General features: G+C 37.8%; 4 protein-coding genes and 1 long non-coding RNA gene across 8 annotated transcripts in view; 3 read left to right on the forward strand and 2 right to left on the reverse strand.

Annotated features, from left to right (window-relative positions):
• The first annotated feature begins 8,641 nt into the window (after window positions 1-8,641).
• LOC129759261 (protein Gawky-like) lies at window positions 8,642-44,092 on the forward strand. Of its 2 annotated transcripts, none has more exons than XM_055756671.1 (8): window positions 8,642-11,000; window positions 19,372-21,023; window positions 24,477-24,842; window positions 24,913-25,427; window positions 25,487-25,625; window positions 25,689-26,156; window positions 26,222-26,597; window positions 33,627-44,092. In XM_055756671.1, the coding sequence occupies exons 1-8, from the start codon at window positions 10,247-10,249 to the stop codon at window positions 33,767-33,769; spliced, it is 4,413 nt and encodes a 1,470-aa protein (XP_055612646.1). In that variant the 5' UTR covers window positions 8,642-10,246; the 3' UTR covers window positions 33,770-44,092. The 2 variants fall into 2 exon arrangements, with proteins under 2 accessions (XP_055612646.1, XP_055612647.1); XM_055756672.1 differs by having other exon boundaries at window positions 33,630-44,092.
• Window positions 44,093-54,066: 9,974 nt separating this feature from the next.
• Window positions 54,067-54,480, forward strand: LOC129759263 (eukaryotic translation initiation factor 4E-like). Its single transcript, XM_055756676.1, has one exon. The coding sequence runs from the start codon at window positions 54,067-54,069 to the stop codon at window positions 54,478-54,480; it is 414 nt and encodes a 137-aa protein (XP_055612651.1).
• A 3,855-nt stretch (window positions 54,481-58,335) lies between these two features.
• On the reverse strand, window positions 58,336-59,898 carry LOC129759264 (uncharacterized). The gene is made up of 2 exons (XM_055756677.1): window positions 59,056-59,898; window positions 58,336-58,932 (listed from the first exon to the last, which is right to left on the reverse strand). Exons 1-2 carry the CDS (start codon window positions 59,665-59,667, stop codon window positions 58,612-58,614), a joined length of 933 nt encoding a protein of 310 aa, XP_055612652.1. The 5' UTR covers window positions 59,668-59,898; the 3' UTR covers window positions 58,336-58,611.
• A 3,840-nt stretch (window positions 59,899-63,738) lies between these two features.
• LOC129759265 (uncharacterized) lies at window positions 63,739-64,457 on the forward strand. The gene is made up of 3 exons (XR_008740151.1): window positions 63,739-64,037; window positions 64,119-64,278; window positions 64,344-64,457. It is a non-coding gene; the product is annotated as an uncharacterized LOC129759265 (long non-coding RNA).
• Window positions 64,458-66,311: 1,854 nt separating this feature from the next.
• The window catches only part of LOC129759262 (protein Gawky-like), an 8,377-nt gene continuing 2,755 nt past the window's right edge, over window positions 66,312-71,933 (reverse strand). The window contains exons 5-11 of one of the 3 annotated variants that reach the window (XM_055756675.1): window positions 69,601-71,202; window positions 69,300-69,533; window positions 68,665-69,227; window positions 68,445-68,598; window positions 67,904-68,359; window positions 67,498-67,837; window positions 66,312-67,430 (exon numbers count right to left, since the gene is read on the reverse strand). In XM_055756675.1, the coding sequence (XP_055612650.1) occupies window positions 67,279-67,430; window positions 67,498-67,837; window positions 67,904-68,359; window positions 68,445-68,598; window positions 68,665-69,227; window positions 69,300-69,533; window positions 69,601-71,202 (3,501 nt within the window). In that variant the 3' untranslated portion in view covers window positions 66,312-67,278. Of the gene's footprint in view, window positions 67,431-67,497; window positions 67,838-67,903; window positions 68,369-68,444; window positions 68,599-68,664; window positions 69,228-69,299; window positions 69,534-69,600; window positions 71,203-71,933 lie in introns of all 3 variants that reach the window. The other 2 variants (XM_055756674.1, XM_055756673.1) reach the window with 2 other exon arrangements.

Here is a 71,933-nt window from a genome sequence, read left to right on the forward strand (position 1 = left end):
TTTTTCGAAATTTCTAGAACAAAACCTCTATTTTTAGTCTTTTATGTTGAAGCCTTATGTTGACCTAAAATGACGAAAATTCATATGGGACTGTTATGCGAGTAGGGGCAGTCTGAAAAGGACGAAAAAATAGTGTTTTTACCAGCTTTGATAAGTTCTTTTGTTTCCATGTTGTTAGAAGTGCTTGGTATCTCCATTCTCCATATGTGAGTGCAGTTGTTCGACCATTGTTTGTTTTCGATGCAAAAAAAGAGATTTGTTGTCATTATTTCTTTCATAACTCTTCAAGGTGTTAATGGCCCACTTTGGTGTCTTCAGATGAAAGTTGCATCATGAATCGAGCTATACAATGGTATTTTTTGCAAAATATTCGGTGGTGCAGACGGTACTTTTAGACGCCATTTAAAGTTTATTTACAACTTTTCATGTTGAAGGTCATTATTTAATTTTTTTCAACTATTCTATTTGAAAAGCTGATAAAATTTCAATGCATTTTGATGTGCTATTTTATAATTTCCGTTGAGAAACAACAGAGTTATGTAGCTTTCAAAAATGGTTATTTTTTATTTACAAAAAAATCTAACCGAAGCTAACTCAAAAAATAAAAATGTTAAAAATCTGAAAAAATACATGTGTTTTTAAGTCGCAAAAATGAACCAAATTTTCAATTTTGGGGAAAATCTGAAGACCCCCGGCGCAAACTCGTCAGATAATAAAAAAAATCCCCACATAAGACCTGAGATTTGAGACCTGACATATGAGATTCGAGATCTGAGACACGAGACATGAGACATGAGACATGAGACCTGAGACATGAGACCTGAGACATGAGACATGAGACCTAAGACATGAGACCTGAGACATGAGACCGGAGACATGAGACCTAAGACATGAGACATGAGACATGAGACCTGAGACATGAGACATGAGATCTGAGACATGAGACCTAAGACCTGAGACATGAGACCTGAGACATGAGACCTAAGACCTGAGACATAAGACCTGAGACATGAGACCTGAGACATGAGACATGAGACATGAGCCATGAGACATGAGACCTGAGACATGAGACATGAGACATGAGACCTGAGACATAAGACCTGAGATCTGAAACCTGAGACATGAGACTTGAGACATGAGACCTGAGACATGAGACATGAGACATGAGACCTGAGACATGAGACATAAGACCAAAGACATGAGACCTAAGACATGAGACCTGAAACACGAGACCTAAGACATGAGACATGAGACCTGAGACATGAGACCTGAAACCTGAGACATGAGACCTGAGACATGAGACATGAGACATGAGACATGAGACCTGAGACCTGAGACATGAGACATGAGACATGGGACCTGAGACCTGAGACATGAGACATGAGACCTGAGACATGAGACATGAGACGATCTGAATTCCACACTGTCAAATAAGCCTCACTATATTCTACTATTCTATTAATCTAATTGATTTTGTTTTTTATCTCAAAAATAAAGTATCATTGTACGCAAATTTTTAAATAATCATGGTTCTTACGCGTTTTTTTAGTAACGTGCTTTTTTGCGCGAATTTTTTAATTAAAATGGATTTTTTACGTGAATTTTCGAATTTCGAGTTTTTTTTTACGTGGATTTTCGAATTAACGCGGTTTTTTTTTACGCGGATTTTCGAATTAACGCGGTTTTTTTTTACGCGAATTTTCGAATTAACGCGGTTTTTTTTTACGCGTTTTTTTTTTACGCGGGACGAAATACCGCGTAAAAAAAAACCTGAGTGTATTCACTTATTATTTTCAATATACGTATTCGTCTGGCTTCGTCGACGTTTGGAATCTCTGGTATATCTTATATCTGGTATATAATATATCTTCGAATTCTAGCCGACGTCCATTGGTGAATTGGCTAATCAGCATTTGCATGGTTCGGAAAGCTCCATTCAGCCTTCTGCATTCACTGTATTTATGTTTCATCGTTTCAACCTGTGCTCCACAATGAAGACAGTCTTCTCCATCACTGCGTCGAAGAATATGGAGAAGTTTTCTGCATTCAGCTTTTTCATTGACAAACAGAAATAATTTCGTACGTTGAGAAGCATCAAGCTTGCGAGAGGCGATGTTTTTCCAGACTTTTGACCAGTTAGTATTAGGATCAAGAGATACTACTTTTGGTGGCGTTGTTCCGTTGAGAAGTTGCTGATGTATCATTGTTGCTGTTGTATTTTGTTGCGTGCTGAGTTGAATGTCTGCGATTACCTGTTTTATTATTTTAGCGTCAGGGAGTGATTTGGGAGGATCGACGTTATTTTGAAAATATGTGCTGTAATACGGTAGTGAATCGATTTCTTTTAGGTGTCTGTTCACTAATAATGCTTTGCATTTAAAAACAGGTAGATGCAAGTTTAGTCCACCCAGTTCGATCTTTCGAGCCAGCTGTTGAATTGGAGTCCTTGCTGTTATTCCTCTGAAAAGGAAACTGCCCATGGTAGACGTGATTTTTGCTACGTGGTAGGAATTTGCTGGAAGAACGGATGATAGGTACCAAACTTTACTAAGTATGAAAGTATTGAGTAAAGTGATTTTTTGAGGTAATTGGAGAATCCGCGACGAGTGGAGCCATAGCACTACAGTTTTTCAAAAAAATTCCAGCTTGTTGATTGAAAAAAACGTTTTAAAGTTTTTAGTACCCCTAATAATGAAACAATTACCTACTGGGGTACAATGAAGTATTAAGTGGAATTAGAAAACGAGAGGAACAGGGCGGTCAACAAAGAATATAAATAGGGTGGTTTTTTACTGCTTGATTTAAAAAATCGACATATAATTGCGAAGTTTATAAAAATTGGAAGTATTTGAGGGTTAAAACATTAGGTTAGTCCCTCTTTAAATAAAAGTTCAAAAAATAAATTAATTGAAATTGGAATAATTGCAACCAAGTAGATTTTTTGAAGATAAGTTAAACTGGAAAAACGGTCCAACTGTAAAATTTTAGCGTTCGAAAAAAAACGAAACAACTGGATATAAAGTGTGGTAGAAATAAAGTTTTGAGCAGTTTAAGGTTGGTGTTGGCATCTAAGTGTCTAGTGCTGATATTTAATATTTTCAGAGTTGAATAAATTTTCGAAGTCTGCTGCTTAATTTACCAATTCCAAATGAGATTTTTATCAAATATGCCTCCAAGATTGTTGACCCTATCAGAAAATTGAATAAGGTCTCCATTTATGGCTAAACTCTGTGGCTCTAAATCAGACTTGCTTCAAGAAAAAAAATGGTTTTGGATGAGTTGATCGCTAAAACGTTATTGGCAGACAACTTTGCAAGTTCAGCTAAGACTTTATTGATTTTATTAGCTACTAAAACACGATCGTATTCACCAGTATTGCAAAGATAAAGTTGAACGTCGTCAGCAAACAAGTGAACTTGACAGCTTTCGAGTACCGATGGAAGGTCATTAATAAAAAGGGAAATAAAATGGGGCCAAGTACAGATCCATGCGGTACAGTAGGAGTAATAGTGGTACAATTTGAAAAGTTATTAGAATGAAGTATGGCTTGTTCGCGTTCACTTAGGTAGGATTCAACTAAATTTGTAGCAGATAAGCTGCAGTTGAAGAGAAAAGGTAGTTTCTGGTAAAGTTTTGAGTGTGACACTCGATCAAAAGTTTTTGAAAAGTCGATCAACACATGATTACGCTTTGATGAGAGCTTTTTCCGTACTATGATTTCCACGAAATCCAGTTTGAAATAGAAAATTGATTTTTTCTATAAAATCATGGATTACCCTTTGTGAATATGGCTGGCAGCAAATCTTCGGCTTGAACTTTAAACTAAGATATTTTTTAAAATTCAGAACGCAATACAAAAACCAAAGATATAAAACAAAAATTAGTAAGAAAGTATGTCACATTTTTAATTATCATATTTTTGTAAAGTATCGCAGCGCTTATGTAATTACACCACTAGAATCGTTATGAAATTGGCTTTCTTGTAAAAATTTAGTGCGCAATTCTGCGTTAAGATACTCAAAATCCAGCGCAAAGTTGAACTTAAATCTTCAAAAATCTGAGAAATTGCAAATTGACAAAAAGTTCCTAAAACAGCTACCTTTGAAAATTTGTCAAAAATTCTGTGATTTGTATTTTGACACTTTAAAAAGGCAAAAATGTGCCAAATTACGTCAACTTTTTAATCCTCTTTTCAAAGTTTATCTGGTTTGACCTAAACAATTTTGACGGACGGTTCGTTGATTGAAAGTACCAGGATGGCCAGCGAACCGGGAAAAGCGAGAAAAACCGGGAATTTAAAATGAGACCGGGAAAACTGGAAAAACCGGAAATTTCAAATCCAAACCGGGAAATTATTTATGGATAATTTAATCCTATTAAATCCTAAAATACATTCATTTCACCATGACGGAAGTCTCTCTCAGAAACTTTACAAGCTATAGTTGTTTTTTTCCAGCACTGTTAACCATTTGGGAGGGGCAGGACAATGTCGGGATTTTATATTAATGAGTAAAATGTCGGGAATATTTGAAAAATTGAGATTTTTGAACTCAGCGCATACTTTTGTCGAGTAAAAACATGGTAGAAAAATGTCTCGACTACAAACTATTTCTTAGCTCACGCATATTATGCACTGCAGTGAATATAAAAAAGTTCTTAAATTTAAAAATTTAAAAAAAATTCTAAATGCCGCGACTTTGTAGTTCTGATGTGAATTCATATGTTGCAATCAGACAGTTTTCTATAGAATCCACATCTCGAAAACTAAGATTTAAGCTTTTCATCTATCTAATAACTAGAGTTTTTATACACAAGCTAGAATTGTTGAATTTCGAGTCTGCATCAGGAGCTCATTTAAAAAAAAACACGTTATGCTGAAACGAATCTTGGAAAAAATAGCAGAAATCTAACAATCACATTTAAACTGGGGGAGTTGTTGTGAAGAGTCCGACTAAAATATCGGATTAATTTGATGAAAAAAATGAATGATAATAAAACGTTACAAGAGAGATATGAATTCAATTATTCATCCATGAAGTCTTAACTCGGTCGACAAATTTTCTGAAAAGCTATTTTTACCAAAGATCTAATGATCAAAGGTAGTTTTTTAATAGATTAAACGTGATAATTTTTTTACGTGACTTTACTTTTTTCAGCTGTTTTCAATTGGAATTACAGCACCTCAAAGATAAAAAATAATCATAACCATACTTAAAATTTTCATTTGATTGATAAAATTAAAAAAAAATCAAATATTTTGTTTGTGTTTTATGTACTAAAACACTAAAAATTGTCAAAAACTATCAAATCTAAAGTTAAAAATAAAAATTAATATTCTGACAAACGACATAACCTCGGAGTTCTTATTTTAATTGATTTCGAAAATATTGTCTTTAAATGTTTAGCTCAATTTCAACTTTTGAAAATCGGGAATTGTCCCATGCGAGAAAAATGTATTCGGTTAATTGATAAACGCACAGAAGGCAGAAGATGTAACAAGAGACCAAGTTTTTGTGTGCATTTTTGAGATAGGACAGACAATCTAGAACTCAGCGCATTCTAATAAAAATGTAAGGTATCCAAACAAAAGCAGTAGGGGAGATGAGGGCATAACGAGCACCCGAGGCATAATGAGAAGTCCATTTTTCTACATAAGTACGTATTTTCTTAAACAAATTTTTATGAGGACTTGTTTCGTACTACCTATAGTATTAATTTTTCACCAAAAAAGAAATATCCTTTTCATATTTACAGAAATATTAAATAATAACCAGCTAGGTTCTCAAGTGACGAAAATATTATAATTTTTGAGCACCACCAAATAAGCTTTTATGACCTTTAAATCATCTTGATCTGAAATGTATGCACTGCAACATGATCTACACATTGTTTCTAAATTTTCAGCATCATAAAATTTTTGATTTTTCACTTTAATCAATTGTAAAACGCGTTTTTACTTTAATTTGTTCACTAGAGGCGAACAGAGCACTTTCAATGAAGGCATATTGAGCATTTTCTGCCGGAGAATCTAGCAGCGAATTCAACTCGATGAAGTCAACTGAGTAATAGAGCTACAGCTTAACTTGTATCGTCTGACGATTTGGCCTATTGGTTAGATGTCGGAGAGGTAATCAGTAGACTCGAGTTCGATTCCTGTCCGAGGGGATTTTTATTTGCACATACCATTCATGATTGATTTTTTTTATTGTTACATTATACGGCTAATAGCATCAAAGCATCATCCGTCAAACAAAACACCAGAAACATAATCTATGAACATGTGTTAATTCTTTGAATTCTACAAACAGACCTAGATTATTTTGTTTTTGCTTTGTTTGATGAATCTACGCCTCACCGTTTAGTGCAATCATGATCATAAATGATAAATGAAAAAAAAAATTACCTCCACCAGGAATCGAACTCGAGCCTACTGATTATCTCTCCGACATCTAACCAATAGGCCAAATCGTCAGACGATACAAGTTGAGCTGTAGCTCTATTACTCAATTGACTTCATCGAGTCGAATTCGCTGCTAGATTCCCCGGCAGAAAATGCTCATTATGCCTTCATTAATGGTGCTCATACTGCCTCGGGGGGTTTCTCATTATGCCTCTACAGTGACTGGTTTTCAGCTTTCGGCAAAATTTTTTAAAATGCATTTTTAAACGTTTTTATCTACTTTTTCAAGTTTCATCCAATTAGACAATAGACTATTTGAGTGTCGGAACACGAAACAATGATGTAATTCACATATTACAGCTATTCTCTATGGTTAAATAAGCATTTTCCTTAAGGTGCCCATTATGCCCTCATCTCCCCTATTCAGTTTTCAATGTGAGAACCGAAATAAAATATCTGATTGCTTATCATGAATGAGGTCCATCTGAATCTGTTTTAAGAACTTTAGAAAAAAAAATCAGATTATCAATCAGTAGATTTCAATAGAGACATTTAGTATTTCAACTTTAAATTTTAAAAGTACTATATGACATCATATCAAAACTGTGATTTATCCATGCCAATATTGAAAATATAGCAGTTTCTCTTACAAAAAATGAAGATGGTATGAAAGATTGAAAAAGGTAACAATTTTCGGTTAAGGTTCGGACAACTAGGTTCATTTTCTTACCGTATTACGATCACTGTAATTTGAATAACCTTTGAGTTTCAAGATTAAACTAAAAAGAATTAAGTCCTTTCACACTTTTACATTCAACTTGCATAAACATATCTTTAGTTTTGGTAAAAAAAACCTGATGGACCTATTTGTTTGCGCATTTTGAAACGGTAAAACCATAAAATCTCAATCGGGAAAACCGGGAAGACTCGGGAATTTGAAAATGAAAACTCGCTGGCCACCCTGGTTATTACACAACTTTTTAATATTTTTTGTGGTCATGATCTTAAATTTTTTTATAAATATAAAGAGTGTGTCACATCAAATTGCATAACTGAAAAAAACGCTGTAGAAATTCGCCCAGTAGACCGATCCTTTTGAAAATTTTATACAGTAAAATAAAAACTATTAAACAACTTTTGTCATTTTCTTTCTATTCATACTTCGAGTCCAAGCCCGTATGCTCGCACCTTCCTCTTTACCCCGGCCATAAGGTTCTGTACAACGTCAAGTTGTAGTTTTTTTTTTTTTAACAGAAATCCATTTTCTCTTGAAGTCCGCCTCCGATTTGACAACTTTTGGGTTATTCTGGAGGACCTGCTTCGTAATCGCCCAATATTTCTCTATTGGCACGAAGGTGAACCCGTCGTTTGAATAGTGGCACGAAGCGAGATCCGCCCAAAAGATGGTCGAGCCCTCGTGCTGCTTCAATAGTGGTAGTAAGCGCTTCTGTAGGCACTCCTTAAGGTAAACCTCCCCGTTAACCGTGCCGGTCGTCACGAAGGGGGCGCTCCGCTTTCCGCAAGAGCAGATCGCTTGCCACACCATGTACTTTTTGGCAAACTTGGATAGTTTCTGCTTGCGAATCTCCTCCGGAACGCTGAATTTGTTCTCTACAGGCCCGGGAGCTGACGAAAGTCCGCTTTGACGTAGGTTTCGTCGTCCATTACCAGACAATGCGTTAGAGTTTCTGTTCAAAAAACAAAACTACAACCTGACGTTGTACAGAATCTTATGGACGGTGTAAAAAGAAACGTGCGAGAATACGGGCTTGGGCTCGAAGTATGAATAAAAAAAAATGACAAAAGTTGTTTAACAGTTTTTATTTTACTGTATAAAATTTTCAAAAGGATCGGTCTACTGGGCGAATTTCTACAGCGTTTTTTCCGTGATGCAATTTGATATGACACACCCTTTATATCCTTATGTGCAACGTATAACTTCTAACTCCAGTTTTCTAGGACACTAAGTGATTTTTTTAGTATCCGTAGCTTATCTATTGTCTTTTTCCGAAGCGTGTTTTTCGGATTTTTTCTTAGACTTTGAATAACGGAAAACTGAAGTGTTGTAGTCGAATAATGTAAACCCATAAACAACTTAAGCGATTGATTGTAATGCCAATGCCTTCAACATACTTGAAAAAAAATTCAACTCATATCTTAGGACATTTGTTTTACAAAAAAAAAACAGCTCAATATTCATATCAATTTACATAAACTTTTTTTCTCTCTTCTCCAGGAACCTACGTACTTTGGAAAACCAAGCTTCCAGTGTCCATTTGCATCTTTTCGAGACACTCGAATCGCAGAGAAGGAAGAAATCACGTTACACCACCATCACACGAAGCGAGTCACTGTCAGTGTTATCTGATTTATCTGTGATATTATTAAGTGAATAATTTGTGGCGCTTTGTGTGAGCTACCGATAAGGGGGATCCTACTCCGTCCTCGAAGAATACTTCCATTTGGAAATTGGAAAATAAATAAACCCAGTATTGTTTAAATGGAGTACCTTTCAACGCTGGAGTTAAGGGAGTTCTGAGAAGCGAGCTGAACCGTATCATTCCCGAGCGAAATTAAAACTAATAAATACAGTGAATGAAGATTAAATGACAATTCGATACGCTTGGGTTGTTTGTAACAGACAACTTTGAAACCAGAGCAGAATCAAATTGTAGTGTAAAGTGCTCCACTCCTTGGGGTGAGTTTGGATATTTGTAAGGTGATACGAGTAGAAAACATACCAAGTAAAAATTGTGCCAGCATAAAGTCATCTTCCACGTTTGTGTGACTGAAAGTTGAAAAACAAAACTAGTGTTGAACACTTTGAATTACGAGCAAATTACATCACAATCATAAACTTCAAATTTGTAGAACAATGCAATAAAATCAACTAGAATATTACCGAGGTCGACAAGTGTTTCAAATACAATTGATGTGTGTATTATTTTTCGAGGCAAACAAACCAATAATTATCCCACGTGACATTTACACCAGAATAGACTTTGCAAAGTACTCCACTGTTTGCTTCTGGGAAAGACAACTGATTCGTTAACTAACGCCACAAAAGTCATTTTCTGTGAAATCTCAACTGTGAATATAATGCTATTTAAGAATAATATCGCAGAATCATTACTAATATGTGTAAGTTAGGGTATAACTCCAGAAGCTTCGTTCAGTAATCACCAATTGTGAACAAACGACTTAATCGATTTAAAATAGTTAAATAAATAAGTAGTGCAGTGCGGTGAAGAGCCTACCGAAAGGCAACAATAATTTTAACTGTGACTAAAGAAAATATGACTCTGGAAAAATAAATCTTTGTGTTCCAAAATAAAAAAGAAAAAAAACATTTAAAACTAGAAGCTTTAGACAAGTGTTTAGCACGAAAGATGCAAAACTGAAACTAGAGTTATCGTTACGAAAGCATTACACAAGGATACCTAAAGCCGATGTCCGCTAGAAAGACTGTTTCCTGCCAAAAAGGACTGGCACCGTGGTGAGAATTTACAAACTAATTAGCAACCATAAGAAGCTGAACTGTTCCTAACGAGAGTAAGAACTTAAAGTGTAACTACATTCCAAAAAACACAACCAATAAGAACAAAAAAAAATCTAAACGGGTGCAGCTCCTACCGAGAACGAATACAGCCAATGAAAACGAATAAAAATACAATGCATAAACGCATTTACTCAACACGATATGAACAAGTCTGAAACGCTTTAAGAACATGTTAAGTAAATATCAGAAACGGTGTTTGATGAAAAGAGGAAAGCCGAATCTTTTCTGTGGGTAATAGAAAGGTGACGATTATTGTGAAGGGATTTTAAAATCATTAAATCGCAATCATGAGTGCAATAAACGACGCAAGTGATGTTTGCCAAGTGCAACGGCAAAAGGTGATCATTATCAGTAATAACAAATATTGCTACGAAATAAACTACAAGAGCCATAATATGATGATATTGTATAATGAAAATACTGTGAATATGATATGTGATTTTATTTCCTACCTGATTAAATTTAACGTAAATCTTAATGCGAGTGTAAAGAGCAAAATTTTAACGATACGCGCAGCGATTGACCAAAACCTTAATGATAAGATCAAACCCAACAAGACCACTGATGAAACGTACACTAAGGACCCAGTTAGGCTTAACGCAAACGAAATCCGTACTACTTCTGGATACACATCATTCGACGAGCTTTTGAGATTGACTCAGCGCCAGCAAAAGCTGGAAGCAGCTGGCATCAATCTCTCTCGGGCGCTTCGTCTGTGCGGTGGGGGTGAAAGTTCACTGAATAACGGGACAAGTGCTTGGGGGTCACCACCCTCCAATAACAATCCCGGATCTTGGGGTGCCGTTGCAGCCCAACAGCAACAGGGATGGGGAAATCCCGCTCAGAATGCCAACCAGAGACCGGATCTAGCCAAAGCAATGCAGCCTCCGCCACAGGTTCCAGGTGGAGGTGGTCCATTAGTAGGACCCAGCAGCAATAATGCCAACAATACCTGGAACCAGGTGGTCAACACCAATAAGCCACCGTTACAACCTACACCTCAACAACCACCAAACCAACAACCTCCGCAGCAACAGTCAGGTGAGTTTCTAAGTTAAACCTTCTTCGGATAATTGAAAATTATATACCTATTCGTTTAAATTCAGTATCACTAGTTTTTTTTTTTTAGTTTTGGAGAATAACAATTCAATTGATTTCAACCCATGATTAAGGTTGCCAGATTGCCCGGTTTTTTCGCGGGTTTGTTCAGCTATTTAATAAAAAATTTGGGGAAAGGGCCTGAAGTTTGTATGGGATTTCGAGACATTTTGTTGGAGAGGAACATGAAATCCAGTTTTTCATCAATAACTTTGGCCCCTTCGATCAATTTCTCGTTAAACCAATTTTTCTTAAAACCTAAATTATGACAAATATTTTATCAAACTTTTCAAGGGTGATATTCATCACGGTTATTGCTGCGTCAACATGTTCGACGCAGTACCTCATTAATAGTGATGAATATTACCCTTAAAAATCAGCCAAATTTTGAAGCCTAATAACTCGAAATGCAGTCATTGGATGAAATATTTGTCATAATTTAGGCTCTAAGAATAACCGTATTCAAAAGAAATCGGCCAAATGGATCCAAAGCTATTTATAAAAAAAAACTGGTTTTTCATGTTCCTCCCGAACAAAATGTCTCAAAATCCTATACAAACTTCAGGCTCGTTAAGCGATCCCTTCCCGTGATCCGATCAATATTGCAATTTTGAAATTTCCGATCAAAATGCAATTTTGAAATTTACTGCTTTGGAACGTTTAGAAAGTTTTGCTGAGGAACTCAAACAAAAAAATAAAACCAAATTGAAAATAGAGATTTTCCGTGAACAACAACCAAAAAATGACAAAATTGGTCAAAATTTTGTTTGGTTTTATTTCTTCTTACGACTCAAAAGCAACGTTAATTTGAATTCAATCTGGCATTCGCTAAAAAATTGTGTAGAAATCAGAAAAAGTGAAATATGAAAATATTAACTATTGATTACCGAAGAAAAAAATTAATTAAGTTGAAAAAGCGATGCCATTGTGTCTCGCTCGGTATATGACTTTCTAAGAGCTCTGTTGAACATTCGTTAATCGCGTTTCTACCTAACACAATTGCGATCTTGACTTGAATGACTTGAAGAAGTTAAAATCCAACCAAATAAAAAAAAAGAAAAAAGAAAAAAATAAAACTCTAAAGAATTACCTTTTGGCAAATAAACGATTAAAAACGATTGGAGGAAATTAATTAATTAATCATAATGTTTAAAGTTTCAGACATTTAGGTAAGAAAATCGAAATTTTAACGTCAAAGGGGCCCCTGAGAAATAATCTCCCGAAAGGTTTCACTCTAATTTCCAGATTTTCTCCCGAACGTATCCGGACCGGGCCAATCCAAGCATTGGACATTAAAATTTTCAACCCAAAATCCGGGCAATATTTGAGCAAATTTGATAAAAACCACGAAATTATTCAATAAAAATGAAGCAAAATAACACTTGAAACTTTTTTTTTCCATCAATACACTAGCAGAATTTAAATCGAATTATGGGCTTCCAAAAACCGTTAATGATTATTTACTTTAAATCTACTTATATGTTCATTTTTGCCTGGATTTTTTTCATTTGCGTGTCAAATATCCGGGCAAGTCCGGGTAAAATCGGGCAATCTGGCAAACTTACCCTAGTGAAAGCATTGAAATATTTTTTCCAATTTTTTTAAACCTGACAAAATCTGGGTTTTTTAAAATCGAATTTTTATAACAGAAACTCCTGACAAATCTAAGCAGAATCCAGAGATTTTTGGAAAAGAAAAAAAAGAAAAAAAAGTGAGAAACACCTTGAATTCGCATTTTTTTTTATTGAGAAACTTCAACAGCGTTAAAATCGCTTTTCAAACTCCAAATCCTGAGTTCTTTATTCAAATTGTAATTCGCATTACACGTTTACACATTACGATTTTTTGGTGTTTTTAAGATATAAGGTTTGATTCTCAAATATGTAATTGAATTTCATTTGTTTTTTGTTTCTCAAATCTTGATTTGAAATTATGTGTTTCGGTAGGGTGGACTGTATTTTGAGCTTAGGTACAATTCCAAACTTTCGGATTCGTAGAATGAAGAACTTTACTTAAACAGTTCTCTATTACTCTTTACACATCTTAAATTGTATATAACACGCACGGGATCTTAAATTCAACTGACTCACCACGCTGTGCATACGTATTCTCTGGGACATCTGAGAAAAAATGGATTCATGAGTGCTTAATCCGGCCCTGATAAAGTCTGCTTCATTTAATATTGGAACACAAACAATTGCGTGTAGTTCAGTCATTTATTAACGAATTCATAATTTGTTTTTCATACAAATGTAGCATTTTCTTTACTCTTTCATAAAAAAAATTAAAAAAATTATTCATGGCTGTTTCGAAGAAATTCTCGTACTTTTCCCGTAATACGGCACATTAGGCGGCGCACACCCTTTTCGTTCACCGTTTTGGCGATTTGATTCCACCAGTTCTTCATTTGAGTCATGTTCCTAACAAGTTTTCCCTTTGCCTTAAGCCTCCGCTTCGTGATTGCCCAGTATTTCTCTATCGGCCGGAACTGGGGGCAGTTTGGGGGGTTGAGGTCCTTCGGTATTACGCTGACCCCGTTCGTTGCGTACCATTCCATAACCGTTTTGCTGTAATGGCAGCTTGCGAGGTCCGGCCAAAACATTACTGGACGGTCGTGGGCACGAATAAACGGCAGAATCCGTTTCTGTAGGCACTCTTTTTTGTAGACTTCTGATGTCATTGTCTTGTCAGTGAGAAAGACTATGGTTTTCTGTCCACAACTGCATATCCCCTGCCAAATCATGTACTTGCGGGCGAATTTATTCGCAAACACGAACTTAAATTTTGCAGGTACATCCCCCCGAGCCGTCGCCAAATAAAATTTTTGACCTGGGATTTGCCCAAAGTCCGCCTTCACGTAGGTCTCATCGTCCATCAGAATACATCCGTCGAACTTGGTCAGCAATTGGTCGTACAGCTTTCGAGCACGGATTCTGGCCACATTGTTCTGCTTCAGCGTCCGATTTGGCTGTTTGCTGGCTCGAAATGACCTTATTCCTTCCCGGAGACGAATTCGTCGCACCGTACTGTGAGCGGCCTGGAACTTATTGGCCAAATCGCGATCTGAAAGATTGGGATTCCTCTTGACGGCCTTGATGACTTTCCCAAGCAGTTTCCGGTCGACAGTTCCACTCCGACGCTTCGAATGCGGCTTCCGAGCCGTCGTCAATGTTTCCTTTTACTGCTTGATAACACGCCATACGGTATTTCTGGGCATTTTAAGCTGTTTAGCTAGCTTCGATGCCGACAACAATGGATTTTCAAGAAAACTGTGCACAATTTGATCTCTCCGTTCGGCTTCCATGGCGGTTGTTTACAAAATGCTATCGTTTGGTGTTATGACATAAATACATGGTGAAAGGTAATGAATTTCCCGACACGTGGGTGAAAAAAGTTTCCAAATCCGTCCACTAGGAGCGCCACAATGAGCAAAAGAATTTGTTCCAATATTAAATGAAGCAGACTTTAGTAATAAAAATGCCATTTTCGACGACTTACAGTAAGATTTTCGATTTTATATAAGCTGGGTCAAACGAACTTGAAAATAAAACGAAAAATTATTTTAGGGTGGAGAATTGTTTCGCAAAGTTATCCGAAGTTCATACGCACAAAAAAAACATTATAATGCCAAATATAGAATCCCAGTTCACTGCAACAATTCGCGTCAAACTTAGCCCACCTTTGAAATTGCATTATGCATATACCAATAACAATACAAATATTAGACCGGAACAAATTTGAAATCCTTCTTCTGTCACTTGGAGCTCTTGGAGTTTGCGTATCACGAGGAAAGGGGGGGGGGGGGGGCGGATAATAAAAAATAATTCAAATTTTCAATCAATTGTAACAAGTTGGACAAAAGGTTGCATGCAATATATTTTTGTATACAAGATTTTTTAAATTATTTTAATAAAATACCTTGAACTTTATTCATTCCCCTCTTCGGGTTTTTCAAAATAATCGAAAGAGAAGGGTGACAAAAGAAGAATTTGATATTTGTTTCGGCCATATAATGAGCAAAATAAGCGAGGGATTTCTCCCATCATAAAAGAAACATCTATATATATAAAAAGCAATTTCTGTATGTTTGTTTGTTTGTCCCTTAATGTGTTGATAACTTTTCATGTTATTTAATTTCCGTCAAACAGTTTAACCTTTCAAAGCTGTTCGGGTCAATATAACCCGAAACGCACATTCAGATCATCTTAATCTTCATTCAAGGCCGTAATAGAGGGGCAATGGGAGGCAATACCGAGGAAAATTAAAATTTAAACATTACTTTAAACATACTGCTTTAAGTTCTAGAATGTTCTAGAACTTAGAAATTAGCACAAGTAAGGAGGACCCGTTTAAATATTTACAGGGTTGCTAGCGAACCGGGAAAACCGGGAATACTGGGAAAAACTTTGGAATTTCATCGCGTCACCGGGAAAAAACCGGGAATTTCGGCAACTCATCGGGAAAATTGTCATGGTTGAAGTTTTTTCACAGAATTTCTAAAATATTTTAAAAAAATATCAATATTTAAGAGTAGTTTCTGACAGTCTCGATATAGGTTTATCCTGCTTATTTTCGTTCGTTAGTAAACAAATGAAGTTTGAATCTGTGTTTTAAACATTTTTTTTCGCTCTCCACAAGTGTGCTGCACTTACAAGCATAATTCAAATGTTATAAATTTAATAATTTAATTTAATAAATAAACATGTCTCGACAAAAATAAACACAAAACTAATCATGTACAATCGAACGTCGATAAGTTTTCGGTTTTCGGTCGGTTTTCTTTTATAGAGGATCAGCAACATACAAATCCATTAAATAGATCTAGAAATGCAACTGTTCAATGTCTATTTGATAAAAATCCACTGATTTATAAGAAACCAGTTGATGCATCAGTTCGAAGTTTTCTCGAGTTAGTTTCAACATGGAACTATGGATATTTGCTCTTTGGTAACCCAATACCTTTTGGTACCAAAACTTCATTGCAAAACTGGTATTTTTTTTTAATTCCCTTGGTCTAGTCAGGAAAACGACTCCAGCTTTTAGAGGTTTTACACTCTCACTTGAAGAGGTGTTGTGCTTTTAAAAGCTCGAGATTTGGAGTTTTCTCTTATATATAGAGATTTCTCGCTCATCCGGGTTCGACTGTACCAGTTTTAGGTTTCGACGTCAAATGATTCAGTGTTCGATGTACATATTTCATTAAATTAATTTATGCAAAAGAAAATGATTTGGCAGCGAGAGACGTTTTTAAGCAGAGTTACACCTCTTTTTCAGCAGAAAAAGGTATTGATTTTTCAATGTTGTTGTTATTGTGTTTGAATTGGCCTGAGGAACGAAGCATGATATCGCAAGTGTTTGGTTTTTAATTCTTCCTACGTTAAACTTTAGCTTAAAATTTCCTACGCTGGAATAATTATCTTATGTAAAAATTGTGCCTTAAAAAGCTCCTGTCGAAATCTTAGGTCTGTACCCTGATACAAAATAATATCTTACATTCAACTGATTAAAGTTCAGGCCTGTCTTGTACACGATTTTCTATATTTTCACGAATTTTTAGTTCAAATGACTAGAGCACAACTAGAGTTATTCATTGTTTTGTATTGGAAAGATACACCTTTTTTCTAAAACATGTTTTTGGATTTGTATAAAAAATATAACTGCATTCAGAAAACAACTAAATATTTTCCTGCAATCTGATGATTTAAGTTTTGTAAGACAAATCCCCAATCAAGTTGTTTCGATGTTTTGAAATTTTGGAGCAAAACAACGAACAGATGCCATTTTCGTTAGATTTGTTTTAAAAAATCATGAAAACCTGTCAATTTGATACGAAAAGACTACGTGTTTAGAAACGCCGAAGTCTTTGTCATAATTTCTCACCGGTTAACAAGTTTTGGTGTACATTTGTGAGAAATCTGAGGCCCTTTAAATTGAATTTTTTTTATTCATCATGATTTTATGTTAAAAAACGAGTATAATAAATGGAGAAATCATCATTTATAACCGGGAAAAAACCTTGGAATAACTGGGAAATACTTTGGAATTTCAAAACTGAAAATCGCTAGCAACCCTGTATTTAATATATCGAATAGTTTCACTCTAAGTTAAGCATTGAGAAAAGTTAATGCATTTAAATTTGAAAAAAAAAAGCTTCGCGGGCCGCACAAAAGGGTCTCGCAGGCCACATGCGGCACGCGGGCCGCGCTTTGCTCACCCCTGCAATATATCATCATTTTTTTAATAATTGTGATAAGTGAAAAATAACGTCAAAAACAGTTAAAATGGATCGGTATGTTAACATTAGGTACACATGCCAAATTAGGAACACCTACCCTATGATCTGTTTTGATGTAAATCGTATTAAATTTAAAAGAAAAAGTTTTTGTTTTGATCAAATTTCTTGTTAGTTTTCCCGCATTTTTTGGCTAAACAAATTAGCACAAATTTTTACAATACCTGGCAATATCTGGTCTCTCGATCTGGATTTTTTTTAAATAAAATCCAGACAAATCTAAAAAAATCATAGGAAAGAAACTAAAACCACTTAATATTTTCTTTTTTTTTATCAAAACACAACAAAAAGAGATTTCTCTTTCCAAACTCCCAAAAAAACAAATTTGGATAATAAAAGAAGCGCACAAAAATTGAGCCTAATTAAGACCTTAGTTTGCTTTATTATGTGAACAACATGTCCAAATAAATTCGGAGATTCTGGAATGAATACCCTACAATAAAGAATACATCCACTTTCTCATTTTTATTGAGTAAAGGAAATATTTCAGGAGTTCCCAGCTCGTTGCCCTTTTAACCCCCTTTTAAAACCTTTGAAAACCTTTGGAATTCTAGAAAACTCCTTAAAATGCAGTTATCTATTCAAATCATTCGTAAAATTATTATTATTCACTTTTACACAGTAAATTTATAGAAATAATCTATTTTTTGTTGAAAAACACAAGTGGTATTATTCTTATTTCGCACCCCTTTTTTTCATATTTTTGGTCCTCAACGCCAATTGCTACGTCGTTTTTTAAAAAGCAAAACACATAGTGGTACTAATCTTATTTCGCTCACTGTATATGATTATTTTTTTTCTAATCCAGAGATTTTTAGGTGGTTATTATAGAGTTATAAAATAAATTGTGAATTGAATTTTGCATATAATATCAGCATTTCAATTTTGGATTAGTTGACAAACTCATCCGCAATGTTTGTACGTAATGGACACAAAATGGCTTTTTGAAGGCAATACGACGAACACTTTACAGTTTCTTTGTATGTTTAAAATATTATGTGTTCTCTGGAACAGCATATGCCAAAAAATTGATTCATAGGAGCCTCAAAACCGTTGAAATTACAAGATAAAGATAATCGGAAATACATTTTTTTAATTGTGGAACAAAACAATAAATGGATCCAGATTCGTCCCAAAATGTTATGAATACGTAATTTATGAATTAGTATTTGTCATAATTTCATACCGGTTAACAAGTATCGGGAACAATTTTTAGAAATTTTAGGGCTTTTCTTTGATTTTTTTCATCAAGATTTTATATTCAACAACCAGTATAAAAAAGCCGATAATTTTGAACCGGGAAAAAATCGAAGAAATTTTTTTTAGTTTATAACAAAAATCGCTAGCAACCCTGTTTTATGAGAACTTTGAACTGCAATATCTTTTATGTTGTAACTTCAATTGTCTTCGAGTGATATATATGGCTTGATTTCCAGCTTAAACTTACATTTAAGGTACTTTGAAAATAAAAATTTAAGATCTAGTTTAAAACCGCCCAAATAATATTTTGCTCTGATAAATTATTTTTTCATCGTCTCTCGATCGTTCACAAATTATAACAATACTTTTAGTTTACACAAAAGTGAAGTTCAGATGATCGATAGCAAATGTATTCATTTTCAATACACAAAAAAATAAATATTTATTTTGTTTATACCGAGATATTTGGATTTACGTACTCTCCTAGAAAATGTCCTAATTTGAGCTTAACTCAAAAATTGTTTACTAAGTTTTTTTTTAATTTAATTTCGGATTTAGCCCAGTTTTACATCAGAAATATGGATCAGTAAATCAAGTTCACGATTTTCTAAAATTTTGTAAACTAGTGTAATTATCTGAGTTTCCAGTTTTTAAACAACCCGTAAAAGAAGATTGTATTTTCAGTATTTTTTTCCAGTGAATTTTTTTTATAGATAATATAATTTTATTACCACATTTAATTTATCACTTATAACTAGGTACTTATATTGTTTACAATTTTCACAAAATGACTTGAATTTACACTAACATTTATAACTCCAGGTGCAAACACAAACCAACCACCTCCTCAACAACAACAACAACAACAGCAGCAGCAGCAACAGCCCCCGCAACCACCAACATCCGCCGGTAATCCTCAGTCAGTCGCTTCATCCAGTTCGTCTGCCAAGCTCGAGCATTTGAATTCAATGCGCGAAGCTCTGTTCAGCCAGGATGGCTGGGGCTGTCAACACGTCAACCAAGATACTCAGTGGGATGTGCCAGCTTCTCCGGAACCGGCCAATAAGGATGCTCTGAAGATGAGCATTATAAACGGTACAGACATCTGGGAGACCAATCTTCGCAACGGAGGTCAACCGGTTAGTCAACAGCCAACACAAAAGACTCCATGGGGTCCTTCCAGCAACATCGGAGGAACTTGGGGCGTTGACGATGACAGCAACAACGAGACGGCTAACGTTTGGACAGGGCCTACGGGTGGTCCAGGAAATCCACCCGCATCGGGACAACCAGGATGGAACCAAAACAACAATCCCATGTGGCCACCGAACGTCGCCAATGCACCACCGAAAAAGGAACCAGAATGGGCCGGTAATGTTGGAATTACTGGTGGTGGAAATAACTGGGAGAATCGCAATACAGCTGCCCCACCACCGCCTCCGCATATTGGAGCACCGCAAATAGAACTGGGAAATGTTGATATGCGCAACATGCGTCCACCGGGAGCAATCGAACCGAATCGCGAATTCCGTGGCGATCTTCGTGGTATTTCTGGACGCTTGAATGGTTCCTCTGGAATGTGGGATCAACACCCAATGCCAAATACTCCACTCAACAAAATGCCTCCTCAGGCTCCAATGATTAACAATGCCGGCGGAAACAATCAATGGCCAGTAGGTGCTGGAGGTCCACAGAATATTGCTCCTCCAACAAAACCACCGAGTAGCTGGGATGAGTCATCTCCACCGACCAGTCGCCGTCCTATACAAAATATGGAAGATCACACATCACTATGGGGAGCTCCTGTCAATCGTCCCAATGGAGGTCCCGATCCCATGGTTCGTAACAGAAATCCCCTTGGTGCCAACGCCGGACCAATAGGAGGTCCCGGAGGAATTGGTGGACCGAGACTTGGTGGTCCAGGAAACTCCATGAAATCAGATAATATGTGGGGCCATGGTGGACCGGGATCTGTTCGCAACGGATCTTGGGAAGACGGAGGAGGTAACTGGGAGGAAAAGGGCCCAGGCGGCCCACTTGGAAATGCAGGATCAGGTGGACCAAACTGGAACGATATACCTGGAAATCCATCATCCTGGAACAATAAAAAGCCGGTCCCTGCAGGTGGCAATGTATGGCCCGAAAGCTCTGACCTCATTGGAGGAGAATGGGGCGCCGGAATGGGTGTTGGCAAGCCTCCAAACAAACACAATCCTCAAGATATCCGTGGGACCAAGCAATTCCGCATTCTTTTCGAGATGGGATTCAAGAAAGATGACATTGAGCAAGCACTGCGTAGTTCCAACATGGGTTTGGAAGAAGCCATGGAGATGTTGCAGCGCAACAACGGAAATAATATTTCGGACTGGAGACGTCACGATGATCATCCGGGAGGTTTCGAACCTCCGTTTATTGGTGGTCGTTTCCCAGGCGGTGGCGGCGGCGGCGGGGGACCTTCTTTGCCGTTCCCACAAGTAAGTGTATGTTTGAACAAAAAAATAAAGTGGTTAAAACCGATTATTAAAATGAGAAATTCTTTGCCACATCAAATATCGCATTACCAAAATTCCAATAGTCTTCTATGAACATCTTAGAAATTAGAGAGTGTATTCGAAAAAAAGCAACAGTGTGCAACATTTTTAATTTGATCGAAATTATGACAAATTGAGCCGTTTAGTGTCCTCATTCAGCACAAAAATAACATATTTGACTTTTTATCAGTTTTCGCATAAAGGCACGATTCCAGATCCAACAAAAACAGAGTATAAGGTTTATACTATAAACTTTGTGGACCTATTAAAGTGCTTCGCAAGGAAAACGGTCACATTTGGAGGCATTTTTTTTTTGTATTTTTAGTAATTCATCTTGTAAATCGTTATCAAACACTGACTGATTTGCAGTTTCCACAGATCGTCAACCTCCTCAAGTACACGACATCAAATTTTTCATTTTTTCCATTTTCTCCTTGTTTATCTCCGGAAAATGCAGTCTAAACTTTTCAATGGAAAGTTTCTGGCTGGAAACCTGCCAGGTACCGCTAAAGTGTTCGTTTTGCTGACTATTACGAATTTTTTTTTCATAAAATCTCCCCACTAGCGGTCCAACTATTCTGCGCTCGATTTGACTACCGTATTTTGTTTATTGTACCAAAAGGGAAGCTTTTCTATGTTGTTGGAATGAAGTCAGGCCTGTTTATTAGTCAGCTTGGCGAACCTGTAAGAAAAAATATCTTATTATCAGTGTTCGGCACCGAAGCGCTAATCCGCTAATCGCTATTAAGTCCGCTAACTTTTCATTAGCGGTTTAATATTGCCGCTAAATTTTGATTGTTCCAGCGAATTTAAAAGTTCCGCTATTTTTTGGTTCCGCTAATTGTAGACCGCTAACTCCCATATATTTGTATAAATTTCTCGAGTTATTAGTGATAGAATAAACTTTTTGTCATTAATCAAGTAAAGGCGACATTGGGCATCGTTCTGATTGCTTGATTTAATTCCTTGGAGCAATATGTACCCGAGTTAGAGGAAAGATGTATTAATTGTCATCTTTCTTTCTATATCACTTTTTTCGCAACATCTATAGAAGATGATAACCATATAAGGTGTTCATCATAAAACTATTTTTAACATCCCTTAATCAACATTCGTTTTAAAAGAGTTGAGATGTTAACTTTCCACAATATAGTTTTTAGAGATTTTACAGATCAGCGCATATTAAAATAAAATCAGAATCACCATAGAATGATTAGTTGATAATTACTCATTGTAGCCTTCGTTTTAAGTTCAAATAGAAATAATATAAGTGTTCACGTTTGAAAATGCTCTATGTATTGAAATAAAAAAGTTAGAATTTTCAATTTTTTTATAGTGGACTTTGACTAACTGTTGATGCTTTCATGTTATGAAGCATGTTTGAAGAAGCAAATGTTCTGAAGACACTTAAGAGATAAAATGAAAGACAGGGGCACTACGAAAAAAGTTCCACTTTTAGCCCTTTCGAACCACAATGCACTGGACAGTGATCCGAAAGGGCAAAATGTCGAACTTTTTTCCAAGCGCCTTTGTCGTTGATGTCAACTCTTCAGTGTCTTCAGATCATTTGCTTCTTTAAACATGCTTCATAACTTGAAAGCATCAAAAATAAGTCAAAGTTCACTAGGAAAAAAAATGAAAATTCTAACTTTTTTGTTTCAATAGATAGAGCTTACCATTATACTACAAAGTTGTAGAATACGTAAAAGTATGAGTGTTTGTTGAAAACATCAAAACTCAATCTGTTTTCAGAGCAGAGTTATAGAGGTTTTGTTTTGAAAGTTATTTACAAGTTGCTTTAAAGAAGTTCTTTAAAATTAACTATAGTTAGATGAGAATATAGATGAATGAGATGTTCTAAACATTTGTTGAGGAATTCAAATCTCACGTTAAGCATAAGATTTCAACATTGTACGACGTTTCCTAGCAAACTTATTGCAACTTTAGTTTTATTTTTTCTCAATTTCACATGCGTTTATTGCAAAAATGTGCAAGTGGAATTTCAAAACTCATCAGAGATCATATTTGAGCACAACCTGCTTATATTTGACGTGTTTTGCGTGTTTTCATACAAAAATTGATTTCCGTGCTATGCAGAACGAAGGCAGAAAGCAGTTGAAAATAATTATTGTATGGAAACACGCAAAACACATTAAATATTGTTGTTGTTGTTGTTGTTGTGTTAAAATATGAGCGCGTGGAGACAAATCGTGCCAACACCAATTTGTTGCACCAAGTTCAAGCTTCAATGTGATCTCTCTATTAGTTTTGAAAATCCACTTGCACGACTTTGCAATAAACGGTCGTGAATTTAAGAAAAAAAATTAAGTTGCAATAAGTTTGCTAGGAAACGTCGTAGAATGTTGAAATCTTGTGCAAAACATGTTATTTGAATGCTTCGACAAATGTTTGAACATCTCATTCATGTAAGTCCTCATCTAACTGTAGTTAAGTTGAAAAAACAACTTTAAAAAAATTTGTAAATAACTTTCAAAACAAAACCTCCATAACTCTGCTCTGAAAAGAGATTAAGTTTTGATGTTTTCAACAAAGTTTCATATTTTTATGTATTCTACAACATGGTAGTGTAAAGTAAAGCTCTTTCTATTGAATCAAAAAGTTAGAATTTTCAATTTTTTTTATAGTAGACCTTAAAATTTTTCAAGGTCTACTATAAAAAGTTTCAAGTTATGAAGCACATTTAAAGAAGCATGTTTTGAAGACACTTTAGAGATAAGATGAAAGGCAGATGCGCTTTATTTGGTGATTACATGCGAAAACTTTAATTTGCCGAAGTAAAACCCTTTTAAAATATTTTAAACAGCCAAAGATTAGTTAAACAGCGTTTTTTTTTTTCAATAACAATGTCAACTAAGGGCTGTTAAAAAAAATACAATCGTTTTTTTTTTGTCAATAATTCTTGATTGAGTAAGTTAATTTTGATAAAGTTTTCAGCAATCAGATTGTCATCAAATTTTGCACATGGGACATTACACTACTAGCTTTTAGAGTTTTAGAGCTTACTAGAGTTTACTTTAAGTTCAATAAATTTTCATCCACTCAACTCAAAGTTATTAAAAAAAAACGCGTTCGACAGGACAAAACATATGCATACCTAAGCTTGTAAAAATATTGGTTATTGTTGTTACAATATACATTTTTGACAAACATCGGTATCAGAATGGGGGGGGAATTTTTGCCTAGGCCCTCAAAGTTTTTTTTTCCGATTGCACTCCTTTACATCCTGATACATATAAGTAATTATGTAACGATCGGTTTACAAAAATTGGTAATGTTCGTTGTAAACCAGTGAATTCGTATGGTTTTTAAAGCATAATATATCGATGAAGGTAACAATCTTTTTGTCATATGAATATTCTACCGTTTTTTCATCAGAACAATCAAGGTGGACCGAATAACAACATTCCCGGCGGTCTCGGCTCTAACAATCCGAATCTGGGTAATTTAGGCGGTTTGAACAAGCCGTTGCAAAATTACTTGAACCAGGCACCACCATCCGGGCCGAATGGACCGTTCGGCCAAGGTAATCCGAACAGTGTAGCAGGAAATGTGCTAGGAGGCGGAGGCGGCGGCGGCGGAGGACAAAATTCGTCCGCTCAACCGTCCACACAACAGCTTCGTATGTTGGTACAGCAAATACAGATGGCAGTCCAGGCCGGTTATTTGAACCATCAGATACTAAACCAACCGCTTGCACCGCAAACGTTGTTCTTGTTGAATCAGCTTTTAAACAACATAAAGGTAAGGGTCCTTCAGACGTGTTTATCAGACAAGTGACCGAGAGTGGTTATCATTATTTTCCGAATTTCAGCAACTTCAGGTTACTCAAAACAACTTACAGCGTGGAGGAGGTGGATCCAACAATCAAATTTCCGCTATTCCAAAGATCAAGCAACAGATAGCTGGATTACAAAATCAAATCGCCAATCAACAGGCTATCTATCTGAAACAACAACAGCAACAGCAGCAACAACAGTCTGGAAATTCGAATAACATTAATCATCTGCGCGGCAACTTCCATCCGGATTCCAATGATTTGACCACACTACAGAATAGTTTGTCTGAAATGGGGTTAGGAAAAGATCAAGGCGGTCCTTATCATCATGGCCCTGGTGGCGGGGGTGGTGGAAATGGTGGAGGCGGACCAGGAACCGGTGGTGGGTCCTCCAGTCAACAGTCTCGTTTGAATCAGTGGAAATTGCCAGCCATGGATAAGGATGGGCATGATTTAACGGACTTCTCACGGGCCCCTGGCACTACTGCCAAATCAACTTTGTCAACTGCTGGTTCAAGCATCACAGGCCTGGGTGGTTTGCAGGGTGATAAGTAAGTTTAGAAAAATCAATATATTGAATTTTTCATAACATCACAATTCATTGTTCTAGTACTTGGTCCACTGGCCGCGGAAATATCAGCGATGGCTGGCCGGACTCTAGCGGAGATGCAGGAAACAAGGATTGGCCCTCAAATCAGGATACCTTCACCGATCTTGTTCCTGAGTTTGAACCTGGAAAGCCGTGGAAGGTTCGCGTTGCTGTCAATCTCTTCTATGAGCGTAGAAATAAATAACAATCTTTTTATCTGCAGGGAACTCAAATGAAGATCGAGGAAGATCCCACCATTACTCCTGGCAGCATTGCACGCAGCCCGATTGCATCCATCTCGATTGGATCCACAAAAGATTCGGATCTATTCGCCAACAATAGCAAACCGTCACCGACTGATTCTATCAGCCTTTCTTCCCCTACTTGGAGCTTCAATCCCAATAATAACAATTTCTCTAGTTCCATCTCGAAAATCGCAACCAAGAACACTTGGTCCGATACTGGGGCATCCGATCTTTGGGGATCCGGTCTTGGTAGTGGATCAGCGGGAGGAGCCAAAACTTCGCGCGGTCCTCCGCCTGGTCTTTCTGCGGGTAAAGGTAATCCTGGTCTTAGTACCAATGGATGGAATCAACGTGGTGTCGGCCATGCTGGTGGAAACTGGCCTACTGGTGGTGGAGGCCCAGGATGGTACTCTACATGGGTTCTGTTGAAAAATTTGACCACTCAGGTAGTAAATAGGATAAAAAATTTAATCACTCTAAGGTTTTTAACCTTCAACCAAATTTATTTCAGATTGATGGTTCAACGCTGCGTACCTTGTGCATGCAACATGGTCCGTTACAAAATTTCCATCTTTACCTGAACCATGGTATTGCGTTGTGCAAATATCTTTCACGCGAGGAAGCCAACAAAGCCCAACAAGCGTTGAACAACTGTGTTCTGGGAAATACTACGATCTGTGCCGAATCTCCAACCGATAGTGAAGTTCAAACTATCTTGCAACACTTGGGAGTGCCGGGAAATAACAATAATAACAACAACAACAATAATAACAATATCAACAATAATCTAGTTTCTTCGGGCATTGGGAACTCTAGCGTCAACAACAATAACGCCAACCAACCGTGGCGTTCGGGACCCCCGCAACAACCCTCTGTTCGCGCTACAGGTGAGTAAATTCGTTTAGAATTTCACACTGATTCACTGTGAAAGCTGAAACTTGTCTAAAATCTAAATAGCAAATTACCTGGAATAGTTTGTATATAGATAAATTTTTCAAAATAGAAATTTGAACATTAGAAAATTGAAACGGAAATGTGGGAAACTTATTGCTTTCACCCAGTTTTTAACGGTTGAACTTCGTTGATCCGTTTAGTTATTTTTATCATCAAGAGAACAGTTCACATGTGATACGGGAGATTGCTGTCCTGAATACAGGACTTTCATTCGAGTTCACCTGAATTTTGGGAGTAGAGCTAAACAAAAAAAGAAATGCCAGTAATCATGTAAAAATGCTCATAAAAGAATGTTCGGTACGTACCCGTTTCTTAAAATTGGCTTTGCGACAGTCATGAGAAAATTGTTCTACGGATGGGAAGTATTCAAACCAGAAAACATCATGAAACTTAAAACGGCTTATACCAATATGTTGAACAACTCGGCGATCCGCTGCAGCAAAAGGAGGGCCCTGGTGAGTGTGACCTCGTCCATTTTGCGGTACGGAGCGGCAGCCTTGAGCAGGCAGTGTAACCTGCAAAAGCTCTGCAGTGTGCAGCGGCTGATGAACCTGCGAGTAATCAGCGCATACCGAACGGTGTCCTCGGTAGCTGCTGATGTTGTGGCGGGGGTCATGCCCATCTCGGTCTTGCAAGAGGAAGATAATGGCGAACAACTCGGGGATCCGAAGTAGTCAGCGAAGGATAATTTCGAATGTAGTTTCGTCAATCCTTCGATATGGAGGGGCGGCCTGGAAATCTGGTCTTAACATCCAGTGTAACCAGCAAAAGCTGAACAGTATACAAAGGCGAATGAATTTGCGGGTCATCAGTGCATACCGCACCGTTTCGTCAGAGGCTGCGTGCGTTGTAGCGGGAGTCATGCCCATCTCGGTTTTGTTGGTGGAGGACTCCTATTGCTACGAAAATAGAGGCACGCAAAACGTGAGAACACGAGCCAGATATAGTTCCATGGCCAACTGGCAGCAGCTGTGGGACAGCTCAGAAGAGGAAGGTGGACCCATCGTTTGATTCCAAACATCAAGGAGTGGATGGAGAGAAAGCATGACGAAGTGGATTTCTACATGACGCAGTTCCTGACTGGTCATGGATGCTTCATGAAGTATCAACACAGATTCGGACATGCGGCCTCGCCGGTCTGCTTAACATGCGGTGACGTGTACGAGACACCCGAACACGTGGTATTATATTGTCCAAGGATTGAAGAGGAACGTGCCAACATATTCGCCGCCTGCGGACCCGAAACGACATTGGACAACATGTTGCAGAAGATGTGTGATGACATCGACATATGGCAGGCAGTCAGTGATGGGCTCTCCCGGATAATGACTGCTTTGCAAAGGAGTTGGAGACTGACGCAAATTGCGATTGACGTAGGATAACGTAGGTTAACTTTACTAAGCTTAAAGAGTCCGAAGCTATGAAATGAACTACGCAAAACAATCAGCGTAGCTGATGGGACCACAACGTGAAGATGATTTTGGGAGGTCAGGTTGATATTTAATTTAAATATGAACTTCTTGGCGAGTGTTGCATAAGTAGCGCATATGCGTGAATTAGACACCCCCTGCCGTAGTATTGCCTTAGGGCAGGTACCGGTTCGGGATATTGTCTGAGGCCCCAGGTGGAGTTTAGGGCATATGTTTATACGGATGAGTATATAACGAGTTGACCCATTGTTCCCATGTAGACACGTCTTTCGACGTGCATTGGGACCAATCCGTGAAATTCCTTTTTCGAATTTACCACCTGGGTAACCAAAAAAAACGAGGAAGATATCTTCTGCTACGAGCACAGGCACATGCCCGATGTGCGATGTGCGGCACATGCCAGAGAGGTCTCGATGTCCAACTGGCAGCACCAGTGGAACAGCTCGGAACGTGGCCGGTGGACCCATCGCTTGATCCCTAACGTCGGATCCTGGATGGACCGGAGACATGGAGAGGTGGTTTTCAGCATGACACAGTTCTTGACTGGTCACGGGTGCTTCATGCAGTACCACCATCAATTTTGACACGTGGCCTCGCCATTCTGCCTAGCCTGCGTTGACACAGTAGAGACACCATAGCACGTAGTGTTCAACTGTCTGAGGTTTGAAGGGGTACGCGCCAACATGCTCGCCGTCTGCGGCCCAGACTCGACAGCCGACAACATCGTGCGGAGGATGTGTGAGGATGCCAATACTTGGCGCGTGGTCAGCGATGGATTCACCCGGATCATGACTGTCCTGCAGAGGAATTGGAACCAGAACCAGTCCGCGACCGGTGTAGAGTGACTCCTTCGTCGGGGAGCATCTGAGTAGTGTTCGTCCGATCCTGGCAGTAAAGCATACAAAGATAAGACTCTACCTTCTGCGTATGCTGAGCTGCCTGGTACGTTGCGCGTCTGTATGTAGGATACCTCCAACGTTACCGTCGCGGAGTATTTGAGTCGAACGCGCCATCTGCGGCGGAGGCTGTGGGGATAAGACATGACCTTCTCTGCAGTCGAACTCGCAGGAGGAAGAGTATTCACTTCGCGGAATACTCTCGGGTAGAGTGGTCTCACGTCGCCATCGGATGAGCCAGTCGAGTCGGGTAGGATGACATCACCGTCGGGATTCATCTGTGTCGCAAGCGTAAAAAACCCGTACGTGTGCTGTGTCAGGCGCGAGTCCAGGATAAGCTGCTCTCTATTCGGCACATGGCGAGAAAAAAGCTTAGGGTTGCCAGTCAAAAGGGAGGAGAAAGACCGAACAACGGTATGCGTATACCGAGCTGTTAGGTACGGAAGGAAGGTTACCTCCACTGCCGCGGAGTATCTAGGGGGAAGAATAATTACGCCGCGAAATACTCTCGGGTAGGGTGACTTCACGTCGTCACTCGAGTCGGTGTAGGATGACGTCTTCGCCGGGAATCATCCGAGTAGTTTCGTAAAGCCCCGGGCGTGTGCTGTGACAGGCGCGTGTCCAGGATAAGCTGCTCTCGATTCGGCACACGGACGGGCAAAGAAGAGAGGGCCTCGATCCAAACCAATCGGAGCCAAGATCTCGAGTCGTTAGAGGAGAGGTCCGAGCGCACGATAGTCGTGCAAACCAAGCGAGCCTCGAGTTACGAGTAAAGGCTGGACCTCGAGTCGTCAGAGGAGAGGTCCTTAGTCTTGAATCGTAACAAGAGGCAGGGTATATATGCTGAAGTTTTGACTTGAAATTGAGTTGGCCGATGAGCGCTTGAGCGCGGACTTGGTCTCCCAAGGTCGATGCAGGTCCGGATGACAATTATGATCAGAGGGCCCAGGTGGACTTTATGGCGTAGGGGTACTTAGTATCATAAGTCGTCCCATTGCACCCATGGACCCAGAGTAGCATACTGGGGGGACTTGGTCGCTCGTCGTGCCTTGGAATGCAATCCGTAAAAAGGATTTACCACCTGGGTGATCAACTAATAAAAAAATACCAATATGTTGAGGACATTATCCGGGGCATTCTATTCAACCCCATTACAAGCCCTTTATGTTGAGAACGGCGTTTTCACCTTTGAATTTCTGGTAGCTGAAAAGTCATTGAGGTTCAATGTGGCCGTCAAAATAGCCAGTGAATCAGCTGTGATTTACATCGACTTGGCAAGTGTGCTGATGGCTTTAGAACCATCCACCATTTACCAAGCAACGGATCATCCAAAATATTATCTTTTTTTTTAAAAAAATCTTAAAACCGTTACGATGGTCTGGATTCCAAGTCACGTTGGTATTCCGGGCCAGGCATGTAAAAATCGTGAGTCTACATACTCGCACATTGCCATATTTGCAGATCGATTCTGCTTCATTGAACTCAAACTGCGATGATGCTATCGGTAGGTTCAACAAGAGACAGCAGGAGGTTCCTTCCCAGGTTGAGGAATGGTGACACCAGGATGACCCATAAACATCTGATGGAGAAAACGGAACCACTAGTATGCGATGCGTGTGGTGTCAACTGACGGTGAAGCACCTAATTATGGAATGTTTGAAATACAACGACAGGAGACAAGTGCTGCCCGAAGGCTAAATTGTAAAAATAAAACATTCTGTCGGTGAAAACAGAAGGTTAAACCCTCGTTAAATAAAACGTACAAAAAATCATTTCAGTTTATGAATGCACAACTTTTGAACTTCAGCAACAATTAAGTATTACGAGATTCGGATGGCTATTCAGGTTTCTGTCAAGCAGTTACAGTTGAGCGTGGGTTATTGCGGGTTTTGTTTATTATAATGGGTTGCAAAAACGTTCGCAGAAGGTTTATGTGCTAAGAGATGAGTGCATGAGGAGTGATATTTCCATCGTTTGAGCCGAAAAATCGTTCAAAATGAAAAAAAAAAGTGCGGGGATGCCTAGAGCAGCTGGGAAAGACGAAGCTTTTTTCTCCCGTAGCGTAGAAGGGCAGCTAGAGAGGGCTAGAAAAAATGGGTGATAGGAAGAGTGTAGTGGAAAACCCGGCTTGCTGCGATCTAAAAATCTTAGCGCGAATCGACAGAAAGAAAAGTGGTGTGGTTGAAAACTACGGTTTGAAAAGCAGCGAGTGGAATAAAGGCTGAGAAGCGAAAAATAAAAGGCCTGATTGGTTCTGAGAGTGCAGAGAGCGGTCTGGTGAAAAGTGATGAAAAATGATTTAGATGCAGGTGGAAAGAGGAAAAGTGCCAAAAGTGCTAAATAGAATTAGGGTGGTATTGGAAGCGTGATTAAATAAGTTGTATCAGTCGCATGGGAAAGAAAGCTTGGGCTGCTTACGCTTTGAATACAGAAAAGAAGTATTCCAAAGAAGATAAACAATGTGAGGAAAGGTAAAAAGAGTTCTGGCAGCAAGGCAAGATGTCAAGTGAATTAGAAATTTCTTTTTTTATGTTACTATATTTAGAATGATCAATCATCTTCCAACTACCCAAGTATAGACACGGATGCCGGAATACCTGATGAAATCTATAAAAATTGTATATTACTTTTTTTTGTAGAGAAATGAATCCAACTTAGATGAAATTTCAGGGACTAGATAAGAGAAAATCGATGTTGAAAAACATGCGAAAAAAATTCGCCTTGTCTCCCGGTGAGACTTGAACCCATATCTTGCGCCTCTCCGGGGCCCATGTATTAACATTCTACTACAGGAGACCAACCTGGCGTATGAATATTATATACTGGTTGAGTGTCGATGTCTATCGGAATGAAGGGAATAGTTCTCCCATGTGATCATAATCATTTTTCTTGGTCTATTTCTATTCCCATCATTTCATCTTACGGTAGTTGGAATCAAGTTTGGACATTTTTAAGCACGGCAAGATTTGCATTGCCTTTGCATACCACCCTTAAAAAAGTTATCCCATTTTTGAAGCCTAATAACTTTTTCATATTAAGTCGAATCGACTTGCAGTCTTCGTATGAAATATTTGTCATAATTTGGGCTTTAAGAAAACCCGTTTTCAAAAGAAATCGGCCGAAGGAAACCCAAGTTATTCATGAAATACTGGTTTTTCATGTTTCTCCTGAACAAAATGTCTCAAAATCCCATACAAACTTTAGGCTCGTTGAGCTACCCCTTCCCGTGATCCGATCTGGCCCAAATTTGGCATGAGATCTTGCACTAGGCCTAGGATCAATTTTAGCCTGCAGCGCATAGCATTTTGCAGGTTTTGAATTTCCCATACAAATTTGGGGCAGTCTACTGGACAGTGCAATTACATGTTTGCACGGAATGCATTCACATTAGGGTGGTTCAAACAATCGTTGTGTTTCGTAATAAAAACCTTGGTGACTAAAATTGTTCCTTAGTCTACCTACCAGAAGTCCCACTGCCAAATTTCAGATCATTTGACCAACTTTGAAAGGTCGCTTAACAAGACTCAAGTTGGGATGGGAGAATAGACTGAGTCGATTTGGGGTCATTTTTGAATTTCTCAAACCCTGGGGTCTTAAAAGCTTCATTTTGGTCCAAAACTCATCCGTGATTTTTTGCAGAATTTTTAAGTAAAGTTTACATGAGTAAATTTGAACTTTTAGGTTTGTATGGGAAAATTGAATATTTTTTACTGAAAAATCAACATCATTTTTGTTTCTTCTGTGGAACCGAGCCTGCTAATGGTTTTTGTGCCAATTTATAAATTCCTTCAAGGAAATTTTCCGCTGAACAACTTTGTCGAATATCATAACTTCGTATCTTTTTAGACAAAAAAGTTATTTGCTGTTTAACAGGTGTATGTCTTTTTGGATTGATGAACCATGAATTCAATTGACACCACTGCTTGTGCCCCACGAAGTATGGCATGAAAAGTGGTCTTGCAATATTTCGCTAGGCACCCAGCAGTGGCGTCAATTGAATTTCTTGTTTATCAATGTCAAAAGACATACACCTGTTAAAGAGCTAATAACTTTTTTGTCTAAAAGATTCGAAGTTATGATATTCGACAAAGTTGTTCAGCGGAAAATTTCCTGTAAGAAATTTATAAATTGGCACACAAACCATTAGCAGGCTCGGTTCCACAGAAGAAACAAAAATGATGTTGATTTTTCAGTACAAAATATTCAATTTTCCCATACAAACCTAAAAGTTCATATTTACTCATGTAAACGTTACTTAAAAATTCTGCAAAAAATCACGGATGAGTTTTGGACCAAAACGAAGCTTTCAAGACCCCAGGGTTTGAGAAATTCAAAAATGACCCCAAATCGACTCAGTCTAATGGGAGAATGAATTCATAAGTGTAAGCAAAAGTGCAAGAAACATTACTTTTAAAGTCTAACTTTTGAGAGGATTTGTCTTCCATTTAAGTAAAATTCTGAACTAGGTTTAATAATTCCTTCCCGAATCGTAATAATCTTAAATTTTGAACTGGATAAGAATTTAGAATACAAAACATTTAACAGAAATCTAAAAATTAGAATTCCGAGAGTTTTCAATCCCCAAAATATAGTTGCACCTGCACCTTTTTTGACAATGATTTTCTTTCCTCACCAGCAGACACCTGGGGCTCCGGGTGGCCATCTTCCGGGGCCGGTTCCAACCTCTGGACACCGTTGGACAGACCGACCGAACGTGGAACACCATCCAACTTGAACTCGTTCCTTCCCGAGAACTTGCTCGGCGGTGAATTAAACTGAGTAACGAAGAGCATGTGAGTAACCAGCACCAAATAAAAAAAATGATACTCTAATTAAGCTATTTAGTTTGGCAAAACAGTGCTAAACCGTAACAATCAAAATGTTGAAACGCAACAGGATCTACAAAATTTTCACAAATTTACTCAAACGTTGTACAATGTTAGTAAAGTTTTTCGTACAACACAAAGCAGCGATTCGAAATGAATGATATTTTGTATGATTTTAATTTTATACGCAAAAACCGATCAAAATCACAATTTTTATGGGATTAGTGTAATATTTAGCCTACACATAGTCATTAAGACCTTATTACCTGAAATTTGTTTTACTATTTTTTATGATTTATAAGTATATTTTTTAATATATCTTTACCGTACTGTATCGATTCATTGTTTGGAAGACAGGAGAGCACGCTTTAATAGAACTAATAACTTAATCAACCTTCATTCAGATTTTGTATCGAAATCTGTCGCATTTACTTGGAAAGGTAGGTAAGAAGTAATTACTATGAAAAATATTATAAACTATTGAAAGGTAAATACTTTCTACCGTTAGCACAGGGAATCAATAACAGCGATCTCAATGTAAGGGGCCAATCAAAATACAGAAGAAAAAAATTAACAAAAAAAACGGGCCTACCCGACACAATTTTCGAAAAAAAAAACAGCAAGAACACATATAATAACGGCGCATATTTTTCGCGCGACTTTCATAGTTCATGCGGAAATACGATTTGTGGTTGTGATTTTTAGATGGATTCAATAAAGTTCAAACTTTATTAAAACCCAAATGCACAGCCAGAATGCCAGAGCAAAGCAACTGAAAAAAAAGAATACTGAAATCTTCCTGTGTGCGTAATCCAAACCAAGTTTCAAAAACGGACTATCCAACAATCGAAGCTGTTAACAAATGCTACTCAATCGTTTATGTTAAGAAAAAAAAATATATTTCATTTAACCGTACACATATCAAAAGGGTGGATGAGAATACGCCCCGAAGGGTGTTTTTCCCAAGTCACAAAAATATTCGCTTTAATTGTTACATTTAAGTGTACAGTTTCAAGGGATTGGATTGAATCTTTTCTAGGAACTATCATATAAACTATGTTGAATTTGTTAACTTTTTCGTTTAGTTATGTTTATCCCTCGTTTAGTCATTCGTATTTCAGACGGCATTCCAATAAACTGTGAATAAATAGGGGAAAAATTGAAATTGATTAATTTACCCATCGATCGAACTGCAATTTATGATCGATGTAACTGCATATAAAAGTTGCCACCAATAGCTACTTATAGTAATAATCCTGAAGCAATATGAAAAATTATGCAAAAAAAACATTGTCGTTAAACGTAGATGATAAGAGGCAAAGTGTTATTTATTTTTCTAAACGTAAAAATTAGAAAAAAGTAAAAAAAATCATTGGCCAAATATGTGATAAAGCGCTTGGTTGAAAACCAAACACTCAAACAAACAGCCTTTAGTGTTAATATTGAATAAGTGAAGACAAAAAAATGCAGCATTTTTTCCATTTGTTTTACCTCTCTCTATACATCATAGAAGTGACTAATCGAAGCATTAATTTCTACAATCTTTCACTATATTATATTATATGAAAATGATATATTTCGATAGTAATATGGTTAGAGCTAATTGTAAGACGCTAATTGAAGAACAACCTACAATTAAGAGGGCAAATCAAAAGTATATATATTTTTAATAGATCTAATCGTAAATGTGTATCAGCATATAAGTAAGAGCATTCGAGAAGAAGGGAATTATATAAGTATTTATCAAAACTAGTTCGTAAGGCATTGGTGAATTTAGCTGTAGGCACAAAAGCCAAAGTGAGATTGACACACACACAAGTTGTCTTGCAGCATTCTTGCAGCATATTACACATATTACTTATGCCGTTTGGACACGTAAACTTGGAAGAATTCTTAGCTTGTAAGGACAAAATGACAAATATTTACATACACAACAAAAACCCATACACGAACAAACAAACAAAACAAAAATATTTAAATCTCCGAAAATGTAGTGCAACTTTTTCAGTGTTTTAGAATTTATTGTAATATCAACGTTGGTCAATGATGGTAGCTTGTAAGACACACATGAAGATTTATCAAATGAGCTACAAATCAGCAAACAGTAGGGGAGAGTGGGGTATCGTGGGCCATGGGGAAACGTGGGCCACTTTTAATATCTCAGATGTGTGTTGATATAAAAATCTCAAACCAACTGTCATCGTCGTCGCTTTGCGTGAGCATATATTCCTATATGTTGTTGACTGAAATACGCATCATATGCTTCTTTTATTTATCAAGCTAAAAAAAGTTAGAAAAATTTACTTACATAATTAAAAAAAACACCCGCTAATTTCATCGATGGGGAACCTAAAGTGCATAACAAAAATATGCTCATACGCTTATGATCTTTGTTTTGTCATGATCTTTCACGTGGAAAAGGAATTTTTGATGAAACATCAATAAGTCACACAAACGCAACCAATTTGCAAATCATAGCTTGTGGGGAATCGTGGGCCACACATCTTGAATCATCTATATTTTTATGTTTTTATACACATTCAAAACTTAAATTACGTTTTACCTATCTGCAAAGTTTTCTTATGCCAAATGAAGAGTTATGAAAAAAATTTGTCCATACTATAAAGGAAATTTTGCCAAAACGGGTTTTGGAATCTTTGCGATCATACACAGCTCTCTTTTTTATTTCATCATCTGAAATTGCTTTTAAATAACGAAATGAATTAGGAAATCACAGTTTTGAGTCAACTCATAAACTTTGCATGTTATTTGGTCAATTTGGATTTGGTGGCCCACGATTCCCCACCATTTTTCAAAATCCAAAAAATATTGCTTTTTTTCAAACAGTCAGAACTTGGAGAAAATAACTTACTAAAAAATTCAAAAAAATACCTCATGATACCTTGAAAATGTAGAAAACCATACCATTTTTCATTTTCAATTTATCTTTTATAGTAAAGAAGTTATCGAACAACGAAAAAAAGTGGCCCATGATTCCCCACTCTCCCATATAGAATACTATAGGGAGTAAGGAAGTTTAGAAATGGTAAGGCATTGTATCAATAATAAACTTTGTCACGCTGCGCAAAACGAAAGGTTTGGAGCATTCGTGATGAAACAATACTGATTTTACAATTGTGAAACGGAAAAATATATTTCGAGACAATATTTTTAAAAGAAAATAACAATTAACTGTACCAAGCAGTGGCGATTCTGCTGCAACAAAAAAAATGTGTGTGAAGTAAAGAAAAACAATCTCTGAAACTATAATCGAAAGATAAAAAACTGAATGATGGAACCATGTGGAACAAACCGTTTACACGCTGAAGCAAAAACTACTAAAATCAAGAAACTTATCGAAAGTAGGAAGCGAGTGAGCGAATGATTTTGAACTAGTTAATTAGTCGCAAACTCTACTGACTGACCGTTTCACCAAATATGATGTATGTAGTCCGTACTCGAACGAAATGCCAATAATGGAGGCACAACAGTGTATAGTTCCATCAGCTATTTGACAACGCGTGTTTAACACAAACATTTATTTCCATCCTGATCGATCTACACCAGTTACTACATTGATGTTTATGCAGAATCCTTAAACCTAAGCTACCTGAACGATCGCAGGAAATTAGTAACAAAAATAATAAGCGTATTTGTCTAGTTTGAGATTCGGGATTTCGGAAACGAAAAAGTGAAAAACGAGATGACTTCGCTGTCTAGTCAAAGTTACCATATAACAGAATGGTCTGTGGATCCCAAAAAAAAAAAACAGAACAAAATCTTTTTCGAGTCTGCCAAATCTATCAAGCGAATCGCTTCCTTCCTAGCATTTACATCTCGTGGTTTACATTTTCGAATCCTCGGCACAAAAACTCGAGAAACTCGTCGCCAAAACTCGATCGAAAAGTTTTCTACGTTGTTGTTGTGCAAAACTAATTGTTCCCCATTTCATAAATACACCCTCAACGGATACAAACTTATTTTTTAAACCTAAAACAACTATACGAGGTGCTATTATTATTCGCGAAAACATTGATTGATTAAAAACAAACTACGCAGTTAGTTCTTAATAGATCTACCATTTAAAGCATAAGTAATACCCAAAAGTCACTAGAAAAAAATTAGGGATCGTGTTCTGGGACACCTACAATCGAGGATCGGGAATGCATGAATTTACAAGTTGCAAATACGTTGTGCTACGCATAAACAATCTGTGCAGTGGAAAATTTTCCCGAAGGCTTAATTTTTGTACCTTAATCAGGGCCAAGAAGGATTTTTTCTGCGTTTTGAAACCTTTCTTATATTTGAACATCAATAGAAATTGAATCTTTTTAATGAAACCATTTTCAGAGATGATTCTTCAGAGTTTTGTTCAACCAAGACCAATAGATATTAATTATATTGGCCATGTTTTCACTCGACAAGTCTAAGGATGTAGGGTAGGGTCAAATATTCCATAATCATAATGTAAACTAAAGTTTTCTGATCCAAATGACAGATCTTTCAATTTACAAGTCAGTGTTATCAATTAGAAGAAAACACGTCACAACCAAAGTTTTCCAATACTCTTCATTCCGCCTTTAACATAATCTTTAACAGGCCACTTAATTTTAAGAACTTAAGAGCATACTTTGATTAAGTTTGTTGAAAGTTTTATTCCTAGATTAATTCCTGCCGCGCCAAACTTTATTTTTTTGAAAAATCGAAATTTTTAAAAAGCTCAAACCATTGAACAAATTCGTTTGACAGCTAAGAATATTGTCATTTTCGCCTGCCTGAAAATCTGCCATGCATTTGATTGTAAACTCACATTGTTTTGTTCATAAACCATAAAATAACCATCCACAACGAATCGTCCATCATGTGCCTTACTACTGGATTGATCATGTATCAAAGATTTGTGAAACCTTTTCAGTTGAAAACCTTTTAATTATTTCAATATTGTTTCTGTCGATTTTGATAACCGCACAACATTATTTTCTTTAACCTTATAGCGCTAAAAGATTACTTATTCCATCAACACATGGCGAACCATATACGAGATATCTCGTTTTATCGCTCCCAGCAAGTATGCTGCCCCTAGATCCATAACTCTAACGTTATAATTTGATAATGAAACTCAAAGATTCCAAATTTGTAGAATTTAGTCCAATGGTTTATGAGATATAGTATGCTAAATTTCTGTGCCCTTATGTGTTAAGAACAAGAATTATAACTTTTAAAGGCTGTTCTTTCTCCTTCTAATAGAAGTGTTCAGACATGCAGAAATTTCATTACATTGATGGTTTATCAGAGTTTGAGACATTTTGGACTGAATAATAATATTTTTTTTTTTTTGCAAAAACAAACAAAAAACATTTTGTTTTATAAATACTGTTTAAGTTTTGCGTCCAAAACGATTTTTTTTAGCAAGTTTAATAGCAATAATCATGAAAGGTTTTTTGAAAGCCATTTTTTGAAACATACGGTTTGAAAACTGCTGATAAGTTGAGACGGAAAAAAAATTTCAAGTTCAGTAATTCCTGGGTTTTTGGTCGACAATTTTGAAACAAAATGCCCGGATTGTGCCAGATTTTAAGATAAAATAGCCCGGATACGTGGTAAAAAAATCTTGTAACCTTAGTTTAACACAAAAAAAAAATCAATATATTTTAAATGCGATTTTCATTTAAAAAAAAATAGAGGAAAACTTACGGGCTCAAAAATTAGATTTGATCTTTAAAAATTGTTAACACCATTGAATTGACGAGTTCACTAGCTATGAAGATTGGTATGAGTCGACTTTTATGAAAATTAGGTGTTGTCTTGACTCGTGTTTCATGCGTCACGAAAAATTGATAAAATAGGTCAGAATTTTCAACTTTTATAGGACCTAAGTATGACCTAACTCAACAACTTTCCAGGAATATATCAAAGCTTAGGGTAACGGACTTTTTTTTTACCACCTTGCTTATCTCTCTTATAAAGCAACTTATCATGAAAAAAACTAAGAAATATATTTGAAGCTCAGGCTTCAACTACATTTGTTAGAATTTTTTTTATGATTTATTGCTGTATAAGAGAGATAAGCAAGGTGGTCAAAAATAGGACCAGTTCACAGTGGTTTAAAACTCGAAAAACGTGATCATGGGCATTTTGAAGGCTTAAATGTCAAAATAGCTCCGAGATTTTTCATTATTTTAAAATTCGCATATTTTATTGCAAATTATTTTCTGATCAATTCACCTATAAGAAAGATAATTTTCCTATATTTTTTGTACTTATCATTGTATCACTATGACGTCTTTCAGCCAAGTCATTTTAGTAGTAAAACCTCATGCATGCAAATGAACTAAATGGACTAAATGTCCATGAAAGTTGAAAGATAGGCCTTTCTAATGCATATATTTTTGTTTTGATATGTTTGCAACTTTCAGAGATATTAAACAATGAAAACATGCAGTTTTAAAAAGAAATCACCCAAAAAGTACCATTAAACTTCAAAATAGTGACTTGAAACCTTCAACGAAGTTGTATAGTCTTACAATAGTCACAACTCTTTCATAAAAAGTTGGTCCCAAAACTCGCTTCGAAAAAAGGTAAACGATTTTTTCGTGTTTTGAGGTTAGTTTTTGAAAAAAAAATGTCTTTAAACATGTTGTTTCAAAAGATATAGCCTTGACGTCTTCAACAAAGTTTATTTTAAAATTTGATGATCTACAACTCTTTTGAAGACGTGAAAAAATGATAAATACATAAAATAGAAAAATTATCTCACTTATAGGTGAATATGCGCATTTCAAAATAATGAAATATTGTAGAACATATAAAAAAGCTATTTTGACATTTGAGCCTTCAAAGTTCCCATGATCACGTTGTGCGATTTTTAAACCACTGTTTAGTGGTCGATAAGTCCTTTACTATATTACTGAACATAGGCAAGAATATTGCGAAATTTTTACATGAATTCCGAAGACAGCCATTTTCAGTACTAGTTCCCTTTGCAATTTCAACAAATTTTAGAATTTTCCAGGTTAGATTGGAGTGAGACAAAAAATGAAACATTAAACAAGGTATGAAAGTCTTAATTTGAAATTGAGAGTGTATTCCAATTTCCTGCGATTAACAGTCCCCGGAACAGATCCTCATTAACAACGACAGATTGAAACTGTGATTTATCAAAGATCATTAATTTGGTTTACATTTCTCACTAGTAGAAACTAATGGTAATATCTAATTCTAATGATTGTAGCTACTCTTAAAATTCGTGGTTAGCTTTTCGATAAGTTTGAAGAAAAAAAATCTTTTTATTTTCATGCCATTTGTAGCGTTTGCTAACTTTGCTGACTTCCAAAAACTGATTGTAAGTATTTAATGCATTACCGAATTTAAAAAACCAAAACCTTCCGTTCCTAATTTGAACCAAGAGGAAATTGTGTCATAGTGATACATCTTTTTTTCAAAAAAAAATACAATCTGCACCAAATGGTATAAAATCAGTTTGTGCTACTCGGCGTTCTACGGCTAGTTAGAAACATATCATACGATGGATGTAACTCTAAAACAGTTCGGGTGTTCTAGAAAACCATCCCGAATCCATAACTGATTCTAGCATTATCATGTGGCAGTAAGTTTTTCATTTGGCTCAATCTATTTGTCACGTGTGTATCTTCCATTTTGTGTGAACCTTATCAATGTCGCTAACTATTTTGAAGTTTTTTGAACCGGTTAATAAAGAAAAACCCCACGTAGAAAGCGTTACATTGTTTGAGTACCTGCGAATCGAAGAATCAAATCAAACTTCACACAAAAACACACGGAAAGCTGCACTAGTTTCAGTACGACCTTTCGTAAGATGGTTAAAATACAAAAATTTGAAACACCAGCGATGCGCGCTCAGTAATGTCCTAGAACATACGAGGACCGACCTACGGGTTTGATCGATACCACAAGAATTCCAAGTTACGAGTCCTCATTTGAAAAGGTGCGGGTATAATTGAAACGATGATCGGAAGCAACCCCTCCGCCAATAATAGATTACAACTTGGACATTACATATACGTTAACAAATTGCCATAAATATCGTTAATAATAATTAAAAAAAAGAATTTGGTGCTAAAGAAAACAACTAACATTTAGATGCTAAGGTTTAACTACAACAAAAAGATATATAAAGCTTTGAAACTGATGATGATGAAAAGACGAAAGAAAAAACACTGAACAGCTGAAAATCAATAAATTATAATGCATATGTATTGTAGAAGTATAGGGGGACTCAAAACGATTAACTGTGAAGGTTTGTTCCGAAAGCAATTCCGGAAGCAAGGAACCACATTTTCTTTACCTACGTATAAACTTTTAGTGACAAGTGTTATAGCATTAAGGGGCAGTAATAATGGCCAAAACAACCTGTTTTACAGAGGCTACCATCGATTTGATAATTGAATTTAACTATAAATACTATTAAAATGCAAATACCATTCTATGTGTGGTGGGCGAGTTTGATCAGTGATTGGGATCGTGGACGTTTTCCCATTTTTTTATTCTTGAAATAACAAAAGTGTTAAGAAAATATATGGAGGTATCAAGAAGAATTCTTTATAAAAAACATCGTCCAGTAATCGCATTTTGCTACGGCTCATTGTACCTAATATTGATGGCCAATGTACTATGAAATGTCGAAAAATCGTTTCTACGCCCAGTATAGAAACCAACATCCGTCTATAGGAGCTAGACTTTCAAATCAGTTATCCTTCGCATGCGACCATCCAAGAAGCATTCCTTGTGAGTTTCAGACGAAAAGTGTTTATTGCAACTAACTACATATATGTAATTCAAAATGTACCATCATTGTGGTACATCGGTACAATTGGATAACTCAAGGTACAAGCACATAGGCCTTCTGACCTTTTTACTCTGAACCTCGAAGAATCTTTCCTATGAAGATTTGTTCTCATATCAGGCTGGTGATAAATGCATCTCGGTTTCGAGATGAGCCAGATACATACATGCTGATTGTGCGTATTCAACTCTCAACTTGCTCTATCACTACGGTGACACTTAGCTGTCCTTATTCTTTAGAGAGCCCGTCTAAGGCCCTCTTAATGGATTATACTTATAAGCTCACCAAAACAACGTGATATTTCTGGTTCAAGACCAGGTCAAGTATTGACCGTTGGCGAACAACCAGTCAAACCTCTAGAATGACAACCGCGCTCTTCTGTCGATATCCCACTACCCCACTGTGTGTTTGTACGCAACATTGTATATCCCCAGCAAATAACGGTCCCACGTTGGGCGCCGAGTTAACGTGAATCTTCTGGGGGGACCCCCAGTTTGCTTCTCTGGAACCATGGGTGCAATTGACTTGACTCATGATTACAATCCCAGGAAACATTTTTGTAGCTATACTCTTATACTGTTTTGATATACTTTCCATATACATTATAGAATGATCGTATGAAGGTTGGAAAAACAGCATTTAACTATCAATATATAAACATAAATTTCATTTCTTTCTGAAGAGACGAAAACTACACCAATTGGCACATTGGCATCTCTGCTCGTGACTCGAGGCTCACATTCGGCCTCTTGTCACAAGGAGATGTTGATAAACGCCTCACTTCGTGACTTGAAACCCTTTTTCACTCCGCCCCCTTGTGACCCGATTCGAGACGAGAGTAACTCGCCCCATTAGACTTAAGGTCCCTGCGCCACATGTTTCCAGCACCAGGCTCTCTTCTCTGCAAGTCGTGTGCCGATCATATACGCTAATCGTTACCAGGAACGTCCCCAAAAAGCAGACCGCGCGAACACTTTTGATCGCCCCGCATATCGTGTTTGCGACTTCTCAATGCACGTTATCCCTGGTACCAATGCACCGAGTCACACTCAAGCTTGCGAATTTTGATTTCTTTTTGCCCGAGTCGAGTTTTTCTTTGACTCCATCCTTATGCTGCCTGAGTTGGGTAGAGAATCCGCTCAAGCTAACCCGGACAGAGCCGAGTCAAATAAAATCACCACTCTTGGCTCTCTTGCTCAAGATCAACTCCCTACTCAACCGAGTGGTGAGTTTAGCAGACTCGCAAGGAGCTTGAGTCTGATGGGAAAAAAATCCGTAGAGTAAAAATAAAATCCGCTCACAGGTAGGCTGATTTTAAATCCTTGAGTCGGGAAGAGTCTCTTGGTTTTGACTCGCTTGAGTATTTTATTTTGACTCGCTTGAGTATTTTTTTTTTGACTCGCTTGAGTATTTTTGTTTTGACTCCGATTCTTTTCGGCTAGCTTGATTTTTTTTAGATTTTGACTCAAGGTTTTTCTGGCTTGCTGGAGTCGTTTGATTTTGACCGGCCTGAGTCGTTTTTTCTACTTGCTTGAGGCGTATGGAGTTTGGATTCTGGCTCTGCTCGTCGTTCGTGTGGAGTGCACTGGTGTGGTAGAGATGATGAGATGAAACAATTTCTAAATGAATTATATTTATAGATAGAAATTAAAAACTTTCTTGTAATTTATATAGCGCACTACAATCAGCGACGCAAGCAAACAGCGCGAATAGAACAAATTTGGTTCAAACCAGACACCCGACGCTTGTCCCGGTATATACAGCCTGTATAATACAGGTAAAGGAATCAATCATCTCTACCACACCAGTGCACTCCACACGAACGACGAGCAGAGCCAGAATCCAAACTCCATACGCCTCAAGCAAGTAGAAAAAACGACTCAGGCCGGTCAAAAGCAAACGACTCCAGCAAGCCAGAAAAACCTTGAGTCAAAATCTAAAAAAAATCAAGCTAGCCGAAAAGAATCGGAGTCAAAACAAAAATACTCAAGCGAGTCAAAAAAAAAAATACTCAAGCGAGTCAAAATAAAATACTCAAGCGAGTCAAAACCAAGAGACTCTTCCCGACTCAAGGATTTAAAATCAGCCTACCTGTGAGCGGATTTTATTTTTACTCTACGGATTTTTTTCCCATCAGACTCAGGCTCCTTGCTAGTCTGCTCAACTCACCACCGAATAAAAAATCATACGTGCTGTGCTGAGCAGATTTTCTAGTCATCTAATTTGACTCTACTCACCACTTGAGCGATTTTTTTTCGGAGCGAGTATGCGGTGCTTGGTGAGTAAGGTTCAAAAAGGAATCTTGATTTTATTTTACTCTCGCTCAGCCTGGGGTGGATTTTTTTTCTGTTCCGCCTCACACTCACGTTCGTTTGAGCCGATTTTTACTCGTTGAGTTGATTTTTTGCAAGCTTGGTCACACTACGTTTGTGCTACACTTGGTACGCAGGCTGTCGGCAAGCTGACTCCCAGCAAACATTTATGAAGGTATAACGCAGGAACAACAGAATTATTCAAACAAATATACCAGATAAAAAGATTGTATTAAACTTACCAAAATAGCATATAGCTACAAAAGTGGAGGCGATATATCTACAATGACAAGATTCCAACAATTCGATTTTCCAACATAAAGCAAAATAAACGAAAAAAAAAATTCCTCGACCGAGATTTGAAATTCAGTCCTTCGAGTTCACAGTCCGGTATCTTAACACGATGCCAACTCATAAGTTGATATGACTCGCGCTATAGGTCTATATGTGAGATTTTCTTTTTACGAACCGGTCAAAGGAAGAAACCGGAGAGAGTTTCAATTGAAGGACCGCCCATTTATCGAATGTCAGTTCACTCAAATTGTAAATGTCGAATAAGCATATTCTCAACTAGTTGGAGACATATTTACGAGTTGACTAAACTGCTATCCGATTCAACTTTTTTCGAGCAAAGATGGTCGTAAATGAATGATAGAAAATTACTCAATACCAACGTGTTTACGATAGTTATTGAAAATGTCTTAATATTCGATTTGGATTATCATTTCTATTACGATTTCATGTTAGCTGGGACTGTACCAAGTGGGATGTGTAGTTCTTTTGGCGCTGTACACCTACAGGTGGAAAGTCTGCAGACAAGTTTCCACTGATGGTCTGCATCTAGACGTTTGGGAAATCAGAAATTTGGGGTTCAAGTCGTATTTATAAATAGTAGCAGGTGAGAAAGCCGTCCAAGTGTCGCAATGAATTCCAAAGCTTTTGTCTCTATCGTCTCACGAAGGTGCATGACGATGGACAGCTGCTCTGACCGGGAAAGAATAAATTTCTGGTTGATGACGTACTGATGAGTAAGTCCATCCTTGAAAGTATCAAAATTGTAAACGATCTTGGTGGTTGTTAGGGGCAGTTTTTGTACCAATGATTGGTATCATATCCCAGGAAAGGATGACTCTTTGATATATCGAAGCACAGTACAAAGCCATTTTTTCCGAAAATCAGAATTAAAAATGTGAAAATTTCCACAGTCTAAAACACCGATCACACTCAATCGCTGCATTTACCAAAATAATACTGGGAGAGGCAATACAACGTACTAATTAATATAGTCAAGAATAATCGACGAAACGGTAAACTAATTTGCTGATCGTTTCGATCGCCTATTATTATTAGTCAATCAAATCACAGACAAAAAGGAACAACAAATACGTGAGGAGTGTAGGTTGAATTAGAGTAGTGTTAGGAGGCAGATACAAAGTGAACGAACATAACAAAGAAAGGTAATAAATTGAAGCGTCCAGACGCACATATTCAAACTAAATAAGAAACAATCCGAGCGGCGGCGTATAGGCAGCTACTGCCCGGAGCCATGGTGCATATACACAACATTGAGGAAATCTTACAAATAAACAACAACAACAAAATAAACGGAAACCACCTAAACATTGTAAAATCAGTATTCATAACAAAAATGATCGTACCACAAACAAGATAACAGGACATACACGTTTAGGCAGAATGTAGGAATCCTGCGCAAATTTAGCCTTAAATGATGATGACTACCAAAAAAAAATAAACAAACAAATAAAAAACGACAAAACACGTGAAACTCAACAATTATTATATCAAAGATGTTCAAACGAAGAACGTAAACTGTTTAAACTAATAGACAAATGATAAACTAGTACAAGATCAATGGAGAATCTATTTATTATCACGTGAAAGTTTGGAAGCGGAAAATAAAACCGTCAACAGCAACAACAACAACAACACTTATCATAGGCGTGAAGGGATTACAATGCAATAACACATGAGTTCAGGTGATCAAATAGTATCTATTGTGGGACAAGGCGCGAATTCCGTGGCTAGCACGGTTCTGTTTTTGGGGGAATTCTAAGGTAAGAAACACAGTCAAAAACTGAAGAAGGCAAGACGCTCTGACCCAAGCTAGTTTTGTTGGGTATTCAGAAACCAGTCGACAGCGAGCGAATGTGTCAGAGAACGTAACTTTAACTGTAAAAAAGAATTAATCAACTGACTATTATTATACATATAACTGTGTTTGGCATGGTGTTCATAAATGAAGTAATAACTAAATTGGTAGATGAAACAATACACTTTAATAGGGTAGCCAGTGCAGGGAACAGGAGTTTTAAAAACACATAATATCATATAAGATGTATTTTAGAGAGAAGGCAAAAGGTCGTCGAGGAATCATGTATTGTGAATACGTCTTTACAACGGACGATAATTTCATAGCATAAAATAAGCAAAACAACAAAACTATGGACAAAGATTCCTTACACTGATGGTTCAATGAAATCGTAAAATAAACAAAAATCAAGCCAAGAAGACGTTATGAATTCTAAATTTACAAGAACACGAAAAACTACGGTGAGGTGTTTTGGGTGAAACCATAGCCTACTTATAAAAAAACGTAGCATTTCATTTTACAGAAGCTTTGCACACAGATGGGAGGGTCAGGTGGGAGGAATGCAACATTCATTCATCGAAGGCTGATTATGACTAGACGCACAGCCGCGTCTGTTTTTAAACAAAAAAAAATAACCATGCAAACGACAATGATACAACATCATTAAAATATTCCAAGACAACAAAAGAATTAAAATAATTTGACAGTCGTATAGATGAGGCGTTAATCCTTAGCGAAATATATTACCTTGAGACTGATTTGAACACTAATCAAATTGTGTACTAAAATATTAAATGAAATTTATAAACAAATGGTTACGCGTTAAGCCAGGATAATAAAGAGGAAAGCTCTGGTAATTGATTCCCGACAGAGGAGCTAATATCAGTGATTATTGAACGCACTCACAGCAAATGAAAGAAAAACAACATAAATAAACGATTTAGAAGTAGGTTTGTAGATTAAGTAAGCAAATGTAGCAAGTGATGAAACAAACCAGTCGACACAAGCATAAACTTTAATGTGGAAAACTTAACATTCAATAATTAGGAAAAACATACCTAAATGATAGAGCCAATATCATTTACAAATGAGATGACGGAAGGGAAAAACAACAATACATATGTAAGGTATTCTTTTACGAAGTAAATTATATTACTGAATAACTTATTGAGAAATATTTTAGAACCAATGTAACGTATTTTTTAAAATACTACTAGCTCATAAGGTCTCAAATACCGCAAAAGTTACTGACTGGTAACGAATATCTTAAATGAATACAAAACAAAACCGTGAACATACATAGCAAATGCTCCAATTAACATTGTAAAATCACAAAATACATGCAACAAGAATGAAGCAAAAAAAACATTGACAAACAGATACCACACTTATAATATATGCTATGACGATATTGATGTGAGATTTTAAGATTTCCTTCCTGTAGTTTACTGAACTTAAAACTATAAAACGTCTGTTCAAGCTGAGTTCCAAGAACGAAATGGGCGTTTGATGTATCTTTCTCTTTCGCGAAGATCTTACGTAAATACAAGTGTTTTCGATTGAATAAACCTCACATGACATGACACCATACCTTTTTATTCATCAAACGGGCATTCTGCAGAAATATGGTACAATCAAAAGTAGCTTTAGCTTTAGCTTAGCTTTAGCTTAGCTTTAGCTTAGCTTTAGCTTAGCTTTAGCTTAGCTTTAGCTTAGCTTTAGCTTAGCTTTAGCTTAGCTTTAGCTTAGCTTTAGCTTAGCTTTAGCTTAGCTTTAGCTTAGCTTTAGCTTAGCTTTAGCTTAGCTTTAGCTTAGCTTTAGCTTAGCTTTAGCTTAGCTTTAGCTTAGCTTTAGCTTAGCTTTAGCTTAGCTTTAGCTTAGCTTTAGCTTAGCTTTAGCTTAGCTTTAGCTTAGCTTTAGCTTAGCTTTAGCTTAGCTTTAGCTTAGCTTTAGCTTAGCTTTAGCTTAGCTTTAGCTTAGCTTTAGCTTAGCTTTAGCTTAGCTTTAGCTTAGCTTTAGCTTAGCTTTAGCTTAGCTTTAGCTTAGCTTTAGCTTAGCTTTAGCTTAGCTTTAGCTTAGCTTTAGCTTAGCTTTAGCTTAGCTTTAGCTTAGCTTTAGCTTAGCTTTAGCTTAGCTTTAGCTTAGCTTTAGCTTAGCTTTAGCTTAGCTTTAGCTTAGCTTTAGCTTAGCTTTAGCTTAGCTTTAGCTTAGCTTTAGCTTAGCTTTAGCTTAGCTTTAGCTTAGCTTTAGCTTAGCTTTAGCTTAGCTTTAGCTTAGCTTTAGCTTAGCTTTAGCTTAGCTTTAGCTTAGCTTTAGCTTAGCTTTAGCTTAGCTTTAGCTTAGCTTTAGCTTAGCTTTAGCTTAGCTTTAGCTTAGCTTTAGCTTAGCTTTAGCTTAGCTTTAGCTTAGCTTTAGCTTAGCTTTAGCTTAGCTTTAGCTTAGCTTTAGCTTAGCTTTAGCTTAGCTTTAGCTTAGCTTTAGCTTAGCTTTAGCTTAGCTTTAGCTTAGCTTTAGCTTAGCTTTAGCTTAGCTTTAGCTTAGCTTTAGCTTAGCTTTAGCTTAGCTTTAGCTTAGCTTTAGCTTAGCTTTAGCTTAGCTTTAGCTTAGCTTTAGCTTAGCTTTAGCTTAGCTTTAGCTTAGCTTTAGCTTAGCTTTAGCTTAGCTTAGCTTTAGCTTAGCTTTAGCTTAGCTTTAGCTTAGCTTTAGCTTAGCTTTAGCTTAGCTTTAGCTTAGCTTTAGCTTAGCTTTAGCTTAGCTTTAGCTTAGCTTTAGCTTAGCTTTAGCTTAGCTTTAGCTTAGCTTTAGCTTAGCTTTAGCTTAGCTTTAGCTTAGCTTTAGCTTAGCTTTAGCTTAGCTTTAGCTTAGCTTTAGCTTAGCTTTAGCTTAGCTTTAGCTTAGCTTTAGCTTAGCTTTAGCTTAGCTTTAGCTTAGCTTTAGCTTAGCTTTAGCTTAGCTTTAGCTTAGCTTTAGCTTAGCTTTAGCTTAGCTTTAGCTTAGCTTTAGCTTAGCTTTAGCTTAGCTTTAGCTTAGCTTTAGCTTAGCTTTAGCTTAGCTTTAGCTTAGCTTTAGCTTAGCTTTAGCTTAGCTTTAGCTTAGCTTTAGCTTAGCTTTAGCTTAGCTTTAGCTTAGCTTTAGCTTAGCTTTAGCTTAGCTTTAGCTTAGCTTTAGCTTAGCTTTAGCTTAGCTTTAGCTTAGCTTTAGCTTAGCTTTAGCTTAGCTTTAGCTTAGCTTTAGCTTAGCTTTAGCTTAGCTTTAGCTTAGCTTTAGCTTAGCTTTAGCTTAGCTTTAGCTTAGCTTTAGCTTAGCTTTAGCTTAGCTTTAGCTTAGCTTTAGCTTAGCTTTAGCTTAGCTTTAGCTTAGCTTTAGCTTAGCTTTAGCTTAGCTTTAGCTTAGCTTTAGCTTAGCTTTAGCTTAGCTTTAGCTTAGCTTTAGCTTAGCTTTAGCTTAGCTTTAGCTTAGCTTTAGCTTAGCTTTAGCTTAGCTTTAGCTTAGCTTTAGCTTAGCTTTAGCTTAGCTTTAGCTTAGCTTTAGCTTAGCTTTAGCTTAGCTTTAGCTTAGCTTTAGCTTAGCTTTAGCTTAGCTTTAGCTTAGCTTTAGCTTAGCTTTAGCTTAGCTTTAGCTTAGCTTTAGCTTAGCTTTAGCTTAGCTTTAGCTTAGCTTTAGCTTAGCTTTAGCTTAGCTTTAGCTTAGCTTTAGCTTAGCTTTAGCTTAGCTTTAGCTTAGCTTTAGCTTAGCTTTAGCTTAGCTTTAGCTTAGCTTTAGCTTAGCTTTAGCTTAGCTTTAGCTTAGCTTTAGCTTAGCTTTAGCTTAGCTTTAGCTTAGCTTTTTGCTGACGTTTCATTCTTGTTGTCCGCCGATTTATTTATAGGTACCTTGAATGACCTTTTAAATAATTCAACTCTACACAACAGTTCCTTATTAGAAAAATCTGTCATGATGAAATCTAAACACCTGCAATATAAATACTGAACCAAGAGACATTTATTTTGTCACGCTTAATCGTTTGATCTTCACACCTCTGGAGAAAATGTAAGAACACAACAATGCTCTTAAACTTCCTTTGTCGGCGTTCTTTCCTTACATCATGATATACTAAGTGAATTTAACCAAAACATGGAAGCACAATCTCTTCAACAAATCCTGTTTAATTAAAAAAAAAGCAACCAAGCAAAAGAATTCTCGTTATACCTTAAGCAAACCACAAAACCTGTACCAAGTTTCGAAGTCTATGATTGTACTACAATACAACAATTATAAACTATAGTATACTGACACCATTTCCTATGTCAGATTTTCCACCCTGTAGTAAAATCTCTCAGTGTTAAATGCATTTTCAACTAAACAAATAAAAAAAAAAACCAACAAACAGACAAGTGAACCTGATACTATCCCGTAATAACAATTTTTGTATTCTACATGTATTTATGTCTTTTTCTAGAAGTCAGATTATCTGTATTTTTAATTAGAAATGTAATTGAACGAAATAAAAAAAAACATTCTGAGCTAATGACTCGTGCTCTGCGCTGCTAGAAAGCGATCTGCTCACCTTAAATAATTCATACAAAACCAAATCAAACAGCAAAAACTATAACACAAACACAACATTGTTGAAGACCAAACAGATAACACAATGATAATAACGAAACCCAATCAACAATCGATCAATGGACAAGTTGTTATTTTTTTAAGATACTAAAACAAAACAATTATAATTGAATTTATCAAATGAACCACAAATAAATTGCTTTTACAAATATGATACTTTCTATCGTAATCGACTGATCAAAGAAATATTTCCACTTGGAGAAGGTTCCAGTTTGAAAAGTTTGCAGATTTTTTTTTCGCACAAATAAAGAAACAATTCGAAACAGAGCTTATTGAGGAAACACGAAACAACGATATGCAATATATACATATATAATCAAAAGAACAACACAAAGTATTTATTTTTTAATCATGCTTTTCAAGTCTTTTAAAAAGTTTATTCTGATGGCTGAGATTGACCTTTTATTTTTTCTAGTCGTGATTAAAAAAAGGATGAAATTTTCATTTATGTTGTTTACTTTAATAAGTTGTGTGTTTTAAAATTATTGAACTATTTGAACAGGATACTTGTGGAACCTTCCCATTGGAATACTCGACAAAACAAGGTTTAACGAAGGAGAGATGGAAAAAAAACTATAGGTAAAACTGTTCAGTTTCCTGCAACAGACCACGTAAACAACCCATACCAAAACCTTAAAAGTATGATGCTTAAGAACCGTAAGGAGACGAATTGAGAAAACGAATACAGTGTTGGAACACAGTGCGGTAATCTATCACTATTGATTGAAAGGCGAGTAGGTTCGGAAGACGCATTGCTATCAATGTCATAATGAACGTTATATCAAAAAGAAAACCATACAACACTTTCAAACAGTTTAACTAACGCATAAGACAAACAAACAGTAAAACTGAGCATAAAGTAAAATGATACCATTAAACACAATACAATACAATACTCCGGCCCAGATGGGGAGGGGAAAACAATTCAAACGAAAGAAATATTCATGTGATGTGTATATTAAGTGCGATGACAAAAAAAACTAAACATTTACCTGTAAATTTAAACGATCATTACCTAATTGTGTAATATGAATGATATGGTCAACAGAATTTCTACATACATATATGAATACGACAAATGTAGGTACATAAAAGAAACCGAGATAACACAACAAAACCAACATAACAGCATATACTTGCAAGTTGTTTGTCAACAATGAATCATAGTGGATAAAGAAAATATTATCAAACATCATCAATGTAATCGTAATTATAATCGTTCAAAGAAATACATACAAAACCCCAAAAAAACTTGACGTTTTTTTTTGTACAAAAACATGGTGTCCGAAAATTCGAAATATTGGTATACCTTAGGCAGATCCGTAGGAAGAACCGCCTCATGGATGCAGGGAGGGACGGAGGCTTTGGTGTTATTTTTTTCTATGATATTTTCGTTCAAACAACGCATGAATAACAAATATTTAAATAATTATGTTTAACACTTGGTGGGTGATTTGCCAATCGTTGTCTTCTGACCCATCGTTGCAGACAGGACGACTAAATTTGTCGATATTTCAGAATTCTTTCAATTTTTTTTTTTTCAAAAATAATAAGTTGATTGGAATATTTACTGTTGAGATAATGGCTTTTTACGAAATTTTCTGCTGTAAAATATGCATCTAACGGCAGTTTAACGTTTTCTTGTTTTGTCGCGTGGTTTGGTGGTGAAAAGCATCTTTAATATCTAGACGACTTTTGCTGATTTCAAGCGTGGAAGAAAATCTTCAAAAATTGGCATCATCCGATGTTCTCTCTGTATAGCTATAGTTCGCTCGACGCATATCAACGCACAACCTTAGATCTCCGTTGTCCTTCACAATTGTTACTAACGGTGAAACCCACCGGTAACTGGTTCGATAATGTCGTTTGCCAGTAACTGATCCGAACGGTCTTCTATACGTGGCAGGAGTGCTTTTGTAGGAGTTTTTCTTTAAGTTCTGGAGGGGAAAACATCAAAACTTTATAATTCTCATTTCCCTGCTTACATTTAAAGTGCTTCCGAAATTGTAATTTTTGGCTTGATCTGAGCAGCAACTAAACATTTGTTACAGTTGAATTTTAGAGCTTTTGTTATGGTGTGATTTGAGCAAAAATAGAGTTAGAAAACCCAACCCTAATCAAAAACAAATCAACTTGTTCGACCAGATTTGGCCCACTGTATCGAACTTTAAAAAGAAAAACCCGACAGCCCACAGTCCACGAAAAACGGAAAAAAAAAAGAAAAATAACTGTCATCGGATATTTCCGGACATCGGTCGAGGCTGCGACAAGACGAAGTTCGAAAAGTGTGGCGGATTTCCCGCGAAAAGCCCCAGCGAAGCAAAATTTTCCTGTCCCCTGTTTCAATCAACGTGTCTGGACAGACATTTCGACGAGCTGACGAGCTGAGCCGATTTGCAATCATGGCTGGCGAAACCGATGAGGAGGTTGAGCGACGACGGGGGAGCGCCGAGCAAAATCATACCGAGCAGTACGGCATCGTCGATCCGGATCGCATCATCAAGAATCCGCTGCAATTCCAGTGGACGCTCTGGTATCAGGAACCGGATAAGAACAAGTCGTGGGGAGACAATCTGAACGAGGTGGCCACCGTCGGTACCGTTGAGGACTTCTGGAGATTGTACAACCAAATCAGGAGCCCGTCGGACCTGAAGACCGGGTGCGATTATTCGATGTTCAAGCAGGGCATTCACACCATGTGGGAAGACGAGAAGAATTTCCGCGGCGGCCGGTGGGTGATCAACGTGCTCCAGCAGCAGCGCCAAGAACGGGATGAAATTGCGATTTGGACCTCCACCGTCATGAGAAAGCTGTAAGTCGATTTTTTTTACCACGTCCGAACCATCATTGTGATGAAGGAGATTGGGTGGGTGAAATAAAAGTGGCCATTAGAAAATTTTAAATTATGTTCTCGTTTTTCATTGTGGCGACGACCATGAGAAACCATCTGTTACACATTTTGATAAAGATTCAGAACTTCCATCTCGATTTCTAGTTGGAACTATTTCACAAAATTCATGCCTTCAAAAGCATCGAGTTGTTTAGGTGAAAACTATTTGTCAAATCAGCTTAATGCTGTTTTAAAATAATCTTCTTTAGACGAGCTGTCTTCTGCATTGTTAATTTCTAAAGAATAATATATGTAAATCTTGAAGTTCAATACCGTCTTTTTCTAAAAGAACATTTCTTAACTTCCGTGAATCTTTCTTCTCCACTAGCAGCAACGATTACTTCGAAATTCCTACGCCAACGTAACCATTATTTTTTTACTTTCGTATAAGAAAGAAGATTGAATTTAATTTTTTTTTATTAGGGACCTTTTTTTATCATTCGGGTCCAGAATTTAAATATTACAACTTTCCATTCTTTGAATTTAATCGCAAACAAAAGAAAATCAGGTTCCATAATGAAGTTTACTGTTCCACTAGGTGACTCATCGATAATAATGATTGTATCACAGCTCGCGGTATACCATTTCGCGGTATTCGTTTTGGCGGTATGACATTTCGCATATGAACCTGTTTGGCGGTTTATCATTTGGCGGTGTGTAACACTTGGCGGTTTCTCATTTGGCATATGGCCCTTTTGGCGGTTTGCCTTTCAGCGGTTTGTAACATTACGCGGTCTCCCAATTTGCGAGTAAGACTATTTGGCGGTATGGATAGTTGGCAACTGAGTCACTTCGCGGTCTGTTTCAAATCTTCAAAAGTCCGAATACATGGATCATAATTACGAGGATGTTCTTACGAGGATTTTCCCTAGCTTTGGGTAAACCTAGAAACACGGGGCCTTTCTAGGTTTTCAGTAAACCTAGAAAAAACGGGGCCGACTCAGAAACATAGTTCAAAACTAAGAGGCCGCCTCCTCACGCTGCGCGTTCGAACTAGGGTGAAGTATGGTCCTTACGCTTCGCTTTGCGGACTGGGCTAGGGGATTGTTCCTAGCTTTGGGTAAGCCTAGAAACACGGGGCCTTCCTAGGTTTTCAGTAGACCTAGAAAAAACGGAGCCGTCTCAGAAACGTAGATCAAAACCAAAAGGCCGCCTCCTCACGCTGCGCGTTCGAACTAGAATGATGTATGTACGTATTACGTCTCGAAACCAGAAAAAAGATTTGGGTACAACATTTGCTCAGTATATATTTCTGAGCAAATATCTTACCGCGAAATGTTGCATATCGCCAAAAAGACAAACCGCGGAAAGACTCATACCGCAAAATATAAAACCGACAAACAAGACCATTTGCCAAATGGTAAACCGCCAAATCGACCAAACCGCCAATTGTTATGCCGCGTTTTAGGTCCTTTTGCCAAATGGTAAACCGCCAAAATAGCATACCGCCAAACACTATACCGCTGATGTGAAAACCGCGGACAAAGGTACAACCATAATAATACATTAAGAACATTACCTCGGATACGGGTTGTTGGTGAAAAATAATATATACGTTGGTAACCGTTGGATATGTCTTCCACACGGAAAATAATAAAAAGGTAAAATTTACCGAGTTAGCAAAGGTGAACGCTCGTGAAAGCCAAAAAGGTAACTTCTACCTCTTCGAGGTGAAACTCACCTCACAGTGAGGTAAAATTTACCTGAATCGAGGTTGGAACAAGGTACAATTCACCGAGAAAAAAGGTGAATCCAAAAAATGTAAATCTTACCTCGTAGCGAGGTGAAGTTCACCTGAATTGAGCTCGATTAAAAAGTATAATTCACCTAGAAAAAAAGGTAAATCCAAATAAGGTAAAACTTACCTCGTAGCGAGGTGTAATTGACCTGGATTGAGCTGAACAAAACGGTGCAATTCTTCTAAAAAAAAAGTAACTATTCGCCGAACCCGTTCATTGAGGTTAAGCTGTTTTGTCATTCTAGGAACAAGTTTTGCTTTGTGCCTAATATGTGAAAATCGGAATAGAATGGTAAGTGTTCTTAACACTAAACGTACCGGAGGCGGTCAAATGACGGTTTTCAAACTTTGAAGGATGATTACGCCTTATATAATTTTTTTTTTCGCCAATTTAACGACAGGACTATTTTTATTTTCAAAATGCAAGTATTTTTGCGTTTTTAAAATTTTTCTAAGTATTGTGGTTTTCGAATAACGCATGTGGTATACCTATTCATACCGCGAGCGGTCAAATGACGGTTTACACTGTTTTCGCTAAAACTTTCTTGTTTCTCAACCGATTTCTTTAAAATTTATAGTTTTGAAAAGCCTATAATGTGACCCAAATATGTTTTTCAGACAGTTATCAGCTACAATCAATTATTTAAAAGTTATTTTAATTTCAAGAAATTTTTTATGAAAAAACATGCTTCAGGAAAATTGCTATAAATCAGTGATTTAGTGCTTGAAAAAAATTTCACTTAGTGTCTAAGAAAGCTGAAGTTAGAAGCTATATGCTGCACATACGGAAATTTTTATAATTTTTTTTTTAAGATCATGCCCACAAAAAATGTTAAAAAGTTGTGTAAAACCCGTACTTTTCAATCAATCAACCGCCAAAGCTGTTCCTGTTACAGTAGAAAAATTTCAAAAAATGAATTGGAAAGTTGACGTAATTTGTCACATTTTGGCATCTTTATATTTTGTAAAATACGAAATACATAATTTATGATGAATTTTCAAAGGTAGCTGTTTTTCGAACTTTTTATCAATTTGGATTTTCTGAGACAATTCCTACACCTAAGCTCAGCTTTGCACTGGATTTTGAGTATGTTAACGTAAGGTTTAGGCGATAAAACTATATGCAAAAGAAAGCTAATTTCATACCGGTTCTAGTGGTGTAACAGCATTGGCGGTGCAATGCTTAGCAAAAATATGATAAATAAAACAGTGAAGTAGTTTCTGAATTTTGAGAAGTCAGCACAAATTCTTGCTTTACAGACGGGCGCAGTGGGTGGTAATATCTCAAAGCTATTTTGCACACGAAGACGGGTGAAAGGAAACGAAAAAAAAACGAGCATTCGCTCAAATTTTCTGGTTTTACTTTCAGAAATATATTTATTATATTTTTGTCAAGCATCGCACCGCCAATGTAGTTACGTCACTAGAATCGGTATGAAATTTTCTTTCTTTTGCATATAATTTTTATGCCTAAACCTTACGATAACATACTCAAAATCCAGTGCAAAGCAAAATTTAGGTGTAGGAATTGTATTAAAAATCCGAATTGATGAAATGTTCGAAAAACAGCTACCTTTGAAAATTCGTCATAAATTATGTATTACGTATTTTTCAAAAACTAAAGATGCCAAAATGTGACAAATTACGTCAATTTTCCAATTCATTTTTTGAAATTTTTCTACTGTAACAGGAACAGCTTTGGCGGTTGATTGATTGAAAAGTACGGGTTTTACACAACTTTTCTACATTTTTTGTGGGCATGATCTTGAAAAAAATTTGATAAAAATTTCCGTATGTGCAACACATAGCTTCTAACTTCAGCTTTCTCAGGCACTAAGTGAAATTTTTTTCGAGCTCTAAATAACTGATTTATAGCAATTTTCCTGATGCATGTTTTTTCATAAAAAAATTTTTGGACTTAAAATAACTTTGAAATAATTGATTGTAGCTGAAAACTGTCTGAAAAACATATTTGAGTCACATTGTTGTGGCCATGAAAAGCCATTGGTGGACTGTGGGTGCGGCGCTTGGCAAAACAACCACTGATGGGACTCACTCCCCCTGCGGGAGCGAGCCTCTTCTAGACAACCCCTGGTGGTTGTCTCACCAGTGGAGGCAGGTCCTCGGACTGGCTGCCTGGAGGCCAAGGCCGGTTGATCACTAGCTTGCAGTGATCCCAAACTAAACTCTCCTAAGGGGGGCTCTGATAAGAGCCGATTGGATCGGAAGCAAGCGAGGAGGAAGCACAGAGGAACAACACCAATTTAGTACTGGAACATTTTATTCTCTCGGTTTACTATTTACACTTGTTTCGCACTGTTACTGGCACGCAACTTTTGCCTCTGCTTCCGGTGGTCTAGGATTAGACCATTCTTGGCTGGTTCGCCTCCTCCTGTGTCGACCACTCCACTGGACCGATGCTGCCGCGATGGTGGTTGAATAAAAACTGATGACGCAAAGCGCGGGAGCGCGCGTTTTTATATTTTCGCCCCGTCGACTGCTGCTCGCTGATTGGCTGGCGCTCCTCTCGCGTTCATCCCCTCTCGCTCTCTTCTCAGTCCGCTTGTCGGACTGAACATACTCCCCACCGGAAAGTGAGAAGTTGTCCTGGTTGGTGGTTGTCGTCGAACTTTCTGGAACCTTCGAATCAGCAGTGTTCGGCAACACATCGCGTGTCAGTGGCTCGCTTGCTGGAATGCGAACCTGAGCTGCTGAACCTGGCATAAAGTCCCTGTTGGTGGTTGTCGTCGAACCTTCTGGAACCTTCGACGAACTTTCTGGAACCTTCGACGAACTATCTGGAACGTTCGAATCAGCAATGTTCGGCGACACATCGCTTGTCAGTGGCTCGCTTGCTGGAATGCGAACCCGAGCTGCTGAACCTGGCATGAATTTTGCTTCTGCTGGATCCGCTTGCTTGGATCGCTCGACCTTGTTGCGATCCTGCGGTGGAAGACTCGCCTCTTCTGGGGGGACCAATTGTTGCTGGCAACTATCAGGCTGTGGCTGTTGTATTGGCAGTGCTCGAATCCATTCAAGCCGACTCTCGATTGCCATGGACACCTCTTCATAAAGAGCCACGAACTCGAAGAAACTGTCATCCTGTTGCTCTCGTTCGGCTGGTGACGACAGTGCGATGATATCTTGGTGGTGCTTGGAGTACTCAGCCTTAGAGCACTCGACAGTTCGTTGATACACTCTCAATTGAGCTGCAGTTAGACAAATTTTCTCCTGGTTGGCTCGTTTCAGAACCATATTTACTCGCTGGATGTTGCGCTGCGCCAATCCACGGATGTAAAAAAGCGCTTCAAGCCTCTGGTATTCACTCGCTGAATTCGGTTTCATCCTCTCTTGTTCGCGTTTAGCTTCCTCCATGCCTCACTCACATCACTTTGCTTCCCGATCCGCTCTCTCAAAGACGGAGGTATTCCGTCGGAAGGTACCGGATTCCTCATCCGGCTCGAAGGACCATTTCATGTTGTGGCCATGAAAAGCCATTGGTGGACTGTGGATGCGGCGCTTGGCAAAACAACCACTGATGGGACTCACTCCCCCTGCGGGAGCGAGCCTCTTCTAGACAACCCCTGGTGGTTGTCTCACCAGTGGAGGCAGGTCCTCGGACTGGCTGCCTGGAGGCCAAGGCCGGTTGATCACTAGCTTGCAGTGATCCCAAACTAAACTCTCCTAAGGGGGGCTCTGATAAGAGCCGATTGGATCGGAAGCAAGCGAGGAGGAAGCACAGAGGAACAACACCAATTTAGTACTGGAACATTTTATTCTCTCGGTTTACTATTTACACTTGTTTCGCACTGTTACTGGCACGCAACTTTTGCCTCTGCTTCCGGTGGTCTAGGATTAGACCATTCTTGGCTGGTTCGCCTCCTCCTGTGTCGACCACTCCACTGGACCGATGCTGCCGCGATGGTGGTTGAATAAAAACTGATGACGCAAAGCGCGGGAGCGCGCGTTTTTATATTTTCGCCCCGTCGACTGCTGCTCGCTGATTGGCTGGCGCTCCTCTCGCGTTCATCCCCTCTCGCTCTCTTCTCAGTCCGCTTGTCGGACTGAACACACATTATAGGCTCCCATGAATTTTCTGCTATCAAGGGCATTGTGGATTGCATCCACTAGCTCAGAGGCTGCTGTCAGGGTACTCGATCCTTCGCGAAAGCCATATTGATAGGTGTACAGGATATTGTGGTGCTTCAGGAATTGCGAGACACGATCAGCTATTAGCTGCTCCAAGATCTTACTGAACACCGATAGTATAGAAATTGGGCGATAGTTGCTGCAATCAGTCTTTTTTCCTGTTTTATAGATGGGTAAAACTCGTGCTATTTTCAGGAATTCTGGGAATTCACCGTTTTGTATGCAATCGTTGAAAACGTCTCTAATCAAGGGTGCCAAAATGGTATGATTCGCTTTGACAAAATGTGCTGGAATATCATCCGGTCCCGGACTTTTTGAGTTGTCGAGTTTGCTTATTCTAAGGATAACTTCTTGCTCTGTTGCCGGTCGAAGATAAATACTATTGCTGTTTCCGACATATCGATGATCATTTCTGTGAACATTTCTTGGGATTGTGGCAGCGAGTTGAATTCCTATGTTACAGAAATAGTGATTGAACGCGTTGGCCACCGTTTTTCCTTCCTCCGTTACTTCTCCATTTAGCTCTAGCTTTATCGTTTCCTTTTTCGATTCGTTCACACCTATCAGGTTGTTCAAGTTTTTCCACATTTCTCTCTGATTAGATTTTTGAAAAAGGCTGTGGTAGTAGTTTTTTTTTTGCCTCAGCCTTAGCTCGATTGAGATTTTTAGATACTTGAAACAAAGTGTCTTTAAGTTCTTCATTGGCAGGGTGTTTTTTACAACGCAAAAGAGCTTTATCTTTGCTTCGCATCAGCTTCCACACGTCGAACGACATCCACGGACAATAGCCCTTGATTTTAGCTTCAACAACTATTGTTTTTGAGTATCTTTTTTTCAGTTGACTGTAAATTGTGCTCAATTTCTCTAGCTTTTCAGCCGGACTATTCGCTTGTAGATTATTGAACTCTGTCCGGAAAGCTTCATTAATCTGATCATGCTTTACTATGATTTTTTCTAGTTTTCGGTTAACTATTTTCTTTTTGAGGTTAATTGTAGTCATCACCAGGCTATGGTCACTTATATCGAGTGAAACTGTTTCGTTTAATGCTTGTTCAATCATCGAATCTGGGCAGACAACGTGGTCGAGAATGTTGCTGCTTGCTGGACGGGTTATAAATGTGTTGGAAACTTTACATCCGTAACAACTTAAAAGGTCTACGTAACTATCGACTATCGGGCAGCCCGTTTTGTTTATTGGAATGTTGACGTCGCCTAACATCAAAAACTGGGAGTTCGGCTTCAAGGTTGCGAGTACTGAGTCAAGTTTGTCGAAGAAAAACTCTATGTTTTGAGAAGGGGGTCGGTAGACTGCATGGATGTCAATTGGTGAGCCACCTGGCTCAAGACGCAAATGTATGTAGTGGAAGCCATCAACATGCAAATTTTCAATCTCGGAGACAACGAGAGACTCTTTTACGAGAACAGCGAGTCCTCCACTGCTTGAATCTGGACGACAAGATAGGAAATTGCGATATCCATTAACAGTTACTAAGTGCTTTCTTTCTTCTTTCAACCATGTTTCCCCCAGCACCAATACATCAACTGATGTAGGGAATAGCTCTAAGTACATTTTGATAGCATCCAGTTTGTTTGGATCATTAAGGCCTCTTACATTGAGTTGAAGAAATCTCAGGAAGTAACTATTATTTTTATTCCGGTTGTTTTTACATAAAGAATCAAAGGAATCATGTAATATATTTTTATTATTATTATTATCCATTATCTTTTCAAAATACAGGTATCAACAAAAAAAAACGTAGTTGTTAGTTGTGCTGATTCTCGTCATAATACTATTGATTTTGTTTCAGATCGGCCCATAGAGCTTTGAGGTGTATTCCACGTCATCCTAAAGCTGGAAAAGCCGAACCTGACCGGATTAGTCGAACGGAGGAGGCCATGAATGTACGCAACGCAGGTGGATTCAGCGGCCATAGCGGCTCAGAAGAACGCGAAGCCGAATTACCAGTCCCTATTTATCTCCAATAAATATCATTTTTGAAAGAATTTTGTATTTTTTTAATTCTTATTGAAGAAAACAATCAAACCAACCAGCATTTACCTTTTAAATCAGTAAATGGGAAAACGGTATTATTTACTATTTTGCTAGGTGAATGCGAAAAAGGTAAAATTTACCTTTTTGCTAGGTGAATGAAAAAAAGGTAAAATTTACCTCGAAACTGGGGTGGAAAAAATTCACCTCGCAAAAAGGTAAATTTTACCTTTTTTTTATTTTCCGTGCACCAAAGTTGGTGGTCACGTTGTGAACTGCAGCGGTGCCGGTTTCTGCGTTATGCAGCGGCTTGTGCCTCGGTTTCCGCGAATTGCAGCGGCTGGTGCCTAATTTCTGTGAAAAGCAGCGGCTTGTGCCTTTTTGTTCTGCGTATAGCAACGGCTGTTGCCTGTTAAAAAAATCGAAATTCGAACTAAGTTCCCTTTCTTTTAATAAATTGAATTGGTTCCTACCTTTGAAGAACTCCTTCCAGAATTTCACCTTCTTCGCCAGATGTGGGAAACGAGGAATAACAACCGTTTCTTTTAAAGGTACAATTTATAATAATCTTTATTTTACAAATCAGACACCGGCTTACTGTGATAATATCTAAACCATCTAAACCATGAACACCACCCACACTTTGGTTTTTATGGACTACATTTTTATAAGATTCGTTTTTAAAACCGCTCATCCCGACCATTAACTCAAAATTGTAGGCAAACAATAATCTAAAAGATTTACTTCAAGACTCAAGATGATCTCTTGCACCTACACGACGAATCCTGATGAAGAATTGTAGGGGGAAGTCGTCTATGACCGGACACCTCCTATGGCCGGACAACATTGATTTTTCGAAAACGATATATCCTTATAATGTTTTAACACCATGAAAATAAAGTAAATAGTAGCCTGATATGGTGTTAGAAATATGGTAATCCAATCTGAAAAGGTAAACAAATTATAGGCATCGAAAGCTTTCGCCAAGTAGTTCGACGAGGATCGCCTAAACTTTACATTTATATTGTAATCAGTTTGTACGGCGTGTCAAATGTGAATTGCACATAAACTTCATCGTTGGTTGGTTATCTTTCGACTTCAGTACACGGAAAAAAATTACATGGGTTTTTCAAATACAGAGTCATGATAATTTTACTATATCCATCATTTAGTATTTTCGACCATGATTTAGTATTTTCTACCAAAAATCTGGGCGATAATACTACGACATAGTATTTTTACTATGCGAACTTTGACAGCTCATAGTAATTACCTCGTGTCAAAATTACCATGCGCATGATATTGTGATATTACACAATTCGTGTTCTTGAAATTACTATGCCCATAGTAATGTTGAAACATCGTCATTCGTGTTGTCGAAAATACTATGCTCAATATAAATTCATAGTAATTTTACCAATGTGCATCGTTTGAGTGTTTGTTTTTTTTCTGGTCAGTCAGTCGCGATTTCGGAACGCGGACCAAAATGTTGGGCGGGTACTTCGCTGAGGTGAATGCGGCTGTTTCGGCTAACCAGGTGACCAGCCCACTGGGAGTGAAAAATAGAATCAGCACTTTTGTCGGGTCGGAAAACGCAGTCTCTCAGGTGAGTAAAATTGTGTGTTTTTTTTACTTATAAACATACTCCGATCCGTTTTTCCGATCTTTCTTTTGATTTAATTTGAAGCTGTTGCATCCCGAAATCCCCCGGTCGTGAGAACCTGCTCCCTCCTGACCAGCCACTGAAAATTGACGGGGGAATTGAAGTTTCCAGAAGATTATCCTTGCGCCTTTCTGAATCGTTGGGCTCAAGATGACTATGCCAACACATCCAAATCGATTCCAGCGTAAGTAGAAAAATTATCAAATTTGATCTGCTCATTAATTGTTTTTTTGTTTATTACTTTTTTAGGGCATACAATAAATTATCAAAGTAGAAGCAGACTATATTGTATCGTGCTTCAATTATAAAGTGAAGTGTTGTGAAAAATAAAAATGTAAATCGTTTCAAAATAAATTATTTCTGGATCGAGAAAAAACCAAAAAGAGTGTTAATTCTATCGTATTTCATTCTAGTTATACCATGGTGCATGGTAATTTTGTTATCATATCAAGCAACATGTACTCATTTATATCATAACATATCATAGTTTTATCGTGAAACGTATCAATTTTACTATGCACAATGAAAAACAAACCCATGATTTCATTTACAATTTTACCATGAACGTAGTTGAAATTACTATGCGCAGCCAAAATCAACACAAAGTAAAACTACTATGCGCATGGTAATATCAAGAAGAAAACATTATTGACTCAAAAATAGGGTTGCGTGTTGTTCGTTTAAACCACGGATTTAGTAATTTTACTATGCTTTTTTTTTGTGTGTAGATGTAAGATAACAAAACGGAAGTTCAAACAAAATATTAGGAAAATAAAAAAAAAAGTGCGATTTCTCTATGACCGCACACCATATTGTTCTCTATGACCGGACAAGAAAATATTCAAAATTATGAATGTTTTCAACTTGAAACTTTCATTTTTTCATCTCTATAGCACCCTCTATTGGTTAGCTGAAGATACGGATTCAATAACCAAACTATTTTGGTCCTCTGATAATATTTAAATTTTGCAGTCCGGTCAGAGACAATTTTACTCTAGTTTTTCCGAAAGAAATGTTACATTCTGGTTTATCAAAAAAACTTTTATAAATGGCTTCATAGAATGTTCAGTATTGGAAAGTACTTACTTACAAGACCTAAGCAAGTGATTTCAGTCATTTTGCTACGTTTTTGTGCCATTTGTGACAACTTTGGTGATGAAATTCGTAGTGTCCGGCCATAGAAAACACTTTTGGAAATGAGTGAAAACTAACATAAAATGATTTCTCTTACCACATGAATATGTTGTAAATTATTTTTTTTCTAATACTGTTTAGTGATCATAATATTGATACTCTTCAAATCAGTAGAGGAACCAATATTTACAAAAACATATTTTTGAAGTTATTGCTTTAAAACCTTAAGTGTCCGGTAGTAGACAACTTCCCCCTATATCATGTCAACACCGAATCGCTTAATTTTGATGAAAATGTTGTCAAAATATTGCACTGTGAGAAAAGTTGGACCCGAGATTCAAGAAAAAAAATCGTAGCCGCAGGTAAAAAGACCTGAAATATCATCTATCTTTTTTGAATAAGTTTTGCGCAGAAATAAAATATGCCGTCGAGTTAGACCAGAGACATCTGACGTTGTCGAAAAATCGTCAACGAAAATGTACTGAGTGTTGTGAAAAATCGATCAAATTTTTATAGGGATATCCGCGTGCAAATTTAAACGCCTGAATGTCGACAACACAATGTTTTCAATTGCATCGATATCTCGGTTTTTCGGCTTCATCCGCATTCATGCATGAATATGATTCCAAGAAGTTTCGTCTGACATCCGTTAGATGTCACACTACAACTACTGTTTTAGGCGACATCTAGTTGACAGTAGGAAATAAATTTTATAGTTGAATTTATAACTGACGTTAGCTTTATAGCATCAAGTTACACACAGTCGGTGGAACTCGCGATTATTTTTACGAAAAAAACCATTCCACTTATTAAATTTATATGACTTTTCGATAACAACCTGTTTCATTCTTGAATGTGCATAACAAGTACTGTAAATGATATATGTGTTCAATACATATCTTTCAACTGTTTATAACTTATCAGTAAAACTTGACGTTTGACTTTAAATTTGAGTTTGTAGCTAGACAATCCGAATATTATAAAACTTCACCCTCTCTCAGCCGAGATAGTTTTTTAATTTCTTTTGAAGAAGCTCTGTTCACATACTACGAAAGAAACGATACTAAATAACAAAACATTAAACGTGTTGCAATTTCATGCTCTTTTATTCAGATATCTAAATAAATTCAAAAATAATTCAATAATAACATTCATGTATATTCCTCATATACAGTAAATTTAATGTTCTTGCCTTGATGTATATTAAAATTAATAAATATAGTTTGAATTTTCTCATATACCTCAAATTTCTATATCTCTGTTTTAATGTATCTCTACTTATCTTAAAAGCTAAAAAACTGACTGCTATTTTGCCATTAATACTAAATGTGTATGTCTCATTTATTTGTTTTCTTTTCACTACTCAAACTAGTTTACACTGTTCAAAGTTTCCACTATATGAATATTAAAACGTTTTTTTTTTCATATTCAATAACTAGAAAAAGTTATGTTGTGTACTCTCACACGTTTGCAATAGTTGAAGGAAAAAAAATGCGCGTGATTAGTTTTCCTTAGTTATTTCTTTTCTAGCCATCATTGTGTCTGTGTATAGGTATAAGTTTACTTTTCGCGATTCGACTAGGATTTCAACAGATCTGAATAAAGGGAAGGGGGCGTTGTAAATTTGTATTTTTGAGTAAGTGGTTTTGTTAGTGCGCCTTATTATGTATGCTTTTTAACAACGGTTTCCATCTTAGGATCGAAACATTTAAAATCACCGCTAGAGAATTGCATGTTTTTTTGTTTGTTAGATTTACTTTCTTCTGTTTTCTTATGACTTAAGGGTTCCAACGGGACGATTCCTAAGTAGCGCAAATAAGCATCAACAAAATCAACTAAAAACAAAGACTTTTTTCACATTTCTGAATGCAATTGTGTGATTTTCTTTTATTTCACAAAGAAAATTATAAACAATAAATAGTATTCCTTTTAAAATATATACGTAAAACACAACCTTCTAGCAGAAAAAAAGAATAAGTAATTAAACTTTCAACGCCTTATGATGCTCTCGAGACCATTTTGAATGTGGAGAGAGGTAAAGGTGCGGTTTTTAATTTAGTTCAGTACCGAGTAAACTTTCTGGCAAAAATGAGTTCAAATTGGAAGGAGTTCCCCGTTCAGTGCCTCCCTCGAGTGGTGCCCAGAGGTTGCTGCCACCTCCAGTGCTAGACGGCGGCCATCCTGATCCCCACGTATCAGCACCTAAAAGCGTTGAGAAATGAACGAATTTAAATTTCTCTTGAAAACTCGAAAGTAAGTGAAAAATTACCACCAGATCTAGGAGTATGACGCCAAGATTGAGAGACACTCGTAACATTGCTGCTGCTGCTGCTGCTGGGAGGAGGCAACACATTTCCACCACCTCCAAGTGGAACATTCGCTGTTGGGACACCAAGCTGCTGTAAGTAACCTTGTACTTCCGTTTCGCTTGGCGATTCTGCTCCGATCGTCGTGCTTCCCAGGGAACAATTATTGAGTGCCTGTTGAGCTTTATTAGCCTCCTCACGAGAAGAGTATTTGCAAAGCGCTAGACCGTGATTGGAAAAGAGTTGCAGGCTCAGCAAAGGTCCATGTTGCATGCATAAAGTTCGCAATGTGGCACCGTCGATCTAGAATGTCCAATCGTTATTTATTTAAATATGTTACTTTTTTCAATCAAGCCTTCTTAAACAAACCTGCGAAGTGAGATTTTTCAATAACAACCAAGTAGATCCCCATCCATTTCCGCTAGACCAGTTGTTTCCGGGGCGTTGAGCACCTGTACCTGCACCGGACCAGCCGTTTGCGGCAGCTGCATTTTTGTTAGCACCTAATCCAGGAGGCGGCCCACGAGTAGTTTTACCCATTGTGTTACCCCATAGATCTGAACTGCTACCAGGTGTTGCAGAGGATGTCATATTTTCGGGCCAACCTCCGGCTCCAGCCTTACTTACATTGGTTCCACCGACCATTTTCGAAGATGACTGGGATGCATTGAAACTCCAAGTGGAAGACGCTAGTCCCATTCCGTCATTGGGTGATGTTTTGCCTCCAGGGACGCCAAAAAGATCTGTTTCTTTTGCTGTGACAAGTGACAGTGGGCCGCGTGCTACACTACCCGGGGTAATACTGGGATCTTCCTCGATCTTCATCTGCGTTCCCTGAATCAAGCATAAATAGAAAAAATAAGGTTGTTTTAACACAGCACTTATCGCGTATCAGGACATTTTAGATCACCTGTACCTTCCAAGGCTTGCCGGGTTCAAATTCCGGAACCAGATCAGAAAAGGCCGCGTTGTCCTGCGCTGGCGCCCATTCTTTGTTTCCGGACTCCCCGGATGATTGATCAGGCCAGCCATCAGCCAGATTGGAACGGCCGGAAGACCAGGTTCTGAATATAAGGATAAATGCTATTGAAAACCCCTATGATTTAATAAAACGTTTTGAACAAACATACCCATCTTGAAGCCCTAGAGAGCCGATGTTGGAACTAGTAGTTGACAGTGTTGATTTGGCGGTTGTGCCTGGTGCACGTGAGAAATCCGTGAGATCATTGGAGCCACCAGCACCGTTGTCTTTATCTAGTGACGGTAATTTCCATTGATTGAGACGAGACTGTTGACTAGTGACTGAAGGTGCTCCTCCAGCCGCAGTAGGATTTACGCCAGCTGCAGCAGCGGCAGCACCTGCAGGAAAGACACCAGTTGGTGTTACTGGTTCTTTACCTAAAGCCATATCGGCAAAATTATTCTGCAGTGCAACTAGATCCTGCTGTCGTAGAAAATCTGCACCACCCAAACCAGAACTGATACCACCTGGGGTTCCAGGCGGTTGGTGTGGTCCACCTAATTGATGCTGTTGTTGTTGCTGCTTGACATAATTTGCTTGTTGTGCAGCAATTTGTTGTTGCAACTGCGAGATCTGGGCTTTATGTTTATTTATTTGCATTGTTAACTGCACTGTGCTAACTCCCGTCGCACCACCACTCCTAGCGAGGTTGCTCTGGATGTGTTGCATTTGCTAGAAACAAATTGGTGAGAACATATTACATTATTAATATGTTGGAACACTCAAACATTCAATGTCATTTACCCTAATGTGATTGAGCAACTGATTCAGTAGAAGTAGGGTTTGTGGTGCCAAAGGTTGGTTTAATATCTGATGGTTTAGAAAACCCGCGTGTACAGCCATTTGAATTTGTTGCACAAGCATTCTTAACTGTTGCGTTGATGGTTGTGCTTGCAAATTTTGTGGATTACCGCCTCCGGCTGCTGCTGCTACTAATGGATTGGGACCTTGTGAGAATGACGAGTGACCCGAAGGGCCCTAAAGAATGATAAGAAAAACAGATTTCAAAAAATGAAGCCGTTATTAAAATCCAAAAATTGTTTACCTGTGAGAAAGGCATTCCTCCGCCATGCCCTGATGGGAATCGATTGGAAAATGGTGCATCAAATGCATTATTAGGATGATCATCTGGACGGCGCCAATCGTTAAGAGCTCCACCGCCACCATGACGCTGTAACAAGTCTAACGATTCTTCAAAGTTCATGTTTGTTGATCTTAACGCCAATTCCACATCTTCTTTCTTAAATCCGTTCTCACACAACATGCGATACTGTTTACTACTGCGGATGAACTCAGCTGGACTCATCTTATTTGGTGGTTTATTCATTGTCCAATCATTACCAGAACCGCCGCCCATCATATCGTTGGAATCAGGCCAACCACTTGCACTCTGTTTACTTTTGTTCCACAGATTATTTTGCCCGAAATCGTTCCATGGACCACTGTTGCCAATACCTTTGTCCTCCCAGCTATTAACAGTCGGTTCTTCCCAAGAACCATTGAGAGGCAGTCCTGGGTTTTGCCCCCACATGCTGTTGTCTGGTTTCATTCCTGGATTCATACCACCTAAGCGGACCGCTCGATTGACGGGACCTAAAGGCAGATTATTCCCTCCACCCAAAGGTGCACGGGCCATAGGGTTGCGTGCAATATTTTCCGACATGTCCTTCCAGTTGGATATGTTTGAATTTTGTCGAGACAACGGTCCCTGATTCCACAATGCAGTAGGACCTTCATCAACCGAAGGCCTCGGCGCCATCGGTGATGGTGTATCATCCCAGCCAGGAAGCTTGTTCGGCACGGGTGTATTCCACTGATTACCAAGACCAGGAACGGCAGGTGCCGGAATAGCACTCTGTGGCATCTTTGTGGATGCATTTTGCATATTGGGAACATTTGATTGGTCCCACATTCCGACATTTCCATTCAAGCGACCGGATATACCACGTGGATCACCTCGAATTTCACGAGCGGCATCAATAGGTGTGTTCTGACCAATTGGTCCTGGGATATTCACAGCTGGAACTGAACCACTTCTTGTATCCCAGGAAGAAACAGTTGGGGGAAGTGGTGGTGCTGTTCCTGAGCTTCCACCAATCACTCCCACTGGAGCCCAATCATTTTCTTTCTTGACAACTGCAGGGTTAGGCCCAGCACCCGGAGGCCACATGGGAGGATTAGCTTGACCCCATGCTTGCGGCACAGCCGCTTGTTGATTTGCAACTGGTCCTCCATTCCAAACGTTCGCCTCTGCCGAATCGTCGTCTTCACCCCACGTTCCTCCAATATTAGTAGACGGTCCCCAAGGAGCTTTCTGGATTTGTGGAGGCTGCGGCGGTGGTTGACCACCGTTCCGCAAATTGGCTTCCCAAAGCTCGGTGCCATTGTTCTGGGTGCATGGTTTCCAATTCGTAGCTGCTGGGTTTGGCGGTCCACCGGCTGCGTTGTTTTGTTCGGGTTTGCCGGGTTCCGGTGATCCTGGTACTTCCCAGTTTGTATCCTGGTTAACATGCTGGCAGCCCCAACCATCTTGGCTGAACAGAGCCTCTCTCAAGTTACTCAACTGCTCCAATTGACTTTTCGCTGCAACGTTACCATTGTTAGCCAGTACTAGCTGCGGTTGTTGCTGCTGTTGCTGTGGAGGTTGCTGTGTGGAAGAGAAAATAAAAATAAAATGAATTTTGAATCACACAAAATAACTTGAACACTTCTTTGTCTATTCTTATCATATTCGAAAAATCTTTACATTTTAGTAAAATACATTGAGTATGTATACGGCTAATTGCTTTAAGAAAGCTTCTTAGTGAAATCGTCCCGATGGTGAATGAAAAAAAACTAAACTTTTAACTGCGATATTTTAAACAAACATGGAAAACAAAATCATGAATTTATCGGTTATACATAGAGGTAAATGCCGCTTTCAAAGTGTTGTCCCGAATTCTACTACGCCGCCTAAGGCCACAAGCAAGCAGACTGTGGGAAGTCATCAGCGAGGGGCGTTCTACGACGAACCAGATCTTCACATGACTGGGGATGAATAAACCAATTTTATTGGTTTAAAATCCAAAAAAAAAAAAATTTTCACATAACGGCAAGTCCTCCAAAAATGCCGTGAACACCAAGTTCTTACGCACCATCTATTCATCGACTTCAAAGCCACATACGACACGATCGACCGTGACGAGCTATAAAAAATCGGGAAGCTGACCAGACTGATCAAGGCGACGATAGATGGAGCACAGTGGTGTATGCGGATTTCTAGTGAATTGTCGAGTTCATTCGAATCACGCAGGGAGCTTCGACAATAATCGGGGTCGGAAAAGGTTTCTGCATAGATTTCGATGCAGATCTCAACCGAAGATCACTGAAAAGGAGAAA

Source organism: Uranotaenia lowii, unplaced genomic scaffold, assembly GCF_029784155.1.
Source record: "Uranotaenia lowii strain MFRU-FL unplaced genomic scaffold, ASM2978415v1 HiC_scaffold_133, whole genome shotgun sequence".
NCBI classification, from domain to species: Eukaryota; Metazoa; Arthropoda; class Insecta; order Diptera; family Culicidae; genus Uranotaenia; species Uranotaenia lowii.

What these genes read in the sequence shown, in the direction of transcription:
- LOC129759261 (XM_055756671.1), top strand. Translation starts at nt 10,247, where the DNA reads ATGAGTGCAATAAACGACGCAAGTGATGTTTGCCAAGTGCAACGGCAA. An exon ending in CTTCTTTGCCGTTCCCACAA is followed by an intron (nt 21,024 to 24,476) that starts GTAAGTGTATGT and finishes TTTTTTCATCAG; the next exon opens with AACAATCAAGGTGGACCGAA. An exon ending in GGTGGTTTGCAGGGTGATAA is followed by an intron (nt 25,428 to 25,486) that starts GTAAGTTTAGAA and finishes TCATTGTTCTAG; the next exon opens with TACTTGGTCCACTGGCCGCG.
- LOC129759263 (XM_055756676.1), top strand. Translation starts at nt 54,067, where the DNA reads ATGGCTGGCGAAACCGATGAGGAGGTTGAGCGACGACGGGGGAGCGCC.
- LOC129759264 (XM_055756677.1), bottom strand. Translation starts at nt 59,667, where the DNA reads ATGGAGGAAGCTAAACGCGAACAAGAGAGGATGAAACCGAATTCAGCG. An exon ending in TTCCAGAAAGTTCGTCGAAG is followed by an intron (nt 58,933 to 59,055) that starts GTTCCAGAAGGT and finishes GCTGATTCGAAG; the next exon opens with GTTCCAGAAAGTTCGACGAC.